General features: G+C 31.1%; 4 protein-coding genes, 1 long non-coding RNA gene and 1 other non-coding gene across 7 annotated transcripts; 3 read left to right on the plus strand and 3 right to left on the minus strand.

Annotated features, from left to right (window-relative positions):
* Window positions 1-13,907: 13,907 nt before the first annotated feature.
* LOC107904081 (probable LRR receptor-like serine/threonine-protein kinase At3g47570) lies at window positions 13,908-17,415 on the minus strand. The gene is made up of 2 exons (XM_016830349.2): window positions 14,707-17,415; window positions 13,908-14,550 (listed from the first exon to the last, which is right to left on the minus strand). The coding sequence occupies exons 1-2, from the start codon at window positions 17,375-17,377 to the stop codon at window positions 14,141-14,143; spliced, it is 3,081 nt and encodes a 1,026-aa protein (XP_016685838.1). The 5' UTR covers window positions 17,378-17,415; the 3' UTR covers window positions 13,908-14,140.
* Window positions 17,416-26,251: 8,836 nt separating this feature from the next.
* LOC107904082 (uncharacterized) lies at window positions 26,252-27,398 on the plus strand. 2 transcript variants are annotated; one of them, XR_001686110.2, is made up of 2 exons: window positions 26,252-26,612; window positions 26,903-27,398. It is a non-coding gene; the product is annotated as an uncharacterized lncRNA (long non-coding RNA). The 2 variants fall into 2 exon arrangements; XR_001686109.2 differs by having other exon boundaries at window positions 26,252-26,607.
* A 6,868-nt stretch (window positions 27,399-34,266) lies between these two features.
* Window positions 34,267-37,977, minus strand: LOC107902430 (probable LRR receptor-like serine/threonine-protein kinase At3g47570). Its single transcript, XM_016828615.2, has 2 exons — window positions 35,102-37,977; window positions 34,267-34,966 (listed from the first exon to the last, which is right to left on the minus strand). Exons 1-2 carry the CDS (start codon window positions 37,800-37,802, stop codon window positions 34,551-34,553), a joined length of 3,117 nt encoding a protein of 1,038 aa, XP_016684104.2. The 5' UTR covers window positions 37,803-37,977; the 3' UTR covers window positions 34,267-34,550.
* A 5,829-nt stretch (window positions 37,978-43,806) lies between these two features.
* On the plus strand, window positions 43,807-43,913 carry LOC121218072 (small nucleolar RNA R71). The gene has a single exon (XR_005914337.1). It is a non-coding gene; the product is annotated as a small nucleolar RNA R71 (small nucleolar RNA).
* Window positions 43,914-62,463: 18,550 nt separating this feature from the next.
* Window positions 62,464-62,775, plus strand: LOC121217150 (50S ribosomal protein L14, chloroplastic). Its single transcript, XM_041092699.1, has one exon. It carries the CDS (start codon window positions 62,464-62,466, stop codon window positions 62,773-62,775), a length of 312 nt encoding a protein of 103 aa, XP_040948633.1.
* Window positions 62,776-64,526: 1,751 nt separating this feature from the next.
* On the minus strand, window positions 64,527-70,960 carry LOC107904083 (chorismate synthase, chloroplastic). Its single transcript, XM_016830350.2, has 13 exons — window positions 70,640-70,960; window positions 69,520-69,670; window positions 69,195-69,271; window positions 69,051-69,109; window positions 68,520-68,603; window positions 68,320-68,412; window positions 67,831-67,911; window positions 67,455-67,586; window positions 67,178-67,280; window positions 66,916-67,010; window positions 66,326-66,391; window positions 65,232-65,316; window positions 64,527-64,989 (listed from the first exon to the last, which is right to left on the minus strand). The coding sequence occupies exons 1-13, from the start codon at window positions 70,770-70,772 to the stop codon at window positions 64,841-64,843; spliced, it is 1,308 nt and encodes a 435-aa protein (XP_016685839.1). The 5' UTR covers window positions 70,773-70,960; the 3' UTR covers window positions 64,527-64,840.
* Between the last annotated feature and the right edge of the window lie 1,129 nt (window positions 70,961-72,089).

Below are 72,089 nucleotides of genomic sequence, written 5' to 3' on the forward strand. Positions count from 1 at the left end.
CTGGCCAAACGGGCGTATGTCCCCTGCACTTAGGTAAAAATTTTGAAATTTTACAAAAAATTATCTGAGTTCTCGGATTAGTCCTGACTTGTTTCTAATGCATATTTTGGGCCTCGAGGGTCTATATAAGGGATATTATGATTAAATTATGATATGAATAATAAATGTTATGAATTAATTGTGTTTGATCTGTAAACTTTGGTAATGCTTTGTAACCTTATTTCGGTGATGGATTTGGGTTAAGAGTGTTACAGAAACAAAATTTAAGCACCTAAATACATCAAATTAAGAAAATTTTTTTTGAATTACAATTGTAAGGCCTAATTCAATCCGGGCCCAAACAAACCAAACCAAACCAAACCAAATAAAAAAAAATAGTCCATTTACAAAACATCAAGCCCAAATTACAAGCCTAAATTTAAAACCTATTACCTAAATTACAAAGCCTAAAAATTAAAAAACCCTAACGGTCCAAACATCTAAATTGTTCAATGTACAGAAACCCTAATCGTAGCCTTTTACGCCGTACCCTACCTAGCCGCTGTAGCTCCTTCCCACGTCAGGGCTGCACCAACTTTTCTGCCACCGCCAACCACGCTTGCAAAGAAGAACAAACACACAACTAGAATAGTAGAAAAATAGAAAAATAATGTCGTAATTGGCTATGAAAGCCATTGAACTGATTGTAAAAAGGGGGTTCTTTTTTTGAAAAAACAGAGAAAGAAATACAAAAAAAAGCAATAAAAATTTTTAAACAACAGAATACGAGATTTCAAAGGTGATTGATTTTATTTTTATTTAATTTTTCAAATAATTATATATATAAAAAACATAAAACAAAAAAAGGGGAAGGTTTTCACCTGTTTCGGTTACTGGAGAGAAGAGGAAACCGAAGGGTTTCTCATTTTGGCTTGATTTTTGCTGTGATCCTGGTGCTTTTAACCCCAAAATGGGGCTTCTCGTGAAAAGGAGGTTAAAAGGAAGCATTTTAGATTTTTCTTGTCACCGAGGATGGCAGAGCCGTCGCCGGCGATCGGTGGCCAGCATCGCGGTGACTCGCGGGAGCCATGGCCGACCTAAGGAGGCCTTCAAAGAAAAAAGAGAAGAATGTTTTTTTAAACTGTTTTATATGATTTTTTTTGAATTTTTTAAACTTAAATAGGCCATCAATACGACGTCGTTTTGGCCTGGCTTCAGATGCCCCAAAACAATGTTGTTTCAAAGCGGAGCCCGACGACCTGAACCGTCCATGCAGCAAGGTCCGCGTGCTTTCATGAAATGGTCTAACTTCCACTTGAGTCTTTTCGTTTTTCGTTGTTTCTCAATATTGTCCTACTGCTATTTATTATTTCTTTTAATTTTGCCCTTTTATTTTGTTTTTTTGTGCAATCTGGTCTCTGGATCAATATGGACCCGCTTAGGGGATGGCATGTGTCCCAGGGTTTGGGATAATTGCCCATTTGCTCCCTGGTTATTTTCATGCATTTTATTTTGATCCTTATTTCTTTTTTTATCATTTTTATTTATTTACAATTTATACTCTTTAATTTCATTCTGATTTCAATTTGGTCCTTGGTTTATTTAACTTCAAATTTTTTTTACAAACTATTTTATTTATTACTTTATTATTTATTTATTTATTTTCAACTTTTAATCAATTTTTTCATTATTCACTTATTTATTTACTTATTATTTCTTTATTTTTTATGTTTAAAATTGGCTTGTTTTTGTATTTTCTTTTTATTGTACATTTTTTTCTGCATTTATTATTATTATTATTATTATTATTTATTACTTTTTTATACTTTCAAAAAATTAGATTGCTTATATTTTTTTTACTTGCACATTTTGTTATTATCATCATTATTATTATCTTATTATGCATACTAGTATCATGATTTATTATTATTGTTATACTTTTATATTTTATTATGCATATTATGTCAATATTACTACAAATTGATATCACATTATCATTATTCATTAAGCATGAAATTTTTATCTTACTTTTTAGCCGTATTTATTTATTTATTATTCTGATATCATTTCATTTTTACTCATCACTGTTTTTTTTATTTTATTAATTACTATGCCATTATATATTCATTCTTTATTTTACCTTATGCCCAAACAAGCTAAATACACATTAATTTAAATATTGCATTTGTCTTTGCACGATGCCCAAAAAAATGAAAATTTTCAAATCAAGGTAATGATTATTATTTTAGAATTAGAAAAGTCGTGTTCTTAACTTATGAGATATGGCTTATTTCTAAAACTGAGATAATCAAATATTTACTTTAAAATAAATAAATAACGAGATTTAAGTAACGATTAAAATGGCTATTATTCTGGTTTACGAAAACTAAAGGCGTCGTGTCCTAACTCACGGGGCATGACCCTTCTTCTCAATTAATTCAAAATAAAGCCTTTTCTATTAAAATATCTTAATACAAAGGGGTCGTATTTTAAATTCTCTTCAAATTTTTAATTTTCAACACTAGGACATCGAGTAATCAATTAGGTACCAATTTTGGGCGTAATGAAGGTGCTAACCCTTCCTTGTGCGTAACCGACTCCCGAATCCATTTCTAGATTTTGTAGACAAAAAATCATCATTTTAATAAATTTAAACTTTTATTAAAATGATCAAATTGCGAGGTGATCCGATCACACCTAATAAAAAAGGATTGGTGATGACTCTCGTTTTCATTTTTATATAAAAGTCGATTTTAAAAAAAAAGTTTCAACAGTTTGGTGACTCCGCTGGAGACTAAAATAAGAGAGTCAAGCCACGAGTTGATTACTTTTGGTCTTTTTGTCGAAAATTGATAACTTAGTTTAAATTTACGATCCCTTATTGCATTTCATCTTTCATGTTTTGTTTTGATATCTCGGATTGTATAACGATCTAGTATATCTATTTTATTGGTTCAAAAGTTTCTTTTTGTGTGTTTGTCGCATATTACATTGCATAACTATTTGATTTTGCCCGTCTTAAGTGGGAGTGAGAAACTATTCCTTCGTGAGGTCTTCACCTCCGTATAGGATAGTGGATCGCTTTCGGGATACATCTGTAACTATGTCTTCATGAGATCTTCATCTCCGTATAGCCATAGGGAAATGTATTCCCCTGAACTAAACTCGGTATGTATGAGGTTATAATGGGTAAGGATCGAGGAAACTGTTGGTTCAGGTACCCTTACTTTAGAACCGAGCCGCATATAATGAGTCTTAAGAACCTACCCTAGATAGAACCATACCGAACCTTAGTGGTCACCCGAATAGGTGCTCTATTTATTATTGCTTGCTTGCTTTAAATTCTAGCTTTGTATGAAATATATTGACTTGTTTCGTTTTATTTTGACCGTGGTTGCATTGCTTTTTTATCATAGAAAAGGGGTGTTGATTCACGTTCAGTTGCTAAATAGAGAGCTTGTCATGGAAAAGGGATTTCTTGATAAAGTACATGATGAAGTCAACTGCTCTGAATGAAAGAATGGCCTGATGGAAAATTCTGCTTTTCAAATTTGATATAATCTATGTGAACTATAAAATAGTAAAAAGGGAGTGTAATAGCAGATTTTCTAGCCATTAGAGCTCTAGAAGATTACGAGCCTTCGAAATTTGTTTTCCCAAAAGAAGATCTGATATATGAACCGCTGAAGAAGGTGCTAAAGAAAAACATCCTTGGAAACTAAATTTTGACGGAGCTTTAAACGCTATAGAGAACGAAATTAAGGCAGTCCTGGTATCTCTAAATAGAGATCATTATCCTTTTACTAGTAAATTGAATTTTGATTGTACGAACAATATGACAGAATATGAAGCATGCGTCATGGGTATCCGTGCAGCCATAGAACGCAAGATCAAAATACTAGAGGTATATGGGGATTCTACACTAGTGATCTATCAACTCAAAGATGAATGGAAGATAAGAGACCCCAAACAGATAAATTATCGCAGACTGGTTCTTGAGTTAATTGAGGAGTTTGATGACATCACTTTCTGCTACCTCTCGCGAGATGAAAATTAGATGGCTGATGCCCTGGCTACTTTAGTTTTCATGGTCAAAGTAAATAAACAAGATGATGTAAAACCTATCCAGATGAGTATTTATGAGGCAACGACTCATTGTTACAACATCGAAGAAGAGAAAAAGGATGATCACCCTTGGTACCACGATATACTGTGATATGTAAAGAATCATGATTACCCTGATTAGGCGACCGAGAATGGTAAAAGGACACTGAGGAGACTGGCCAATGACTATGTCTTAGATGGAGAGATTTTGTATAAAAGAAGAAAGGATCAAGTGCTACTAAGATGTGTGGATGCCATTGAGGCCAAGAAGATTTTGGAAGAAGTCCATGAGGGCGTTTGTGGAACGTATGCTAAATGTTTTACAATGGCCAGACAAATCATGAGATTCAGGTATTATTGGTCCACCATGGAAAGGGATTGTATCAATTATAGCAAGAGATGTCATAAGTACCAAATTTATAGAGATAAAATTCATGTGCCTCTTTCACCTCTTCATGTTATGACTTCTCCATGACCTTTCTCTATGTGGGGCATGGATGTCATTGGACCGATCTCGCCAAAAGCTTTCAATGGGCATTGATTCATTTTTGTGGTCATTGATTACTTCACCAAGTGGGTAGAGGCCACTTCTTACGCCAATGTCACGAAGTCGACAGTCAGCAAATTCTTGAAGAAAGAGATTATATGCCGGTATGGGATGCCAGAAATGATTATATCTAACAATGCATTGAACTTGAACAACAGTACAACAGCGGAGGTCTGTAGTCAATTCAAGATTAAAAACCATAACTTGTCACCATATCGCCCAAAAATGAATGGTGTGGTGGAAGCAGCCAATAAGAACATTAAGAAAATCGTGGGGAAAATGACTGATACTTATAAAGATTGGCATGAGAAGTTGCCATTTGCTCTCTATGCTTATCAAAAGTCTGTCAGGGCCTCAATCGGAGAAACGCATTTCTCATTGGTTTATGGAATAGAAGCGATTTTGCTCATTGAAGTCGAGATTTTTTTTTGAGTTTTGTTAGAATTGAAGTTAGATGAAGCAGAATGGATCCAATCCTGATATGATCAGCTGAATTTGATTGAAAAGAAGAGGTTGAAAGCTATCCATCATGGTCAGTTGTACAAAAAACGAACGATGCGAGCTTATGAAAAAAATGTTCGCCCCAAAGAATTTCATGAAGGGGACCTGGTATTGAAAAAGATCCTTCCTATAGAAAATGACTTCAGAGGAAAGTGGATGCCAAACTGGAAAGGACCTTATGTGGTAAGGAATGCCTTTTCTGGAGGAGAGCTGATTTTGACCGAAATGGATGGAAAAAACCTGCCTAATCCTGTGATTTAGATTTAGTCAAAAAATACTTCACCTAAAAAAAAGGGAAAGACCAAGGCGAAAACCCGCAAAGGGCGCATTGAGACCAAATGTGTTTTTGAGTTGAAAACCCAAGAAAGGGTAGCTCAAATTTGGATTAAAGATTGAACGTATGATGGTCGGATCTTCTTAGAAGGAGACACGTTACATCTTAGGGCATCAGAAAAGTACTCTAGATCTCCTAGACACATATCCAGCTCAAAATGATCCTCAAGAAGTTTGTGTAGAGAAGTTCATGTTGCGATATTTGGGACACCTATTTTCATCTTGCTCATCTGGTATTTTAGCAGCATTTGCTATCTTTGATTAATCTATTCATTTCGAGCTCTGCTCCCAATAAATTTCAATCTTGTCCATTGTTACGATATTTTTCAAGTATTTTTCATTGAAATGATGATTAACGGACAAATAATATTCAAGTAAAAGGATTTCTGCATATTGCTCTGAAAGGTTCTAAATAGTACAAAGACCTGAACTAGAACCACTGGCCAGAACTAACCAAATCATAGAGTTGGAAATGTTTGGAAACGAATAGTTTAAATTGTGATTATTTCTTCGGGTTTTTTTATCAAAGATACCAACTAAACAAGAAGGTAGGTTAATGTGTCAGTGATAGAACCTTGATGAACAACAAGCAATGTCAACCTAAGCATTAAAAGGGGATCATTCTCGAAAAATGGCATTTTGCATTCATACAAATATAATTCATACACATCTAGTTAAGAGCATTTGATTTATTCTGATCATAATATCCTAATCGCTCGGCATAAATATAGGCCCATGAAATGGATTCTACAAGTCATGTTCTCTAGAGAACAGTGTAACAAATTAGTGAAACCACAAATCCTATACCTTTGAAGTTGCAGTGGGATGGATTGAAGTCATCGTGGTGAATCTTATTTCCCTAAAATTACAGTGGAACAGATTAAAGCTACAAGATACGAATCTTATCTCCTTAAAGTTGCAGTGGGGTAGATTAAAGCTACAAATCTTATTTCTCTGAAGTTGCAGTGGGACAGATTAAAGCTACAAGTTACAAGTCTTATCTCCCTGAACTTGCAGTGGAGTAGATTAAAACCACAGATCTTCTCTCACTGAAGTTGCAGTGGAGTAGATTAAAACCACAGGTCTTCTCTCACTGAAGTTGCAGTGGACCAGATTGAAGTTACAAATCTTATCTCCCTGAAGTTGCAGTGGAGCAGATTAAAGCTACAAATCTTATCTCCTTGATGTTGCAATAGAGAAAATTAAAGCTACAAATCTTATTTCCCTGAAGTTGTAGTGGAACAGATTAAAGTTACAAATCTTATCTCTCTGAAGGTGCAGTGGAGCAGAATAAAGCTACAAATCTTATCTCCATGAAGTTGCAGTGGAGCAGATTAAAGTTACAAATCTTATTTCCTTAAAGTTGTAGTGGAGCAGATTGAAATTGCAAGTCTTATCTCCTTGAAGTTGTAGTAGAGTAGATTAAAGCTACATATCTTCTCTCCATAAAGTTACAGTGGAGCAGACTGAAGTTGCAAAATTTTATCTCCCTAAAGTTGAAGTGGAGCAGATTGAAGCTGCAAATCTTATCTCCCTAAAGTTACGGTGGAGTAGATTGAAGTTACAAATCTTATCTCTCTGAAGTTGCAGTGGAGCGATTGAAGTTACAAATCTCATCTCCCTGAAGTTGCAGTGGAGTAGATTAAAACGACAAGTCTAATCTCTTTAAAGTTGTAATGGAGTAGATTGAAGCAACAAATTCTGTACCTCTGAAGTTGCAGTAGGTTAGAATGAAGTTACTTGAAAAAGAGGAGAACCAAAAAGGTCGAGATTCGACGAGACCAGACAAAATTGGTCATTCTTAAAAGTCTTTGCTCCATTCTCATTACACTACAACGAGCAAAGAGGGGTAGCTATAAAGGCCCAGTTCTATCGCGGCCTAAACAAACCAAACCAAACCAAATAATAAAAAAACAGTTCATTTACAAAACATCAGGCCTAAATTACAAGCCTAAATTTAAAACCTATTACCTAAATTACAAAATCCAAAAATTTAAAAACCTAACAGCCAAAAAGGCCCAAACACCTAAACTGTTCAGTGTACAGAAACCCTAACCGTAGCCTTTTGCGCCGCACCATCCTAGCCGCCGCCACTTCTTCCCACGTTAGCGCCGCACTAACTCCTCTGCCACCGCCAACCACCCCTACAAAGAAGAACAAACACGCAACAAGAACAGTAGAAAAATAGAAAAAAGTAATGTTGTAATCGGCTATAAAAGCCATTGAACCAATTGTAAAAAAGGGTTCTTTTTTTGAAAAACAGAGAAAGAAATATAAAAAAAATAATCAAAAAATTTTAAACAACAGAATACGAGATTTCAAAGGTGATTGATTTTCTTTTTATTAATTTATTTTCGAATCATTTTATATATATATATAAACATAAAACAAAAAAGGAAGGTTTTCACCTGCTGTAATCGCCGGAGAGAAGAGGAAATTGAAGGGTTTCTCACTTTTGGCCAGATTTTTGCTTAGATCCCAGTGCTTTTAACCCCAAAATGGGGCTCCTCGTGAAAAGGAGGTTAAAAGGGAGCATTTTAGGGTTTTTTTTCAGCCACTAGGGACGGCGGAGCCATCGTCGATGACTGGTGGTCGGCACGACGATGACTTGCCGGAGCCATGGCCGGCCTAAGGAGGCTTTCAAAGACAAAAAGAGAAGAAAGTTTTTTTAAACTGCTTTAAATGATTTTTTTTGAATTTTTTAAACTTAAATAGGCCATCAATACGACATCGTTTTGGCCTGGCTTCAGATGCCCGAAAATGACGTTGTTTCGAAGCGGAGCTCGACGACTCGACCCGTCCATGCAACAAGGTCCGCGTGTTGTCATGAAATGGTTTAATTTCCGCTTGAGTTTTTTCACTTTTTCGGTATTTCTCAATCTCGTCCTACTGTTGTTTACTATTTCTTTTAATTTCGCCCTTTTATTCTATTTTTGGTGCAATCTGGTCCCTTGATCAATGTGGACCCGCTTAGGGGATGACACATGTCATAAGGTTTGGAATAATTGCCTGTTTAGTCCCTGGTTATTTTTGCGCATTTTATTTTGATCCTTATTTTTGTTTTATTATTATTTTATTTATTTACAATTTATACTCCTTAATTTCATTCTGATTTCAATTCGGTCCTTGGTTTATTTAACTTCAATTTTTTTTACAAACTGTTTTATTTATTACTTTATTTATTTAATTTAAACTTTTAATCAAAATTTTTAATTATTCACTTAATTAACTATTTATTTACTTATTATTCCTTTATTTTTTTATGTTTAAAATTGGCTTGTTTTTGTATTTTTTTATTGTACATTTTTTTTGCCTTTATTATTATTTATTTATTACTTTTTTATACTTTCAAAAAATTAGATTGTTTATATTTTTTTTACTGGCACATTTTGTTATTATCATCATCATTATTATCTTATTATGCATATTAGTGTCATGATTTATTATTACTATTATACTTTTATGTTTTATTATGCATATTTTGCCACTATTATTACAAATTGATATCGCATTATCATTATTCGCTAAGCATGACATTTTTATCTTACTTTTTAGCTGTTTTTATTTATTTATTTATTATTTTGATATTATTTCATTTTTACTCAACACTGTTTTGTTTTAATTTATTAATTACTATTCCGTTATATATTCATTCATTTTTTCCTTATGCCTAAACAAGCTAAATACACATTACTTTAAACATTGCATTCGTCTTTACATGACGCCCAAAATAAAAATAAAAATTTTTAAATCAAGGTAATGATTATTATTTTAGAAATAGAAGAGTCGTGTTCTTAACTTACGGGATATAACTTCTTTCTAAAACCGAGATAATCGAGTATTTACTTTAAAATAAATAAAAAACGAGATTTAAGTAACGATTAAAATGACTATTATTTTGGTTTCCGAAAACTAAAGGTGTCGTGTCCTAACTCATGAGGCATGATCCTTCTTCTCGATTAATTCTGAATAAAGCCTTTTCTATTTAAATATCTTAATACAAAGGGATCATATTTTAAATTCTTTTCAATTTTTCAATTTTTGACACTAGGACATTGAGTAATCAATTAGGTACCAATTTTGGGCGTAACGAGGGTGCCAACATTTTCTTGTGCGTAACCGACTCCCGAACTCATTTTTTGGATTTTGTAGACCAAAAATCATCATTTTAATAAATTTAAACTTTTATTAAAATGATCAAATTGTGAGGTGATCCGATCACACCTAATAAAAAAGGATTGGTGGCGACTCCCGTTTTCATTTTTTATATAAAAGTCGATTTAAAAAAAGGTTTCGACAACAATAATAGGGCAAAACCCGAACAACAAATGCGACTAGTGTGACTCGAATCCAGGCCACCCAGGTGAACACCTTTAACAATCAGGGCATCACATGGGGTTCAAATTAAGAATATTAAATATACTACAATTGTATTGTTTATCATGATCTTGTCGTCAACCTTGAGTTGATGTTGAGTTCACATTATAAATATATACTGTACAAGCCCATTTTGCCCGGGCCCAAAAACCCACCTAGACCTAGCCCAGTACCCAAAATAGAAACCCAAACACAAATCATTAACCCTAAACCCAAAATAACCAGCCCACAACAAACATTCAGCAGCAACAAACCCTAGCCCCCAAGCCTCTAGCACTGCATGCCTTGCTGCTGTTGCCCTTAGCCCCTAGGCCTCTGCCATGCTAGCCTGCCGCTACTGTCATTGTAGCCTCCTCCATGAGCATTGTTGCCTGCAAGAAAAATAAAGAGCAAGAGAAACAACAAACAACAATCCAAAGCACAAAACGACAAAAAAATAGAAGTTTAGGGATTTAAAATCGGCTATATAAGCCGAATAATAGCACTGTAATTTTCTTCTGGACATTTTTACGAATATTAAAAAATAGAAAAAATAGAACTTCAAGGTGAAACATTTATTTTATTTTCGTTCTATTTCTTTTAGCTATTTTTTATTTCATTTCAAAATATTAATAAATAAAAAGGGAGGTTTTTTTACCTTTAGCGCCGTGGACGGAGGATACTCCGATCTTAAGGGTGGTTGAGCCAGCGGGCTCGCCGAAAACCCCACAGGCAGCGACGGAGAACCGAAAGGCCCCTTTGATTTTTGTCTTTTTGTCTTCATTTTTTGAACTTTGGGGGTTTTGAGGTTATTTTAGCCCTAAATGCGGGCTCCACTCAAAAAATGAGTGAAAAGGAGGGTTTTTAAAGTTTTCGGCCACCGCGCATGGTGGCACCGTCGCTGATGGCCGGTGTGGCAGACGATACCGGAGCCCTGGCCGGAGGATGACTGAGAAAATGAGGGAGGAGAGCGTTTTCAGAATTTTTTTTGAATGAGAGGAAAAAGTGATTTTTTTGGAAAGTTTTAACTTATATAAGGCTATGAAACAGCGTCGTTTTGGGCTTAAGCATCAATAGCCAAAACGACGCTATTTCGTGATCAACCCGCGCATGGGACTCGACCCGCCAAGAGGATCCGCGTGTTTTTATTAATGGTCTATTTGTGCGAATAGTCCTTCTTCTTTTAAATGGTTCTGCAATCAAGTTCCTTTTAGTTTTTAATTTGGCCCTGGAATTGTTTTTAGATTTCAATTCGATTTGCCCTGAAGCCATGCGTTTTGAGGGGACAGGATTATTGTCCATTTGGTCCCTCCTTGTTACGTGCGCATTCAACGTGGTCCATCTCCTTTAATTTGTTTACAATTTCTCCCCTGAAGTTCTGTTTTAAGTTCAGATTAGTCCCTTTTGTTTTTTTTGCTATTAAATTAATTAATTTTAATAGTGTTATCATTATTTTTTGCTATTATTGTTATTTTTAATATTACTATTACTATTATTGTATTTATTATTATTACTTACCTTATTATTATTATAATTATTTATTCATTCATACCATTTTTTATTTCAAATTTAGTTATATATACATGCATACTAGATGTGTCCATGGGCCGGGCCATACCAGATGTGTCCATGGGCCGGGCGGCCCGGCCCGACGGCCCACCTGAAATATAGGAGGGTTCGGGTAAAAATATAGGCCCGAAATTTGGGTTTGGGCAAAAAAAGAGGCCCGTTTAGAAAACTGGCCGGGCCTCGGGCACCACTTTTTTGGATACAATAAAAATATATTTTTTATTTTTATTTTTTAATTTTAAAATATTTTAAAAATACTTTTATTTTTATTTTTAAATTTTAAAATAATTTTTTGGTTTTTATTAAAAAAAGGGCCTGGCCAGGCTCGGGCTTAGGATTTTTTTCCCAGGCTGGGCTTGGACAAAATTTCAGGCCCATATTTCAGGCTGGGCCCGGGACTAGGAGGCGGGCCGAAATTTTTTCTGGGCCCGGTCCGGCCCGACCCATGGACACCTCTAATGAGTACATTTTCATAATATATGTGTACACGTATATATATATTATAACTTATTTATATACATACATACGTACTTATATATATTTTTTATATATTTTATATACATATCTATTTATATATCTATATACTTTTTTTCTATTTTCATGAATGTATATACATACTTATATATATTTTTATATTTTATAATTTTTATATACATATATATACACATATATCTTTTTACATTTTTTAATTTTATTTATTTACGTTTTCATTATCATTTTGGAAGAATGTTTTAATTTTATTCGCTTATATACTTGTTATTTTGTATGTTATTGATTTGTCCTTTTATTTATCTTATTTTGTTGCTATTGCTTGTATTTTTTTATCATCGTATTCAATATTGTTTTATTACGCATATTAACACCTAGTTTCATTTCTACCATTTTGTGTTAGATCAATTTTATTCGATGCATGAATCACGATTTTAAAATAAGCAAAACTTCGTATTTTGATATTCGAAAAGGTCGTGCCCTAACTTACGGGGTTTCGATTTTCTCGACAAATCCAAATATATGAACCTTTTAAAGCATAAATTTGTAATAATCTCGGGAATTAACAAAAGATTATGTTCTAACTTACGAAATATGATCTTCTTTTTAAAAAAACCGAGATAATCGAATATCTTTCAAATAAATAAAAAGCTCATTTTTTGGAATTCGATACGTTGTGTTCTAACGCATTGGATATGACATGTGGTTTTCTCGATATGAGGATTTCTCCAAAAAATAATAAAAGGCAATATTTTGCATTTGGAAATTCGAGAAAGCGTGCCTTAACGTGCTGGGTTTCGATTTCTCATTTGACCAAATAGCCAAATATCCTATTAAAACTTCAAAATATGGGTTTCTGAAACCATAAGGTGATCTTGGTTTCAAGGGTTTAAAGTATCGTATCCTAACGTGCTGAATGTGATATTCCTTCAAAACAAGAGAGTCTTAAATTTCAATCCATGTTATTCAAAATTTTTTTTAGGATCGTTTTTTAAAACTCTTCAAAGTTTTCAATCTTCAACATTAAGACACTAATTAATCAACTAGGTACCAATTTTGGGTGTTACGAGGGTGCTAATCCTTCCTCGTACGTAACCTACTCTCGAATCCATTTTTTTGAACTTCGTAGACCAAAAGCATTGTTTTAATAAATCTAAACCGTTTATTAAAAACAACCATTTTACGAGGTGACCTGATCACACCTCATAAAAAAAGATTGGTGGCGACTCCCATTTTTCAGTTTTCATTTTCAAAATCCAAGTCGACCCTGTTTTCATAAAAAAAAATGGTGTCAACATATATAATTGGTAGAGATAATAAAATGTGCATAATAAAATTAGAATGTGTAAAACATTTTAATGTAAAGGTTTGGTTGAGTGGTAAAATTAAAGTTTTACCAACCAAAATGTTTGAGTTCAAATTCCACTAGACGCAAAAAAAAAAAAAAAAGAAGAAGAAGAATGATTAATATACTTTTTTTTAAAAAATATGAAATGTTGAGTTAGTATTTAGTTAACTCGTAACTTCAACTCATCAACTATTTAAATAATAGTATACATACTATAGTACATTTCACAATTTGATATACTATAATACGTATATTGTTCGTTATCATCATTCATCTTGTTAGAAATATGTACAAGAAAGAAACTTGAGCTGCAAGAAAGAAATATTAAGGAAAGAATGAAATAGACTTGAAGCCAAAGGTCCTAAGGCTTTAATTTTGTGTCTTAAAGTCTTATAGCAACAAAATTGAATAGTGAAAATGATATTATTGAATTTTATATATAAGTACTTCGTACATAACTTGTGACACATGTTACATTTTTCTATAATATAGTAACTTTCTAAAAAAATTATGTTTTTCATTACGAGTCTTTTCTAAAAGTTATGTCTATTCGAATATATTTGTTTAGATATGAATAAAATAATAATTATTAAAATTATTTAAAAAATAAACATAATAATTATGTATTTAATTAGAGTATAGAAAGATTCATGTTTGTAATATTTTCATACAAAGATTAAATTTCAAACTTAACTAAGTACTAAGTATCTCTGATATACTTAAATATAATATTGAAATACTGAAAGTACGACTTATAGACACACACACACACACACACAGATATATATATATATATATTGTCGCTTTAATTCATTCGGATTGGTGCTTCTTTTTGTGCCTTGCGCCTGTGACAGTAGAAGTCTTTTAAGCATGTACACTGCGCCTTGCACCCTTAACAAAACTAGGTTAAACCTCTAGTTGTTTTTAGCTTTTTGCTGTGGATCAATTTGATTCCTAGCATGCAGTCTTGCCTTTATTGCATGCAATTCAGTGACCACATCTTCAACCTTCATTCTCTGGACAGGAACTTCAACAGAGCATGCAACACCGACTTTAGTGAATGAAACCAAACAATCCAACATATTACAATCTATGTTTTGATCTCCTCTTATTTTTTGACTTTTCCTATTGATTTGTTCAAGCAGTCGAAAATCTAAAATCTCCTCCAAATTTTCTGGCAATACCATCTTACAATAACTATGAAGGCTCATTCCATCACCAAACAAATCATCCGTTGGCCTCTTTCTAGTGATCATCTCCAATATGAGAATCCCATAGCTATAGATATCGCCTTCACGGGATGTCAAACCACCCATTCCATATTCTACAACCATACAATTACACAATACAAATAAAACACGAGAAGAATGTCTAAGAAACAAGCCAAATGATTAAAATGAAGTAAGTATATGTTTTCAAAGCATATCACCACAAAAGAATGCATTTGTCTAACAAAATAAGAAAAAAATATGAAATTTACCCGGGGGGAGATAGCCTAGAGTTCCTTTGATGACTGAGGAAGTTGTTTGCTCGTTATCCAATTTACTTGCTGCATCAGAAAGGAGCTTAGCCATGCCGAAGTCACCAACATGTGCAACCATGTCATCATCGAGAAGAACATTGGTCGGTTTTAGATCCCGATGAACGATCGGTGTTCGACAATGGTGGTGAAGGTAATCTAACGCGTTGGCCACATCTATAGCAATGTCCAACATTTGAGCAAAGTTGAGATGGCGTGACGAGTGATCTTCATCATAATCATGATGGAGCCAGCTCTCTAAAGTTCCATTTGCCATGAATTCCAAAACTATAGCCTTGAAATCATTGCCTTGGCAGTCGATGCTTGAGCAACAAGTTATTAGCTTCACTAGATTCCGATGTCGAACATTTCTTAAAGCCTCACATTCAACTGTGAAACTCTTTATAGCCCTAAGGTTTTGAAGGTTCAATACTTTGATTGCGACGGGGTTTTCTTGTTGATCAAGAAACCCTTTATAAACAGACCCGAAACTGCCCTTCCCAACGAGGTTCGAGGCTTCAAAACCATTAGTTGCTTGAACAAGTTCCTTGTACGAAACTCGCACGAAACAAACTTGCCGCAAAGCCAAAGGGATCATTTCCTTTCCTGAGAGTTTTCGCCAACAAAGTATGGCAATGAACGCAACTGAAACCGAGGCAAGTGAAAGGCTAATGACGATAATGATAATGGATTTGGTTGATAAACCATTTCTTTTTGCCTTTGCTGCCTGATTGAAGCATTTGGGAAGCTCTATTTCAGGAATTCCCCCGCAAAGGTCCTTGTTCCCAACAAGAGAGAATTGACTGATATTATTGAAAACTCCTCCTTCTGGAACTTCCCCCTCTAACTGGTTGAAAGAAAGGTTTAAACTCACCAAAAATGGCAACTTTTGAAGTTCAAGTGGTATGGTGCCAGTCAAATTGTTACCAGAGAGATCTAAGCTTTCAAGACCTCTTAAAATGCCAAGAGCTTGTGGAATGCTACCATCAAAGTAGTTTCCCTGCATGTGTAAGATTCTTAATTCAGAAATCTCACCAAATCCTCCAGGAAGTTCACCTGAGAAATCGTTGTTATCAACGTATAACTCCACAAGATTCTTGGAGTTACTAATAGCTGATGGAACGCTACCATTGAAAGCGTTGTGAGACAAATTCAGAGTAATCAACCTTTGGAAAGCAGCAATCAGCTGATCCGGTATGGTGCCACCGATTTTATTTTGCGAAAGATCCATTATTTCCATATCTTTGCATTTCCCGAGTGTCAATGGGATCCTTCCCTCAAAATTGTTTCCATTTAAATGAAGGTACAACAATCGAGAAAGATTGCCAATGCAGGATGGAATTTCACCAGATAAACGATTCAAAGACAGGTCGAATCGCCCTATATTTCGAAGCTTTCCAATGGAAGTTGGAACTTCTCCTGTAAACAAGTTTTCCCTTATATGAAGGTTTTTGAGCTTAACAAGATTGCCAATCCCTTGAGGAATACTTCCAGAAATCTGATTTCCTCCCATGAAAAGATGTTCAAGCTGGGCTGATAAATTAGCTATAGAGTTTGGTAACACCCCGCCTAACCTGTTATGATGGATATCCAAATCGTTCAATCGACTGCAGTTGGTTAAAGATGGAAGAAAATCCAAGTCTCCTCCTTTCCCAATCCCGAGATGGTTATAATCAATGTAAAAGAACACAAGATTCTGAAGCTTTCCCATATTTTCAGGAACTAATCCACTAAAAGCATTTGAATGGATGTCAAAGTCTTTCAAGCCAGAGATATTAGTTACTGATGCTGGAATTCTTCCACTGAAATGGTTGTCCCCGAAATGCAGTATTTCAAGTTCCGGAAAAGCAAAGCCCAGGTGAGATTCAAGACTACCATGTAACTTATTTGAGCCTATCGCAAGATATCTCATGGCGGAAAGGTTGTAAATGGAAGAAGGTATGGTTCCTGACAGATTATTTTGTCTAAGAACGAGTATTTTCAAGTTGTATAATCTTCCTATATCAAAGGGTATATCTCCTTCCAAGTGATTATCCCCAAGTTGGAGATAATCCAAGGACGAAAGGTTTCCTAATGAAGATGGGATTCCCCCAACGAAATCATTGCTATCAAGGGAGAGTTTAATCATATTCTCCCCTGATTGGAAGGGGATTTTGCCAGAGAAACTGTTGTCGCTCAACAAAAGAAACTGCAGGTTGGAGCAGTTGTTGAGGTCTACAGGGATGTTACCTTGGAGATTGTTGTACCTTAGATTCAGTGAACGAAGCCGTTTCAAATGGCCAAATGCCCTAGGAATGATGCCTTTCAAGCTATTATTGGAGAAGTTAACCTCTCTCAGGAAACTTAAGTTCCTTATTGAAGGAGATATGGAGCCACCAAGTTTCATGCCGGCCAGGCTTAAACCGATGACCCTTTGGTGCTGCCCACCACATCGAACACCTTGCCACTCGCAAAAATGGAGTGAAGCATTCCATGAAAGTAGACCACCACCGACAAGCTCATCTTTCAAAGCAAGCAATGCTAGTCTATCTGTTTCGTTCCCCAAGGCCGCCATCGCAAGCGTGAAGGACAGTGATACCAAGGTGATTACTGCAACAAGGGAAAGCAGGAATTTAGTGCGTGATTTCTCCATTGGTCACGGGAGAAACTGATAGTGCAGTCGAGTGGTATGATGCGTCAGAAAAAAGAGAATGTACAAAAATTAAACAGTATTGTAGTTGAGTGGTAACCAAGCCAACGTGTTCATTCTTTGTGAACATATAAAAAGTCAATCCTACAAAATGACTAGGAAAAAAAAGGAAATTATTACAAGGGAATTAAAGTCGAACATTGTGAATTGGCCAGTGGCTAAACATGTCGAGGTGGATTATGAAAAAATCTTGCAAGAATAAGTCAAGTTGGAACATGTCAAGACTAAAGACCAAATTCAGATGTGCTTACAAAATGTTTTATGTGGCAACAAGCTCGAAAGCTTTCGTCATCATCTCGGCATGACGGAAGTTGGTGTTGAGTATTAACACCAACTAGTTAAAAATTAAGTATGTTTTGTTAGTGTCTATTATTGTACAAAGTTTAGCTTTATTCTTTAATTTTTAGGTATTAAAATTTGGTTAAGTATTTTGTTAGTAAGTGAATGAATCTTAGGTAAAAAAGATAAAATTTATGAGTTTATATAGTATCACATTGCTTGAAAAAATAAGAGAAAGAAACTTTGAAATTATTTAAATTCTTCTATTATTATTTTTTATTTTAGAGGGTTAGAAAATATAATAAAATATTAATTTTGCTGTACCATAAGCTTGGATGTTCTACAGAAATATATATTTTTAATGAATATAATCATCCATGCAAAATAGCATATATTATAACAATATTCTTAACCAAATTTTTTTTTTGCAAGAGGAGGATAAATCACTAACAGTAACGTGATTAATGCAGTTCAAACTTAAGCTACATTTAAAACGATGAATACTTTAATTATTAGGCCAACACAGAGAATTCTCTCCTTAACCAATTTCGTAATTAAAACTACAGTAAATCTCTTAAGAAACTATTTATTTTTTATTCTTTTACATACTCATAAGAAAAACAATAAAGAATAAAGAATAAAAAATGGAATTATAACCTAACAATGTATAGGAAATTAGAAATATAATTACACATAATTTCAAAAGGGTCATTAATTACACATCTATTGTAGCGGAGACCGGCATTTAGAAAAAGACATTAGTTTTGGTCAAGATTAATTATGAAAAAGAAGTAAAACAAATATATTTTGAATTTTTAAAATATATATAGAAATTTATAGAATGTAAATTAATGCAAGTATATTTATTAACTTTTACATCATAATTACGTTTGTGATATATTTATATACTTGCATTAATTTACATTCTATAAATTTCAATATATATTTTAAAAATTCAATATGTATTTATTTTATTTATTTTTCATAATTAAACTTGCTAAGCTGTAATTTTTCTTGACCAAAACTGATGTCTTCTTCTAAACGGCGGTCTCTGCTGCAATAGATGAGCAATTAATGATTCTTTTGAAATTATGTGTAATTGTATTTCTAATTTCCTATATACATTGTTAGGTTATAATTCCATTTTTTTTCCAAACTCCATTCAAATCGAGTGTAGATTAATTACAAAGTTTAAATTATTCATAAATTAATAGGATATTATTTATATATATTATAATTAACTTTAAATAAAAACATTTATAGTATTAAATAATATCAAATCAAATTAAAAAATATGTTAAAATTAGATCTATCTATGTCTTTATATAGGATTGATAGTTATAAATGCATATTCTATTACACGCAATGGCGGGATGTGGTAGAGATCCAGGAGCCATGACCTCCTTAAAATGATAAAAATTTAATTTAAACTCTTTATAATTTATAAAATTTTAAATTAATAACGGTAAAATTACAATTTAACCCCTAAAAATGATACAAATTATATTTTTACTATCGTAAAAATATGCAATTTATTTTTGGCCTCCAAAAAAAAATTTCAGGCTCCGCCACTGTTCACACGCTTATGCGTGTGGAAACTACTTTTAGAACATAGGGTGCTTTTACAAATAGAGGAAATATTCACTTATATCGGTGTAAAACTTTTACATCATTCTGTAACTTTTTATGCGATTAATATTTTAACAATCCAACAATTGAGTTTATCAATATATTTATATTTGTCATGCATATAAATTTATGAATCGATCCATTCTCTCTATCATATCGATATAAATTTGTTTATATGAATATATATTTAATGGTTGAATTTTTTTTTACATAAAATGAATAATTCGAAATTTTAAATTTATCTCAACCTTGATATGTATGATATACATTAATAGAACATAAAACATGACAGTTGAATTGTTAAAATATTAACTCTTTCCAAATTAACATTTCAAACTTCAAATATAAACGTGCTCACACTTTATGCAAAAATTAACTCAATTTAGATTCATGCCATATATTAAATGAAACGCAACTATACACATATTTTGAATCGAGGATTGACTGCGGGATGTTGAAATCACTTCCCATAATTGTATTAATTTTTACATCATAATTACGTTTGTCATCCATCTATATAGTTGCATTAATTGATATGGTATAAATTTCAATGTGTATTTATATGTGTTAGGATTGACTCGATTAAGCAACAAGTAAAAAAATAGCGGAATAAATTAAGAAATTGAACACACAAATTTATCGTGGAAAAACCCCTCCAAAAAGGATAAAAAACCACGGACAAAGATAATTTTACTCTAATGGCAAAAAAATGAAGAGTACAAAAGATGAAGATAAAAACTAAACCCTGAAAACCCGAAAACAAAGAACCCTCAAAACGTAAACACAAGATCCTTTAAATGTGTTATGAGTTCTAATCTCTAATGAGTGTGTAACACCCCAAACTCGGTGTAGACATTATGGCCGAATCTGGTGATGTCACATGGAATGAGATTTGAAGACAAGATTGTCGATTTAAAACCGTTACAGTTAGTTAGCTTTTATTTAATTCGAAAAAAAAAGAAGTACTAGTTGATTTGCTTTAAAACTTGTTGCTTAGCGGAAGCTTTTGTAACCAATTAATTTAGAGAAAATCGTTTCTATTTACGAAAACCATAGTTTTTAGAAAAACCATGTTTTGTTGAGTTGCAGTTTAAAAAAAAATCCATAAAAACAGTATAAAGTCTCAAATTTAAAGCCAACCAGTCCATAGTCCAAAAATTACATCAAAAACTCCAATAAGTAATAAATTCTAGACATCAACGGAAATCAGTCTAAAATTTACGTGTGGCCACCGCCGAGTCCTCTGCTGCACCGACCCGTCAAGTTTGGGGATTTCCTGTGCACATTAAACAAAAAGGGTCAGTGTAAGTAAACTCAGTGTGTAATCCCGCAGAAACAAAGAAACAATCATTATTGACAGTGCACAGTTGAACAGTATTGGGCCTAAGCCCTTTTTAGTATCAGTGACAGTTTGGGTCTTAGCCCATCTCAGTATAGTGTCAAAAATGCATTAGGGCCTTAGCCCATCACAGTATCAGTAGCAGTAGCTGTTATGCAGTAGCAAAATCCTACCCAACCAGCCTCTACACACCATCTCCGTCCGACCTTACACTCCATGTGGGGATATAACCAACCCACCCGTCCTTACTCTCCAAACAGTAGTTTGCAGCTGAGCTGCCAGTAAATTAGGCTTAAAGTCTTTCAGTACACTTCCTCCGAATAACAACTCCCAATGCAATGCAACATACCATGGATGATATGCTATTATGCAATTTCAGTACATATATTTAGTGCAGATATTAACATACTTAGTACAGATATCATTCAGTCAATTTCACACATTTAGAGGTCTAAGTAGCGTTTACCGACCTTACAGTAGGTTCATAGTCGACTGGGGTGACCCGTGCAACCTTAGAAACATTTATGTAAAACTGGGCCTACACGCCCTTATGTGCCTGTGTGGCCCACTCTGCCCGAATTGGCTTTGGCCGTGTGATCCATTTTTAATGTAATCCATGCTAGCTAAATATTCATATATGTTTTCATTATTTACTTATATGTTTATTCAAAGCTGTCTACTTAAGTCACTGTTACTAAATTATTTATATTTTGAGCTGCAGAATTCTAAATTAAGATCATCCACTTGATGTATTTGAATCTAGACTCAAATGTCTTTCTACCATAAAATTTTTAGAATTTTTGGTTCAGCCAATAGGTACAGTAAAATCATCAAACTTACCCCTATTCTGCTGCCTGACAGCTTCGACCTTTCTTTGCTAACAATTAATTATCTCTTAGTAAAAAAATTGGATGATCTTTCTATTTGTTTCTATTGAAAATAGGCTTATTAATAATTTTAAAATGAAAATTTTAACCCTTAATTATTTTCTCAAATTTTTGATGATTTTCCAAAGTCAGAATAAGGGAACCCAAATTCATTCTGACATTGTCTCACAAAATTTATTATATCTCACGATTTACAATTCCATTACTTACACCGTTTCTTCTATGAGAAACTAGACTAAATAATATTTAATTCCATATTTTGTTCATCCTGTAATTCTATTTCCACAATTTATGGTAATTTTTCAGAGTTAGCCTACTACTGCCGTCCAAATAGCAAGCAATTTCGGCTTTTCGCCGAATCCCATTTTCTGCGTTTCGGGTTCACACCTTGTTTCGTTTGATGCTAAATCAGTCCCCAAGAACTCCAAAGCCTATAGTTGAACAAATAAAACTAATTTAATCTCACATAACGTGATCCCAAATCAAACTCGTATCGAGGTTTTAACCCATAAGCAACTAAACCTTACCTTCAGCCGATGAATAGTAAATCCCACACAAACTTAGATTCTGATTGGTGATTACAAGCCCTTGAATCCTCCCCTAATTGACATAAACAAAAAAACTTCAGAAGAAAGTTAACAAACAGAGACAAATCACTTAACTAAAACTTACAGAACGATCGCAGACAAACGTGGAGCGACATGAGGCAGAGTGGGAAAAGAAAAATCAAGAAGATGAAGGGTGAAAGAGAGCAGGAATTCAGTAGCAATGAAGAGAAAAATGGTAAGAGGGTGGAGGGATTTTGGGGAAAGTAAAAAAGAAAGAAAGAAAGAAAGAAAGAAAGAAAGAGAATGTAACAGCCTGGTTTAGAACCTAGTCGAACAGTAGTTTCGGGACCACAAATTTGAGTCAAAAAAATATTTTAATATTATTTTCCGTGCTTATAGTATGTGAATTGACATGTGTGAAATTTTCGTGATTTAATTTATCCGTTTGTGTGCTGAATTTGTGAAAAAAAGACTTAATCGCGTAAAATGTAAAAGTGACTTGCTAATTGTTAAAGTACTATATTGCTTTTAATTCCTTTTAAAATTAATTTTATTTATATGTAATTAATTCCTTTTAAAATTTTGTAATATATTTTACTTACTTTTTATATATTAGTATGCATGTATCATGATTATGATTTTTATATGTATTATCATGTTTAACTAATAAATATTGCTTACTTTAAAATTATTCCTAATTTGTTCCAAATATTAACTATTTAATATCTTTTTGAGTTTATTTTGAAGTCATGTATGTAATTTATCGTTGAAATTTTGTATAAAGGATATATTGATTACAATTTTTTTCCTTTTCATTGTTTTGAGGTAACTTTTTAGGAGATTGATTATCGATTTATTTGATGTTTAATTATCAATATTGGTGTTTGTATAATATTAGAATCATTATTGCTACTTGTATTCACCTATCTTGCCGGTTACTTCTTAGTGTAGGTTTGAGTTGCTATTTATCTTTTACGTTGTGTATTGTTATTCAATCATGCTTCTTTTGTAAAAAATTGTATTTTATTAAAGCACTACAATTCTTTTATTTCATAATTTTCAAAAAAGCTTGGTGTTCATAGTTATTGAAAGAATTGTGTCCTAACTTACTGAGCTTCAATTCTTCTCGATGAATTTGAATAGCCAAGTGTTTATTTTAAAATAAAGCCTTTGAGACTTCAAAATGTTGGATCCTAACTTACTGGATATGACATTTTGTTATCTCGATTTTAAAATAAAGGCAATATTTGAGGTTTAAGAATTTTGAGAAATTGAACCCTAACTTACTGAATTCTGATTTCTCGTTTAACTTAAATGACCAAATAACCTTTTCAAAATACATGAATTTTAAAATTTAAAAATTAAAAAGACATACTTAATTTTGATGATTGAATTGTTGCACCCTAACTCACTGAGTGTGGCAGTTTATTTCTTCGAGATGAGTGCGTCTTATTATTCAATTTGGTTTATTCAAATTTAAACTTCAAATTATCGTATTTTAAAATCTTTACAAAATTTCAACACTAAGACATTAAACAATCAATTCGGTACCAATTTTGGGCATTACGAGGGTGCTAACCCTTCCTCGTGTGCAACCGGCTCCCAAACTTGTTTTCTCAAATTTCGCAGACCAAAATCACTTTTAAGGTGAACTGGTCACACCTCAATAAAAGATCGGTGGCGACTCCATGTTCAAAGTCGATTACCATTTTGTTTCAAAATTTAAAAATGGTTTCGACAGACTGTATTGTGATCTTATAGAACCCTTAACATCATAAACCCTTGACATACTTCTTTTGGAAAAGAGGTTCCCCATCACCATAAGATTCATTTTTGGTTCTTTGCCACTTTTCAGGTGTCTTACCGACACCTGACATCAAGCCAACCACAGAATTATAACAAGGCTCTATACATTAATTAAGTTATGAATCAATAGTGAAAGTCCAAGGACCTCCATTAACAACCCTCTCAATGCCAATCTTATAACAAAATTGAAACAAGAACCATTTCTCCTTCAGATCTATAACCAATTGGGTGCTAGACATTCACAAGATTGTTTCATATACTATTTAGGGGGATAACAGCCAACGATAGACTTTGCATCATAACCAATAAAGATTCCGACAAAATTCTCAAATTGAGCTGCTATCGATAACATTAATCCATTTGGTAGATCATGGATCTATAGCAAAAAAAAAGAGTATGCAAAATAAAAGAAAAGAGAAAAAAGAATGCCACAAGAGTAAATAAAAATAGAGAAAACATGCTTATATATAAGAGCAGACGTTATAACCTTTTTCTTTTTCAATAACTACCGCTCCAACTTTTTTCCCTAAATAAATGGACATGTTGGCTGTAACTCTCTTTCTTGCCTCTGCTTTGTGTTGACACCATTTTTTTGATTGAAAATGGGATCGACATCAATTTTGAAAAATAAAATCAAATATGGGAGTTACCACCGATCTTTTTTGATGAGATGTGATCGAATCACCATAAAAAGTGGTTATTTTTAATAAACGATTTGATTTTATTAAAACAATAATTTTGATCCACGAAATTCAAAAAAATAAGTTCGAGAGTCAGTTACGTACAAGGATGGATTAACACCCTCATAACGCCCAAAAATTGATACCTAGTTGATTAGTTAATATATTGATGTAGAAAATAAAAATCAAAAATTTTAAAATACAATCCTTATATTAAAATGTTAAAAATTTTGGGGAAAATGACATATTTTACGTTAGTCGAGAAAAAGAATCATATCCAATAAGTTAAGACACAATGTCTAAAATTCCCGATACGCGAACGAATACCAAAAATTTACTTATTTAAAAGATATTTAGTCATCTCAGATTTTAAAAAAAAAAAGAGATTAAGCTCAGTAAATTAGGACTTGATCTTTTCTTAATTTCCGAGATCGTTTAAAGCTTAGGTTTGAAAAAAAAGACTCTTGTATTTGGACTCATCGTGAAAATCGAGACCCAATAAGTTAAGGTACGACCTTCTTAAATTTCCAAATGAAAAAATACTATCTTTATTTTTTTTTAAATTCTCTATCTTGGAAAAACAACGTGTCATATTCAATGCGTTAGGACACGACTTATTGAATTCCCGATAATAAACTTTTTACTTATATTTTTCGATTAAAGAGCATTCTCGATTATTTAGATTCAACGAAGAAAATCGAAACCCAATATATTAGGGCTCAATCCTCTCGAAAATTCCAAATACCGAGTATTACTTTTACTTTCAAAATTTTCATTTTTCAAAAATCTGAATAAAAATGAATGTAATGGAATAACAATAATAATCAAACAAAAGAATAAATAAATAAATAATAAGATCAAAAAATTTCAACACAATGACAAATAAAAACTAAAACATAAATAATAATAATAAACATGTAAACAAATAAATAAATGAACAAAATGAACAAAATTATAAAAATATAAAAGACATTTATATATGTATAAAATTATGGAAATATGAAAAACATATGTATGTACACATATTCTAAAGCTATTATACATGAAAATATGTATATATATATTTTAAAGTTACAAAATATAAAATGTATATGTATGTATAAATATAAAAACATAAAATATATGTGCGTGTATATTATATTATATTAGATACTTCCATATAAAAGATAGTGATATATCAAGGGTGAATAAAATATATAAAAGAAAACACATAAACATCAAATATACGTTAAGATAAAAATACAATAAAGATTAACAATGGTATACCACCAAAAATGAGTAATAACGTATAAACTTTCAAAAGAAGCTTAAAACAATCATACATATATACTAAAATAGTATATACACAAAGTAAGTACATATATAAACGAACCATCATTAATAATAATAATAATAATAATAATAATATTATTATTATTATTATTATTATTATTATTACATTAAACCAATAAAAACATATATAAAAAGAAAGGATTAAATCGCAATTAAAACTAAATTAACAGGAAACAACTGCAATTAAAATAAAGAGCGGGATTAAGACGCAATACACAGATTATATAGGGGGTCGGATTGAAATATTCCCTTACACCCCAAAACGCTGCGCGGTGAAATGGATTAAAATGGGACAACATCAAAATGCGGGACAAATTTATAAAATAAAAAAACGATCTAAAACTACTAAACAAATTAGGGGGACTAATAGCGGAAATTACCCATTAGGGCAAGAACGCGCGGACCCTGACTGCGGGTCGGGTCAACGTGCGGATCTTCCCTCATTGAAACGGCGCCGTTTTGATAGTTTTATTTAAACTAAAACTTTAAAAAAAAAATATTCATTTGCAGCTAGAAATAAAAAAAAAAAACTCAAACACTTTCTCTTCTCTGTTAGGGTTTCAAAATCCCTTTGGGGCAGTCGCCGTTTTGACCCCTCTCGCCGCGGTTCTACCGCGATCTGCGGTCAGAGGCGCGGCTAAGCCGCTTCAATCTCCCTGAAGCCGATTTGGAGGTAAGGTAAAACATCCATTTCCTTTTCTTTTTTATTAATAGTTTTTTTTAAAACAAACGGATTTATAAAAAAATGGAAACAAAAATAAAAATGAATCAAAAAATAACACAAGAAAAAGAATGAAGAAAAACAACCTTTTGTTTTCTTTTTTATTTCTAATGTCTGTTCAAACTAGAAGAAAAAGAAGAACCCCTTTTACAAACTATTTTTGGGCTATTTATAGCCGATAAAAAAAACATGCTTTTTCTGTTTTTCTTTCTTTTGTTCTTGCTTGCGTGCTTGTTTTGTTTTGCAGGGGGTTAGTGGCCGGTGGCAGAGAGCAGGTGCGGTGGCAGAGCAGGTGGACAGAGGGTCGGTTGCTGAAGAGACGTGCGGCGCCTAGGTTGGGGGCTAGGGTTTTTTTCTGAAAATGTTTTAGGTGTTGGGCTAATTGGGCTTTTAATTTTTTTGGGCTGTTTTGATTTGGGTTGGTATTTGGGTCTAGGTAGGTTGTAATGGGTAGGGGTTTAGGTTTGGGTTTTAATTGGGTATTGGGCCCTAGGCAAATTTAGGCTTGTACACTTTGTTATCATCATCGATCTCCTAAACAATATAGACCAACCTGCCTTCAAATTTCCGTACCCAGCCATTCGTAATTTTATTTTCTCTACCCTTATCGGCATCACCCTTGCTGAAAATGAAATTCCACTCCTCTTCAAGAAACATCCATACGCCTTATATGCCTGCTTTATATCAATCAACTTTTCAAGAAACTGCATGCTGCAATAAATGGAGCCATGGTTTTAACTTTATCAATTCTGGCTTATGCTGGTTTCTTTAATTTCTTCTAGTATTGGTCTCATTTTTTATAACTAGTTTTAACTCAGAAGGATATCACGTATTGATTTTACATAAGCAACCTATTTAAAAATTTAATATTAACAATATTTAATAAATTTGTTTTCTCTAATAGCCATAATTCAGTAGAGGAGGTTGTGGATCAGATGTTTCATGGTGAGGAGTAGAGCTGTTCATGGGCCGGGCCGGGTTCGAAAAAATTTTTGGCTCTTTTCCTAGGCCCGGGCCCAGCCCGAAATATGGGCCTGAAATTTTGTCCATGCCGGCATAGGAAAAAATTCATAAACCTGAGCCCGACCCGGCCCATTTTTTAAATATACACCAAAAAATTTTAAAAAATAAAAAAAATAAAAATATTTATTATATTCGGGCCGGGCGGTGCCTAGGCCAAAAAAGTGATGCCCGATGCTCGGCCCATTTTCTAAATGGGCCTCTTTTTTTGCCTAAACTCATATTTCAAGCCTATATTTTTACCCGAACCCTCCCATATTTCGGGCAGACTGTTGGGCCAAGCCGCACGGCCCATGAGCACATCTAGTGAGGAGTTATATGGGATCGAAAACCAATATATTGCATTGCATTCTAATGGTAACGGGCAGGTGTTGGTTTCCATCGGATAGAGGACGGGTTAAGCTCAATATAGATAGAGCAAATTCGCTGAATGTTGTTAATGTTTTTATTGGAGAAGTGTTTAGGGACTCGGATGCAAATAGGTTATGCGGCTTTTCAATGAGGATTGGTAAGAATTCAATTTTTAGAATTGAAACAAGATTGATTTTAGAAGGGTTGGCATAGCTTGGGAGAGGAATTTTAGACAAATAGATGTGGAGTGTGATAATGCACTTCTAGTGGAAACTATTTTATCTTGTGGCACTGCTAGTAGTAAAATGATGGAATTATGCCTGATTCATCAATTGCTAACCTAAAATTGGATTTCTTAAAATTGGATTTTCCAATTTTGTCATATTTTGAGATCTCTAAATGAAGTTGCCGACCAAATGAAAAAATATGCTCTTAACGGTGTCTCAAGGTTACTCTACTTTGAAGAGCCTCCAAGTTCGATGTGTGATATGTTGAGGGATAGAAATAATTCTTCAATACTTAGTCTATGTTTAATATTGTAATTGCGTAATGTTGTTATTTCTAAAAAAAAATTTAATAGCATAAAATAATTTTATGATAATAGAAGAGTATAAAATAATTTATATTGTAGAAACATTTTTTTTAAGATCGACTTTTTATTTTAAAACGAAAATAGGAGTCGCCACCAATCCTTTTTATGATGTGTGATCGGATCACCCCGTAATTTGATCGCCAACAATGTTTTTCGATCTACAAAATCCTGAAAATGGGTTTGGGAGTCGGTTAGGATAGCACTCTCGTTACGCCCAAAATTGGTACCTAATTGATTACTTGATGTCTTAGTGTCGAGAATTGAAGATTTGAAGAGAATTTAAAATACGTTCCCACATTGCATAATTAAAATCACTTAAATAAATTAAGACATATGCAAAATACCTTATTATCTCCAGGTAAACACAAAGGTCACATCCCGTAAGTGAGGATACAACATCTTGAATCCTCAAAAATAAGCTTGCTCATTATCCGATTATTAATTAAATCTCATGTATTTTAATTTTAAAAGGAATGTTCGGTTATCTAGGTTCAAAAAGAAAGTCAAACCCTGTAAGTTAGGGCATAACTTCTCGAATCTCCAAATACGGAATCTTGCCTTAATTTTAAAAGTTTCCTTTTGTATACATCGAGTAAAAATTTAATATAACATTTAAAGTGATGTATATTTGGTTTATTCGGGTATAGTATAAAAACGGACAAATATGTTTAAAATCGATACTTGGCACAAATATTAGCACAATAAAGTAATATAGTAAGGAATAAAAAAACAGATGACATAATAAGTAGGTAAATCAATAAAAACGAAAATACTAGGGTTTTTTACTAAAATAATACAAAAAATTAAAAAAATATCAAAATGGTATATTTTTTTTATTTACCAAAATGGTAAATAAAAAAAACTGTTTAAAAAAAGCTAAAATATAGGCCTGCCACAGGCGGCACCAAAGGTGCATGTGGCAGAGGCGGCACCAACATCCTTATTTTGGCCCTTTATTCGTATTTTTTTCCAAATTTTATTACTTTAAAAAATATACTATTTTCTAATTTTATTATTTTACATTATTTTAATACATTATGTTTGAAATGTATTCATTTAGTGTGTTTTTTAAATAAATTAAAAAACCCTTATTTCGGCCCTTGTTCGTATTTTTTCCCGGATTTTATTACTTTCAATAAAAATATATTATTTTCGTATTTTATTATTTTACATTATTTTAGTACATTATGTTTGAAATATATTAATTTACTGTGTTTTTTAAATAAATTTAAAAAAAAACTCTTATTTCGGCCATTTGTTTGTATTTTTTCCCCCGATTTTATTGCTTAAAAAAATACTATTTTCTAATTTCATTATTTTACATTATTTTAGTACATTATGTTTGAAATGTATCCATTTAGTGTTTTTTAAATAAATTTTTTAAAAAACCCTTATTTCGGCTCTTTGTTCGTATTTTTCTCCCAAATTTTATTACTTTCAATAAAAATATATTATTTTCGTATTTTATTATTTTACATTATTTTAGTACATTATGTTTGAAATGTATTAATTAATTGTGTTTTTTAAATAAATTTAGTAAAAAAACCCTTATTTCGGCTCTTTGTTCGTATTTTTCCCCAGATTTTATTACTTTAAAAAATATATTATTTTCTAATTTTATTATTTTATATTATTTTAGTACATTATGTTTGAAATGTATTCATTTAATGTGTTTTTTAAATAAATTTAAAAAAAAACTTATTTCGGCCCTTTATTCGTATTTTTTTCTTAGATTTTATTATTTTACATTATTTTAGTACATTATGTTTGAAATGTATTAATTAATTATGTTTTTAAATAAATTTAGTAAAAAACCCTTACTTCGGCCCTTTGTTCGTATTTTTTCCCCGGATTTTATTACTTTAAAAAAATACTATTTTCTAATTTTATTATTTTACATTATTTTAGTACGTTATGTTTGAAATGTATTCATTTAGTGTGTTTTTTAATTTTTTTTTAAAAAACCCCTTATTTCAGCCCTTTGTTCGTATTTTTTTCCCAGATTTTATTACTTTCAATAAAAAAAACACACTAAATTAATGCATTTCAAACATAATATACTAAAATAATGTAAAATAATAAAATTACAAAATAGTATATTTTTAAAGTATTAAAATCCGAGAAAAAAATATAAACAAAGGGCCGAAATAAGGATGTTGGTGTCGTCTCTGCCATAGGCACCTTTGGTGCCGCCTGTGGCAAACCGATATTTCAACTTTTTTTTTAATTGTTCTTTTTTTTTGTACCATTTTGGTAAATAAAAAAAATGTATACTATTTTGGTATTTTTTTTAATTTTTTTGTATTATTTTAGTAAAAAAAACCCAAAATACTATGCAAATAAGTGATGATAATACACTTTAATGATAGTAAAAAAAATACCAATTTAATAATAATAGCAATAATTATACTAGTTACCATCATAATATTAACATAACTAATAATAATAATAATAATAATAATAATAATAGTAAAGACGAATAATGCATAATAAGATGGAAATATAAATATCATGTAATTAAAACAAGGGCAAAGAAATAATAAATAACTAAATAAAATAGTAAAAATGAAAAGTTGAAATTAAATAAATAAAGGATTAAATCGAAATTAAAATAAAATTAAGGGCAGAAAGTGTAAAAATAAATAAATAGACTAATAAGGACTAGAATGTAACATGCTAAAAAAGGTCAGGGATCGAATAGAAAAACATTCCTAAATAAAGGACTAAGATGTAACGCGCTAAAAAAACAGGGGCTGAATAGAAAAATATCCCAAGCTTCCTTATGTGCACCGTTTGAAAGGACCAAAATAAAAAATTTAAAATTAAACGGGATAAATTTAAAAAGAAAAAAAGAAATAGGACTATATTGAAAAATGTTTAAAAATCGGAAGGACTGGAACGTCAATTAGACCTTCATTGCGAAAACACACGGACCCTGTGTGGATTGAGTCGGGCCTCGGTTCGATTTTCCAAATGAAGCCATTTTGGCGTCTACGACTTAAGCCCAAAACGACGCCGTTTTGAAGGGCTATATAAGTCAAAAAGTTAAAAAAATCATTTTTATCCATTTCAAAAAAAAAAAAACTTCCAGCCCCATTTTTTCTCTCTCGGCCTCCCCCACTCTGGCCTTGGCGCAGGCGAGTTTTCGCCGCGACAGCCACTTGTCACCGACGATGGCTCTGCGCCGTTCCCGATGGCCAAAAAACCTGTTTTAAGTCCCTTTCTTCGAATAGAACGCCGATCTAGGGTTTAAATCCTAGAAATCCAACCAACACTTGGTCAAGGGAAAAGAAACTGAAAGGTTTTGCCTTTTTCCGATGAGGCCTTCGACGGAACCCTAAAGAGTTCCTAGGCTCCTCGAATCGGTAGAAAAAGACCGACGACGGTGGCGGCGACGACGCATCTCAAGTAAGAATTTTTCTTCTTTTTTTTTACTTCGAAAATAAAATAAAAATAAAATGCTACCTTTTGGTTTGAAATCTGATTTTTTTGTATATTTTTCTCTGTATTCGATATTTTTATTTTCAAAAAAAGTCCCCCTTTTACAATCTATTTTTAGGCTTTTTATAGCCAGATTATACTATTATTTTTCTTTTTTCTACTGTTCTCGCTACTATTCGCTGTCTTTTCTTCTTTTTTTTCTTACAGGCGGTGGTTGAGGATGACGGTGGCAGAGGTAGACCTAGGGTGTGCATGCTGACATGGCCAAGGCATAGGAGAGGTGGCGGGGCTAGGGTTTCTGTTTTGTTGAAAAATGTTTAGGTTTTTGGGCTTATTGGGCCATTAAAGTTTTTTGATTTGGGCCATATTAGGTCATATTGTAAATGGACTGTTATGGACTTTTGATTTATGGTTTTATTTATTTTATTTTTGGTTTGTTTTTTTGGGCCTGGGCAAAATTGAGCTTCTACATATATAATTTATAAAATTTTGAATCATTCTATATTAAAATAATTTTATCTTTGTTTTAGAAAATAAGTCATAATGTTAAATTTAGCCCCTAAGTTCCATTTTGTCACTTTGGCCCTATTTTTTGGATCATTTTGATCCTCAATTTTCAAAGTTTAGTCAAATAATTTCCTTTGGACAAAAAAAACTAACTAAACAATTAACTTTTTTAACTACTCTAACATTGTAGTCTGCTTGACAGTTTACATGTACACCATTTCTACAGTGGATGATTTAAAAAATATTTTTTATTTTTTTAAATTTATTGAACTTTTTAAGTTTCTATTAATTTAAATTTTTTATGAAGAACATATAGATTGTCGTGTATATTGTCATCTTAGTGTAATTAAAATTTTAACAATTCAGTTAACTTTTTCATCTAAAGGAAAGTAATTTGACTAAAGTTGAAGGTTAAGGGCTAAAGTGATCCCCGAAAAAGAATTTAGGCCAAAGTGACAAAAGAGGTAAAATATAAGGGTTAACCTTACCCAAGGCCTAGCTCATTTTTTAAATGTAACTTATTTTTTTGCCCAAACCCTTCTACTTTTCGAGCGGGCCTTCAAGTTGGGTTGGGTGGTCCGACCTATGGACAACTCTAGGTTCAACGCACTCAAACCCACATCCTCCTACATAAGCAACAATGTCGATGCCAATAGAACTAGGATCTAGTCGGTCAAAATTACAAATATTAATTAGAAGAATTTCAAATTAATAAAAAATTAAATGAAATAATACCACCAATAGAATTCATTAATTTCTTAATTTAGTAAAATAAATAAATTATTTACCATTTGACTATTTTATTTAAAAATTACTTCGATATAAATTTAAAATTGTTAAGTCGAAAAATTTTTTAAGTAAAAAAAAACTTATTAAATCATATATACGATCAAAATGTTAAATAAAAGAATCTAAAAATTTTGAAGTAAAAAAAATCTAATTAAATCATATGTACCTTCAAAAAACAGAGAAAGTATAACTAAGAATATTAATCAGAACAATAAAATATTAAATAAAAAATTTACATTAATATGAATTTTAATAAAATAATACAATCAATAAAATTAATTGATATTTTAATTTAATAAAAATAGAATTAATTAAGTTTTGAAAATTTAAAAATTATCAATAGTATAATTATACTTAATTGTAAAAAAAATATCAAGAGCAAATATCTAATTCATTATTTGCGATTTTAGAGTTGATATGGATAAATAACCAGAATTGATCATCTGTATTTCGAGCCTTTCTAAAATATCGTCCTATATATATATAAAAACATTTCACCTGTTTGTTAAAATGCTTGACAGATTTTGGCTGTGTTTGGGCAGTGCGGCTTAAGCTTTAACTGGCAGTTGTATTTAGATCTTGATGATGTGAGGTTTAAATCCTTTTTATATGTGAAATTCAAGGTTGAATTGAAGAGTTAGATTAATTATTCAACTCTTATAACAATTAAACATATTACAATTTCTATTTTGCCTTAGATTAAAAGATTGGGAATGTCTTATTACGTTCATAATTGTAGTCTTTTCCGAATAGATTTTGCAGTTCTGGAGGTTTCAATGCCCATGTAAGGCCAAATTTTGCTTTGCATTGCTTTACATTGCATTACTATTCTCGAGACTCAATAGAAGCTACCTAGGAATAATCGGTGCTGCCTTATTGTGCATAAGATGAGTCATCTTCTGGAACTTAGTCTTCTGAGTGAATACAGGGATTTATATGAAACAAATCATAATAGCTGCGAAGCATAAGAAACAAATAAGGCAAAAAGAGATCCTACTTACACTCAAGGTCTTTATGATTTCCCCATTGGATATTCCACCCTGTAGCTCAACATTACAATCTCATTATTCTCATGCTCAACACATCGATTTACACATATTCACATTGTCGCTTTACTCTGCTTGGACTGTTTCTATCGATGCAATATAAGTTTTTTAGTGCGTTGAGTGAGCCTTGCTCCCTGGACGAAACTAGGTTAAACTTCTAGTTCTTTAATCTCTTGCTGTGGATCAATTCGATTCCTTGCATGCAGTCTTTCCTTAATTGCATGCAATTCATTGACAACATCTTCAATCTTCATTCTCTCAACAGGAACTTCAACAGAGCATGCAACACCCACATTAGTGAATGAAACCAAACAATCCAACATATTACAATCTATGTTCTGATCTCCTATTATTTTTTGACTTTTCTCTTTGATTTGTTCAAGCAATCGAAAATCTAAAATCTCCTCCAATTTTTCTGGCAATGACATCTTACAATAACTATGGAGGCTCATCTCATCATCAAACATGTCATCTGTTGGCCTCTTTCTAGTGATCATCTCCAAGACGAGAATCCCGTAGCTATAGATATCGCCTTCAGGGGACGTCGAACCACCCATTCCATATTCTACAACGATACAATTACACAATACAAATAAAACATGAAAAGAACGTCTAAGAAACAAATTAAATGATTAAAATGAAGTAAATATATGTTTTCACAGCATAAATACAACATAAGATCAAAAGATATGAAAATTACCCGGGGCGAGATAGCCTATTGTCCCTTTAATGATTGAGGAAATTGCTTGCTCATTATCCAAATTACTTGCAACATCAAAAAGGAATTTAGCCATGCCAAAGTCACCAACGTGTGCAACCATGTCGTCACCAAGTAGAACATTGGTTGGCTTTAGATCCCGATGAACTATTGGTGTTTGACAACGATGGTGAAGGTAATCTAATGCATTGGCCACATCTATAGCAATGTCTAACATTTGAGCAAAGTTGAGATGGTGTGATGAGTGATCTTGATCATGCTCATGATGAAGCCAGCTCTCTAAACTTCCGTTTGCCATGAATTCCAGCACTATAGCCTTGAAATCATTGCCTTGGTAATCTATGCTTGAGCAACAAGTTATCAACTTGACAAGATTCCGATGTCGAACATTTCTTAAAGCCTTGCATTCAACTGCAAAACTCTTTACAGCCCCAAGGTTTTGAAGATTCAAAACTTTGATTGCAACAGGGTTTTCTTGTTGATCAAGAAACCCTTTATAAACAGAACCAAAACTACCCTCACCAATGATGTTCGAGGTTGCGAAACCATTCGTGGCTTGAACAAGTTCCCTGTAAGAAACTTGCATCAAGTTAACTGGCTCCAAAGTCAAAGGGATCATCTTTTTTCCAAAGCGTTTTCGCCAACAAAGGATAGAAATGAACGCAACCGAAGCCAAGGCGAGCGAAAGGCTAACAACGATAACGATGATGGATTTGGTCGATAAACCATTTCGTTTTCCCTTTTCTGCCTGGTTCAAGCATTTTGGAAGCTCTATTTCAGGAATTCCCCCACAAAGATCCTTGTTCCCAGCAATAGAGAATTGACTGATATTTTTGAATACCCCTTCTTCTGGAACTTCACCCTCTAATAGGTTGAAAGAAAGGTTTAAACTCACCAAAAATGGAAGATTTCGAAGCTCAAGAGGTATTGTGCCAGACAAGTTGTTACTGGAGAGATCTAAGCTTTCGAGACCTCTTAGAGAGGCAAGAGATTGAGGAATGCTACCACGAAAATAGTTTCCCTGCATGTGCAAGATTCTTAGTTCAGAAATCTCACCAAATCTCTCAGGAATTTCGCCTGAGAAGTTGTTGTTATCAGCATACAACTCTACAAGATTCTTGGAGTTACTAACACCTGATGGAAAGCTACCATTGAAAGAGTTGTGGGACAAATTCAATGTAACCAAACGTTCAAAACCAGCAACCAGTTGATCCGGTATGCCACCACTGAGTTTATTGGTTGAAAGATCCATTATCTGCATGCTTTTGCATTTCTCGAGCGTCAACGGAATCCTTCCTTCAAAACTGTTTCCATTTAAATAAAGATGAGACAATAAAGACAGATTGCCAATACAGGATGGGATTTCACCGGATAAACGATTCAAAGAGAGGTCGAACCGTCCAACATTTCGAAGCTTTCCAATTGAAGTCGGAACTTCGCCTGTTAACAAGTTTTCCCCTACATGAATCTGTGCGAGTTTAACAAGATTGCCAATTCCTTCAGGAATATTTCCTGAAATCTGATTCCCTCCTATATAAAGAGTTTCAAGCTGAGTTGATAAATTTGCCATTGAATCTGGTAATACCCCACTAAGCTTATTCATATGGATGGCCAAAAGCTTCAATCGACTGCAGTTGGTTAAAGAAGAAAGGAAATCCAAGTCTCCTTCTTCCCCATTCCCAAGCTCGTTGTAATTAATGGAAAACAGTTCAAGATTCTGAAACTTTCCCATACCTCCAGGGACTAATCCACTGAAACCATTTGAATGGATATCAAACTGTTTCAAGCTAGAGATATTAGTCACTGCTACTGGAATTCTCCCACTCAAGTGGTTGCCTCCGAGATGTAGTATCTCAAGTTCCGGAAAAGCAAAACCCAGTTCAGGTTCAAGGCCACCATGTAACTTATTTGTACTCATCCTAATCTCTTTCATGGCGGAAAGATTGTAAAACGAAGGAGGTATAATTCCAGAGAGGTTATTTCGACTAAGAACAAGTATTTTCAAGTTTGATAATCTGCCTAGAGAAATGGGTATATTACCTTCCAAATGATTATTCCCAAGTTGGAGATAATCCAAAGATGAAAGGTTTCCTAACGAAGATGGGATTGTGCCAATAAAATCGTTGCGGGCAAGAGAGAGTTTAATCAGATTCTTCATAGTATCCCCCAATTGAAATGGAATTTTTCCGGTAAAACTGTTGTCACTTAAATTAAGAAATTGCAGGTTGGAGCAATTGTTGAGCTCTACAGGGATGTTACCCTGGAGATTATTGCGACTTAGATTCAGTGAACGAAGCTGTCTCAAATGGCCAAATTCCCGGGGAATATTGCCTTTCAAGCTATTGTTGAAAAGGTTTGCCTCTCTCAGGAAACTTAAGTTCCCTATTGATGGAGATATGATGCCACCGAGTTTGAGACCAGGCAGGCTCAAACTGATGACCCTTTGCTGCTGCTGACCGCATCCAACACCTTGCCACTCGCAAAAATGGAGTGAAGCATTCCATGAAAGTAGCGGACCACCGTGAGAGCCACCAAGAAGCTCATCTTTCAAAGCAAGCAATGCTAGTCTGTCTGTTTCGTTCCCCATGGCCGCCATTGCAGGTTTGAAGGACATAGACGCCAAGGTGATTACTGCAACAATGCAAAGCAGGAATTTGATACGTGATTTCTCCATTGAATACATATGAAACTGATTGTGCAGTCGAAAGTTAAAACTCTCTAGTTGAATCGTAATCAAACTAACGTGCTCCTTCTTTATAAGCAAGTAAAAAAGGAGTCAATCCATCAAAATAATTAAAAGGAAAATTATTGGCAAGACATTTCGTCAGAGCTCAACATTTAGATGCAATTGCAGGGAACTGAAAATTCAACACCAGATTCAATATGAAACCATCTAATCTTCACCTTCACCTGCATGAATAGCATACAATATATTTCTTTGGTCCATGGGTCAAAATCATTGTGTTGGCGTGAATTCAATATGAAGCCATCTAATCTTCCTAACCTATAATTTTTGACAAAATCTGTCCTTTTGCCTTTTTTCAATAACGGCCTTCTTACCATGAAAATATTTCATCTATTTTACGTTACAGAAAATAATTAGTTTGAAAATTGTAGCCTTGAATATATTTTTAGTTCTGCAGGGGTTTGAAAATATTTTAGTTTTTTTTACTCAGGTTCAGGTTTGGCTGGAATTTTATATGTTTTATTTTTGGGAAAATTACAATTTGGTTCTATTTTGGTCACTCAACTATTAATCTTTTCAATTTAGTCATTAAACTTTTCGAAATTAAATATTTTAGTCACTCTTTCTGTTAGTTTCCATCATATAAGTGATGAAAAACTGACATGGGCTTTTTTCATTAGTCTAATAAAAAATTTATCCCTTCAATGTTTATACACTTTATCAATTTGATCCTAAATATAAAAAATTTAACAAATTTAGCCTTCAATATTTACAAAATTTGATATTTTAGTTCTAATTCTAAAATCATCAACTAACTTCGCCCTCAACATTTACAAAATTTGTCAATTTAATTCTAATTCTAAAAATTTCAAAAAGAAAAAAAAATATTGTTTAAAAAAATTTCATTTTTATTCTTTTAGCTCACCATTTGATTTTTTTGGGTGATCTAAAATCCAAATTAAAGCAGGAAGCGTATAACCAAGGAACAAATTCATTCATATATTTTCTTTCCTGAGTTAAGGTAATTTTAGCAATTTTAGTTTTTTTTCTTTTACTTCAAGTTTTGTATGCTTTTGACTTTTTTTTTTGGGGTAAACTATACTAACTATTCTTAAACTTTGTTTAAAATTATATTTCGGTCACTCAACTTTCAAAAGTTACATAATAGTTACTAATTTGATCAAATTGTTACATTTTTGTCACTCAATTGTTAACTCCCATTAGAAAAGTAATGTTGCACCTTAATTCAAAGGATTAACAGCTAGTTTGATCCCTAAGCTATAGTTAAATTCATTTTAATATTTATAAAATTTTCTTAATAATAATTATAAAACAATTAAAAAATCTTAAAATAAATAAAAAATCAAATTGCAGCAAGAAAAAATCAAGAGTTTTGTAACTAATTTTTCCACATCCAAACTCATCAAAAATCAATCTTTGGCCTTTCAGAAAAAAAAAATAAAATTAAATACTCATTCACTTTGACCCTACTTGGTTTTTTTTTATTTGCTTTGTTGTTTTATGCTTTCTTCGTTTTCTTTTTCTTTTCCTCTTTTTCATGCAGATCAATGCCAGCTTACTCTTCTCAAATCATTAAAAATAATATATATTTGTTATATTTATAATTAAAAGTGAACTCTTGACTTGAAATTTAAAAGAAGAAATGGTGGGTTTGAAGAAGAAGAGCACTTTATATTATAAATTTAAAAAATCCAATATTCCAAAATTGAAAGTTACTTAAAAATTCAATCAATCTAGTAATTGAAGTTACAGAAATGAAATGAAGGGTTCTAAAAAGAAATATGCTACTTTGTATTATAAATCAGTGTCACGTGAGCATAAACTACTGGTGTTAATGCGGAGATATCAACCTGAATGATAGAATTCAAATTCAAGTACTAATTAAATACTTTTAAACAAGTTTAGTGGACAAACTACATATTAACTTGTAAAATAATTATAAATTAATTATAAATCCAATATTAGTCCATAAATTCATCACCCCTTCACCTACATGATGACCATAAAATATCTTTCTATCGTCCGTGGGACAAAATTGAGTATCCACGTTGTGTACGCGAGAATTCAATATGAAAGCATCTAATCTTCACCTTCACCTGCATGAATAGCATACAATATATTTCTTTGATCCATGGTACAAAATTGAGTATCCACATTGTGTTGGCGTGAATTCAATACGAAACCATCTAATCTTCCTAACCTATAATTTTTGACAAAATCTGTCCTTCCTTTTCTGGTATAAGACAAAATCTGCCTTTTTTGAATAACAGTCTTCTCTAAAATACATGTTCTATTAATCCCCAAACATGCCCTTACTACGAAAATTTCATCCATTCTAAGAGAAAAAAAGTCTTAGCTTGCAATTTATGTTATAGAAAATAATTAAGTTTGAAACCTATAATCTTGAATGTTGATTCTGGTATTATTTATATTTCTAGTTGTGTATAGTTTGAAAATATTTTGATTTTCTTTTACTCAAATCTGTATTTATGTTTTATTTTTGGGTAAGCTACAAAAATAGTCATTGAATTATGTTTTTGGTTTTATTTTGGCCACTCAACTATTAATCTTTTCAATTTAGTCTTTAAACTTTTCGAAATTAAATATTTTAGTCATTGTCCCGTTAGTTACCATTAGATGAATGGCAAAAAAATGACATGGACATTCTATTAATTAGATCCTAAATAATTAGAGTATGGAATAAATTTGAATTGCAAAACTTTCAAATATCCATGAAGGGTATTGATACCAAATAGAAAAAGTGTCGATACTTAAGTATCGATATGGTTTAGGCATTCTGCCAATTTTGAAAACCCAAACATTATCAATCGGTATCGATTTTTACAAAAGTATCAATCGGTACCAATTTAGCATTCTGTTTGTTTTGAAAATCGTTTATTTGGTCAAGTACCGATGCCAAATGCCAGGGTATCCGTCCTTTTTGTCAGATTTGATGAAAATTGCTTTTTAGAAAACAATTTCGATTCAGTTTCAAAAACACTTATTAATTTAACCTGTTTTAGGAAAACATCAATTTTAATTTAGTTATCTAGTTCTTCTTATTCTTATTCCAAAGTTGTTAGAAAATCATATTTGATTCGTTTTAAAATAATTTAACAATCGTAAATTTCTCAGTCATGTTTGAATTTGATATTAAAACGTGTAATGCTAAATCCCAAAGAAAGCATCCATATGAAAATCCCAATCCAAGCCACAGTCTATTAAAAACAAAGCAAAATTTGATAAAGTTTATAAAAATAGAGTTTAAAATACTTTTGTTCAAAGCTGTCAAAAGTGCTTTGAATGTCGAGTCCGAATCCTAATCTCAAGAGTTATTTGGAAAAGAGGGAAAACTAAAGGGGTGAGTTATAAAGCTCAGTGTGGCCTTAGCTCAAAGACAGATAAGTACGTAAATAGTTAACATAGCATACAAGCTTGCAAGAAACAGTGCATAAAATGATTAGTCTCACGGTAATTTTTTAGCAAATATTCAATATGCATGATTAAAGGTTCAATTTCTTACCCATCCATCTGCTACACTCCACAATAATAGTTCCCTAAAACTCATCCATCCCTACACACCAAACAATATTTTGCGGTAGTCCCGCCAATAAAATGATATATTTGATCGGTGAACCGATTTGACTTTTAAAACTTGCACTTCCTCCTTTAATAACCTAATTCTTGTGCAACATAATGGCATGCTATCAATATAAAAAACAATAACAATTTTAACATGTTTTTTCATGCAAATGGTAACAGTTTATTGATTAAGGAGTAATAGTAGGTAGGTATGTATTAGTAAAGTTTACAGATTTAACACAGAATCAGAATCATACACATATTCAACACTAATGTTTTAGAAAATGGAACCATAGTAAATCTGAACTTACGATTTTCTGACAACTTACCCATAGATGCAACTCTTTCAGATCTGATCACTCTCATCGCAATCAGATTCATAGATCAGGTTTATTCAATACTCATAAGGAATTAAAAACAACTAAACATGCATTTAGTACTTACACAAATTACTTAGTTAAGGCACACACATTCACCCACAAACTCTTGTGACACCCTTACTCCTCTGATGAATTCATATGGTTCAAATCTGATTCATTCTCACCTAGATCCGGTCTTTCAAATGAAAATAGACACACAATCAGAACACAATAGCATTCAAAGGCAAGGATTTTGGAAAGAATTAACAAAAACTGATTAGATGAGATAGAAGGGAGTAAATCGTAACCCTGTTACAAGTTCAAAATAAGAGTGTAATTTATACAAGGGTCTCATTTACCAATCTACATAAAAAAGTAACAGACCTAATAATGACAGTCCTAACACCAATTGTGATTTGAATGAGCAAAGGTAATTGACAAGAAAAGAAAATCGACGGCACGGTACAATGTAAAGTGCAGTTGTGGTGATGTGTCGCGAAACTAACTAAAAATCTAACTGAGGCAAATGCACCTATCAATTAATAGTATAGCTATGGTGAGTAAAGATGTCGTTCCCATGAAGACTAAAAGTACTAGTAATTATCTTTTTTCTATTATTTAATCGAATAAATCAAGTGATTGATTAAAAACTAAAATTAACTAAATTATTACTAACGAACACGACAAAGAACAAAATAGGAGAATGATTGAGTAATAACCAAGAAGCGAAACAATACCCAATAAAGAATCCACCTAGATTTCATCTATCATTATCAATCTAAATTATGCAATTCATTTACTTAGTATCTTGATCCGTAGAAATACCTAAATTATGTTAATATCTCTTTCGAGAGTAAGAGCAATTGACTCTAGGTTGATTAATTAAAATTTCTTTCTGATTAAAATCTCTATTATCACATTAACTCAATCTATGGATTCCCCTATTAGATTTGACTCTAATCCGGTAGATTTATGTCATTTTATTTCTAGGATTGCATGCAACTCAACTCAATTGCGCAATACCTACTCTTAAATAGGGTCTATTCCTACTCTAATTTAAGCACAAATATGGATCAATAATCAAGAAATATCAAACAAAAAATTAAGCACACATAATTGAGAACAAGATCTAAATATTTATTGCATGAAATAAAAATCAAAAGACAAAATCCATCATAGGGCTCATCTCCCCTAAGTATTTAGAAAATTAGTTCATGCTTGCAAATAAAAATAACCAAGATACAATATAACTGAAAGAACTCATGAAACTCATGATAGTATCCTGGGAAATCAACTGAGAATCTTCAATCTTCACAGAAATCTACTTCAGAATCGACTTCAATGGTGTTTTTCGAGTTGTTTTCTTAAGTATTCTATGACGGCTATCACATCCCGAAAACCGGGTTAGAAGAAATTGGGTTAGTGAAACTCAAAGTAGCCATGTTCTGATTTTTTAGTTAAGATTGTGAAATTAGTTAACTAATTTGATTTGGTTCAGTGGTTAAATGTTATGATTATGTGTGTGAGGTTTTGAGTTCGAATACTTTTCCTTGTATTTTTGCTATTTTTGCCTAAACCCCTATCTTTGAATATCTAATTTATACATTATTTATGCTCAACTAATAACAATGACGAGCCTAGTGGTTCAGTGGTAAGGCTTCAGCTTACTTTTTGGTCTTGTGTTCAAATCCCCATGTGCGCATAGTGAAAATTATTTTTGTTTCAAATTCTATAAAAAAATTGATGGTTAAAATTAAGATTAAAATAAGTGATTTTATTTTGTAAATTATCAAATTTCTATTTTCCCTCACACAGTAATCGTCCACTATTCCCTCACCCCTTTCACTTTTTTTTCCATCGCTTTTATTTTTATTCTTGTGACTTGCAACTAATAGTTATTCAGTGGCATCTCATCAATAAACTCTTTAGCTGCCTCAGGTGTCTTATTATTCAATGTTCCGCCACCTGCTACATCAATTAATTGCCTAGTCGAGGGATTCAAACCGTTGTAAAATGTTTGAACTTGTAACCACAGAGGTAACCCATGATGAGGGCACCTTCTCAGAAGATCCTTAAATCTCTCCCATGCATCATATAATGTCTCCAACTCAATTTGAGAAAAAGAAGAGATGTTGTTCCTCAACTTAGTTGTTTTAGCCGGTGGGAAGTACTTCAATAAAAACTTATTAGTCATTTGATCCCAAGTTGTGATAGAACCCTGTGGAAGTGAATTCAACCATTGTTTTTCCTTTCTCCTCAAAGAGAATGGGAACAACCGTAAGCGTATGGCATCGTCAGTAATGCCATTAATCTTGAATGTGTCGTAAATCTCTAAAAATTTAGTCAAATGAGCATTTGGATCTTTATCTTGCAACACATCAAACTGAACATATTGTTATACCATTTGAATTGTGTTCAATTTTAGCTCAAAATTGTTTGTAGCAATAGTCGGTCTAACGATACTCGATTCAGCCTTAATCAGAGTGGGCTTAGCATAGTCAAACATAATACAATGAGTAGGACGTGCAGAAGGTTGTTGATTATTTAGATTATCTTCCATCTCCGCAATAATATCCTCTTCCTCTTGATCGTTTATTAAAGTTTGTTGACTTTGTCTTGCTTCTCTAACTTCTCTCTGATTTCTGAGAGCAGTTCTTTCAATCTCACTATCAGAAATTAACGGTTCCAATGAGTTTCCTCTAATCATAAACCAAAAAACCCTCTTAGGATTAGACAAACGAAAAATTAGAATGTAAAATTAAATTAAAAAATATTAAAACAAAAATAAAAAATGGCTAAATTAATAGAAATAAAGTTTTTCTAATATTTTAGTCCTCGGCAACGGCACCAAAAACTTGATGCGTCGCGAAATTAACTAAAAATCTGACTAAGGCAAGTGCACCTATCAATTAATAGTAAAGCTATGGTGAGCAAATATATCATTCCTACAAAGACTAAAAGCACTAGTAATTACCGTCCTTCTATTATTTAGCTGAATAAATCGAGTGATTGATTAAAAACTAAAATTCACTAAATTAATTACTACTGAACAAGACAAAGAACAAAAAAAGGAGAATAATCGAGTAATAACCAAGAAGTGAAACCATACCCATGAAAGAATCCACCTAGATTTCATCTGTCATTATCAATCTAAATTACGCAATTTATTTACTTAGCATCTTGATCCACAAAAATCCCTAAATTATGCTAATATCTCTTTCAAGAGTAAGAACAACTGACTTTAGGTTGATTAATTGAATTTTCTTTCTAATTAAAACCCATATTATCACATTAACTTGATTCATGGATTCCTCTATTAGATTTGACTCTAACCTAGTAGATTTATATCGTCCTATTTCTAGGATTGCATGCAACTCCACTCAATTACACAATATTTACTCTTAAATAGGGTTTATTCCTCTTTTGATTTAAGCACATCAAATATGGATAAATAATTTAGAAATATCAAACCAAAAATTAAGCACGCATAATTGAGAACAAGATTTAAGTATTTATTGCATGAAATAAAAATCAAAAGACTAAATCCATCATAAGGTTTATCTCCCCTAAATATTTAGAAAATTAGGTCATGCTTGCAAATAAAACAACCACGATACAGTATAACTAAAATAAATCATGAAACTCATGATAATCTCCTGAGAAATCAATTAGGAATCTTCAACCTTGACAGAAATCTGCTTCAAAATCAACTTCAATGGAGTTTTTTGAGTTGTTTTCTTGAGTATTCTATGACGGCTCTCTCATTTTTTTTTTGTCATATATACGCCTTAGAATGCCCAAAAACCTAAAAATCATGTTTTACAAAGTTTGGTATGCAATTTCGTGTAAACGACACAGCTAACCACATGGTCGTGTGGTAGCCCGTGTGGCACTTGTAACTTGCTCCGATTTTATGGTTTTCACTCGTTTTTCGCTTCTTTTGCTCCCAAATACTCTTCTAAGTATAAAAACATGAATTTAAAGGTTTATGAGCATAAAATTCACAATTTACATCAAATAGTCATCTAAAAACGCATTAAGAACGAGGTTAAAATATGTTACTTTTAGCACTTACCAAAAAAGATAAAAAAATGTGGTGGTAACAACGGTGGTGAGAAAAGTAGCAACAACAAGGAAGTAATACAAGGTCGTAGTTTTGGTGGCCGAAAGGAAAAGAAAGTGAAAAGAGAAAATAAGGAAAAGAAGAAAACAGTGCAAGAGAGAAAATGAGAAGAGAAAAAAATAAAACGGCTAGGGAAAATGAAAAAGAAAAAGAAGGGGTCGGCCACAATCAAAACTAGGTTTAAATACCTAGGGTTGGATGGCACACTAGGGTTTATTACACTAAAATTTATCAAGGTATCATACTTGATAAAAAGGTATTGATACTCATGTAAGTATCGATACAGTTTTAACACTTTAACGAATCAAGCCCAAACAGAAGCTCAATTGCACAATCAAACAGAAAATTAAAATAAAACCAATTGTTACATATTTAACTCAGAAATTTAACTCATATTTCGGGGAATGACATACTAAGCATTTGTATGGTTACTCTAGTTGTTTTCCTTACTAGTAGATCAATACTTTGTGGAACTTGTCGAGTCGTATCAACGTGAAGCACACACTATCAATAAGACGATAGAGTTATACTCATTTTGAGTCTAAATATTGTAGCACGTATATAGGGTCACCTTGATCTGCAAATGGTAATTTTTGGATGATTAACCACAGCTATTGTGATTATGGTTGATCTTGTGTAATATGCTTGCCTTGTGACTTTTTAATGCTAGCATGAGTGATGATCTTAATTTTCTATGATTTGGCATGTTAAAGGTTATAAAGTGAGGTAGTTTGGTTAACCAATTGGATGAAGGGTTTGGGAATGGTATGTTTGAATGTTATGATTGAAATATAGTTAGTTTATTCTTTTATTTGGTCCATGCTAAGGTTATGTTACTTCTTATACTCAAATTGCATAGGTATAAATGTCATAAGCTTGAATTGGTATAAATTGGTATGGAATGATGGTGTTTTGATTGTGGATATATGGAAATGGTATTAGTCATGCACGAAAATGGTTTAGGTTGAATTGAGTTTGTATAATGAACTATCATAGGTGTAGGGAGGTCAAGTTGGGGCCTTATAGCTAACCCTTGCATATCTTATGTTTGCTTGAAAATGTATGGAATTGGAACAAAATGGACTATTGTGAACATCATGACTTCACACACTGAATGTCGCGACACCAGGCTATCACATCATGACGTCCTCTAATTGATGTCATGACGTCAACTCTATAATGTTTGAAAGTTATATAATTTCATCCTTAGGTTAGGAAGTTGCTTACTATCTTTAAAAGGTCGCGACACTAACCTTTGAAGTCGCAACGTTGAACCCCAAGGTCGCGACATCCATCAGGTATAGTTTGTAAAACTTTGCAAAATGGTTCTTGAATTGTGAAGCTTGTATATTGTATTAGAAGTTGCAACATTGATCCCTTGATGTCGCAACATCAACTTGAAAACTTTTAAAAGTGTTACATATTAGTCCTGCAACAATCCTGGGTTAACAATAAAGCTTTTGTAAACTCGTATAAACCTGATTTATAATTTGATATTATATAATGGTTTGGTAATTGTATATTTAAAATAAATTATTGTATTTATGGAATATATGTTTTGTTTAACTGAAGCTGCTTAGATAACTATTGTGGTATCCTGTAGCTCAAATCCTAAAATTGGGTCGAGCAAGACGTGTTACTTAAGGTGTTAGGTTGAATAAAATTGTGATATTTATTACGCTTCTTTCTTGTATTTGGTAAGGGTTACAATATAAGTGTTATTTATGAATGCACCATCTTAACATTAATCTTTTAGTTTCATATTTATTTCATTGTTTTCACTATGTTTATTATATTTTCTTAGAAACACAATTATATTTATAAATTTTAAAAATTAATATATTTTAGTATAATATAACTAAAATTGCATTTAACTAATGTAATCAATTTTTATTCAAAGTAACAATAATTTGACAATAAATCACAATTAAAAAAATATATATAATTCAAAATAATCCTAATCTAATTCTTCTTTTAGAGAAAAAATAATCATTAATGTACTTGTTATCAACTAATGTTTATTAGTAAAATTACATTTACATTAAAAACTTATCATTATCCTCATTACTTTTTTAAATAATCAACATAAAAATGGTAACATCTTCACATAAATATCTGACATCAACAAATATTCATTCCAATAAAAAAAACTTAACTAAATTAATAAATCTCTTGTTGTTTATCTAGGATAGTGAAATATTAATTGCATTACTAGGGATATTCCTTGTAGCAACAAATTTTTCTGCTTATGGCAGTCTTATAATTTCATCAACTCATCCCAAAGTTGTGAAGACCTTTGAGCTATCAAGTGCTCCGTCCCTAAGCTCTTTTAAGAATATGGAACATCATTCACACCAATAAAAACAAAGCCTTGAGACCGAGAAAGAATGATAAGATTAAAAAAAATAAACCTAGAAACAACAAAGAAAAATCAACTCTTTGACAAAATAAACAAAACCCAAAAAATATCAGAATCATAAAGCTATTAGTGCAAGAAAAGTAACGCCAACGTACGATTTATCTAAAAAAAACTAATGTCAACCATGGAGTTAAAATCAAAAAATACAAATGGGTTTTTTCATGAAAATAAGCAAAAATAAAGTAAAAAATGGGTTTCAAATTCCTGACCTTGTCTTGGGTTGGGTTGAGAAGAGAAGTTTTAAGGATTTCTATTATTTATTCAAATTTACCAAAATTTCTTACGCTTTGGAGATAAATTTGAGTAATTTTGTATAATGTAAATATGAGAATTCTCAGAATAAGGACAAGAGTTATAATTTATTTAATGGTAAAAAAAATTATAAGCAGCTCACAAAACACACCTCTCCATCAATGATAAATTACCTAACCAAACATATAGTTATTTATAAATGACGTAATATTGACATATTAAATGATACACTAGCCAACTTGCCTAACCCTTTGAAAAGTTGATACATGCCATCACTTTTACAATGTTAAATTCAAAGTTTACACTTTATTCTTTGAATATAAAGTCAAAGTTTAAATATTAATATCTATTACATTTATGGTACATGTACTATGTAAGTGGAAAAATTTATATAACAAATCATACCAAAACTTAATGATTTTTTGTTAAAAGTTTAATATACAAACAAGTATCTAAGTTGAAATACTTTCATGATATTATTTTATTATTTTATTTAAAAACTATAAAAAACACCCTTATATTAATATTTTTTATTTTGTATATAAAGAATTTTTTTTAGTAATATCCCAACTAAATTTATATAAGATTAATTTTTGATACCTACTCAATTAAAGATTTAATATTAAATAGTTTAGCTATTTTCATTATTTCAAATTACAACCTCTTCTTTATAAAAAAAATTATTCTTAAAACACGAAATTTAGCTAAATTGATTTATACAATTATTTTTAAAATATTAAAGTTTAATTTTTATATATAAATTACTGGTAAAGGCTAATGAAGATTAATTTTTAGTTTTATTGCCAAAAAAATCAAAGTTCAAATATCAAAGTGGATCTAGTTGTTAAGTTTAAATATTAAAGAAGATATGTTCATGGGTTTACTGCTCAAGCCTAAAGACTTATTCAAATTTTGAGAGGGTTTAAGAAAAATGTTAAGCTTGAAAAATGTGTCTAAACAAAAAAAATTTTGACCGATTTAAAAAATGGGTTAAGTTTTGGGTTTGAATATTCAAGGCCTAAGCCTAATTCGTCCCATTTTCTAATTTGTATTATTTTTAAATACTATGTAACTTATAACATATAAAAATTAAATCTATAATAATATATAATATTACAATGTAAGCATTAAAAATGTTAAAATGCTTATGTATAAAATTTTTATAAGTAAAAATCATATTAAATTATTAAATATTAAATTAATAATATAAATATTATTTCTAAAAAATAATAAAAATATTTTCCATATATTTTCAAAAATAATATGAATAGGTTTAAAATGAGTTTGGATTAGTCATTTACAAAAATGAGTAGACTTAGGTAAAATTTTAAGCTCATATTTTTTATCGGGTTGAACTTGAAAAAATATAATTAAGCCCACTTGAACATGGTCCCTATCTAGCTTGACTCATGAACACTTCTGTATCAAAGTGAATCAAAAAAATACAATAACAAAGTAAATCCAGTTACCAGATTTAAATGTCAAAAATTACATCAACACTTTTATTTAGGAGTTGTTTTTTTTTTAACAACAATTATTCAAACTCAAACTATTCTTGAAAAAATGAACACCCAACTAATAGACCGCAACTTAGGTTTAAGTCCTATATTTTTTGAACACCTAAATAGAATAATATGTTGAAAAAAAATGTAATTTTTGAAAACTTTGAGGCATATTCTCGATTGGTAAAGGTAGAGAGTTGAATCATAAAATTATAGTTATATATTCTATTCCAAGAGACATTTACAATGGTATTCCATATGCTCAAAATAAATAAGTAATGAATGAGATATTGATCTTCAAAGTAAGCCATTTGTGAATATTTGTTGAGGAAAAGAAAAGCTTAGATCTTACATTTGTTAAATACCTAGTGTAAGATATGTATGTATCTAAGAACTCACTAGAAAATTATTGAATGATTAAACTAATGCTCTTTCTCGCGCGTAGGGGGTGCAAATCCAAACCTGCCAGGGTTGAGGGTGCATGACGTGGGCAACATAAAATGTCCGGGCTAGTCGAGCCAAAAAAGGGCCTACAGATACTTTAGCCAAATACGTAATTTATTTTTTTTTCTCAATAGATATTATACAGAATTAACAAATATCTTGATTTGATTTGATTTCAATCAAATTGATTTTCAAATTGATTTCAATCAAATTGATTTTATTTTATTCAAATTGATTTAAAGACTCCTTTAATACAGATTTGTATCTTTATTCATGGAAATTTCCAAAATTGCTCCATATTGAATGCCAATAAAAGCCTAAAGAATACTACAGAATTCTTTAGAGACACAACGAATTTTTCACTCTAAAAAATTCTTTTCTTTTTCTCTCCAAATTTTTAAATGTTTCGATGATAGAAGAAGGCAAGGTTTGTTTGTTGATCACTATAGAGGTACTATTGTCGCGATCATTTTGTTGTTGTATCCTGGGAAACAGACGATCAATGTTTCTCCAAATACCATAGGAGAGGCCGAATTTATCTTAATGAAACTGTAAAAACAGGCCTCAACATCTAGTAAAACTCGATTCCTTTATTCAATTTTTAGTTTTTCAAGATTTTGTTTATCTATATATTTTCATATCTGCTGTTTTAAATAAATATAACTATTTTTTTAATTAGTTTTGTTTTGTTTAGATATGGTATTTTTACATAAATATAAATATTTATTTGATCTGATCTTGTATTTAATATAAATGTTTATATTTGTTCGCTAACTTGTTTTGTCCAATATATTAAAATTTAATATCTTTTTAGTATTTTAGCAATGGAAAAGTCTTATTCTTTTACCATATCAACGCGCGATACTATTCTAATGCAAACGTTTATTCATTGAAGTCATGACATAAAATTATCCAAAGGAAAAAGGAACCCAAGAAATTTGATGAGAAAATGTGTGGTATAATCGTAATCCAACTCCTTCGAAAGTTGTATATAAAGGAGACGGTGTTGCCTTGTTTCTCAATCACTCAACTTAAGCCTACAAAAATATCGTCGCTAGTTCCCCTTTTTTAGTGTTGTACAAAAGGCGACGACAATGAAAACTTCGTTGCTTATTGTCAAACTAGTTGTCATCATTTCAATCCTAATTTTTATATTGACGAAGCCTCTTGAAGCTCTGGGTCCGATGCCACCGATAGGTTGTCACCGTCGTAAACTTTTTAGTTATCCTACTTGTGAGTCACCTCCTTAAACTTGATTTTCTTGATATTTTGTAAGATGCTCGAGTTTATATTACTCAAATTGGAGTGGAAGTGTAAAATAAAGATGTATTTTATATATAGGGGTAAATCTAAAAGAGAAATCAGGGCCCCTTGCCCCCTTAATAAAACAAGTATATTGCAAGTTTAGACCCTCTTCTTAATAAGTAATACAGTTTAATATTTTTAGCATTAAATTTTTTAAATTCCCAATAATCTATATTATTCTGGTCCTCAATCGAAGTTTCTTGACTTCACCCTTGTTGTTATGGATATATTTAATTTGTAATTTTTTTTTCTTTATGTTTGGAGCTTCATTGGAAGCTCATTATTTCATATGAATGCACAAAAATTGTTTGATAATATAAAATGCTCGAATTTATATTATTTAAACTTAAGTGTGGATTGACTATAAACTTATATTTCATACAAGTACATTTGATTTTTTAGTCTTTATAAAGTAAATATTTAACGATTAAAACATACTCTAAATATTTGTATTTTTCGTACCTTTGAAACTTAGTTTTTATATTTTTAGTTTTAGAAATTTAATCTCTATATTTTTTGAATAAAAAAAGTCAAATCCAATTGTTAACACCATTAAATTTTTCTGTTGAATTCATTGGTATAACATTTTGAAATTTTAAAAAAATACTCACTTAGTATCCATGTAATAAAATGTGACATTGCAATGGACTTGAATTTAACAAATAAATTTAACAATGTTTACAATTATTAAAAGTTACATAAGCGTTTTATCAAAATAAAGTATTGGGCTAATCAATGACACTGTAAAAGTTAAGGTACCAAATTTTGTAAAAAAAAAGTGAAGTATAAAGACCAAATTTGAAATTTTACTATTGCTATATAATCTAAAATTGTGTGTAGCATAGGGACCAAAATTGAAATTTTTATATAATGCAAAGAAAAGAAAAGAAAGGTTGCCCACGTGTTTTATATATAGGTATATAGCATAGGGACCAAAATTAAAATTTTACCAATTTCCTTTATAATGCAAAAGAAAAAAAACAGAGAGGTGACCCACATGTCAAATAAATATAGGTATTATTATTTGTTATAAAATAAAGAGAGATTGAGAGAATAAAGAACAAAGAAAATATGAAAACAATAGAGAATGTACTTTATTGATCAAATGGATGATTACAATGCTTAATCAGAGTCTCTATTTATAGGCATAAGAAGTATAAAAGAAGTAGAGATCTAATTCTAATAACTATTAGAATTTAAAGTATATTAAAACTTTATCTTGATCATGATGGACATCCACTTAATAAGATATTCATAACACTCCCCCTTGGATGTCCATTGGTAGATAATGTGCCTCGTTAAAACCTTATTAGGAAAAATCTTATGGGATAAAAATCTAATGAAGGAAAAAGAGTATACAATCTATAATACATATAATATGCTGCCTCATTAAAAATCTTACCAAGAAAACCCAATGGGACAAAAACTCGATTAAGGGAAAAAGGGTGCAACGCGTATTTACTCCCCCTCATGAAAACATCACATATTTTCTCATATTCTACGTATTCAATCTTGAATATTGGTCTTTCAAATGACTATTTGAATGTATTTGCTAAGCATTTATATTACCATTCTTTTAAAAGTCATGAGTGAGGGAAATTTGGGGAAATATATTTTGATCTCTTCAGGATATTCAACAACAATCATAACAAACTTTAATCATGATTCATTTATGAGAACAAAAATAGTTACATTTTATAATCCTCCTTCAACTACTATTCACTTAGTCAAATTTATCATATATGTTCAAATTATTTCAATTCATATAAATGAACAAATTCTCAAGAATTTTAATATGCTTCTAACATCTAAATCCTTCAAGGATTTTAATATAAGCTTTACTATATAGTGATTCATAAAAGGTTGTAACAATAACCATTAGACGCAATTTAAATCTTTTATGAATTGTCAATCTAATAATATATTTAAAGGTTATTGTATCCGCCACAAAAGAATATTATATCTTTTTCATAATAAATGCCAGGACTTAGCAAAAAACTTCATATTTTTGTTCCGCTTTTGCGAAACTACTTCAATTGCACCCTCACTGGCTTTATACATTTAGATATTTGGACTACTAGCCCAAACACTCCACGAATTTAATTGTACTTGAGTTGCATTTTTCTATTTTGATCAATTTTTTTCATATCTATATTTCTTAATACATTTATTCAAGATCTTCCTTTTATTTCATTAATAATATCGTATGCAAAATCATTGTCGACCACTTTTATTATTTGGTTCCACATTTTCTCGAATTGACATAACTTATCGAGATATCTTATTTTTATTATTTTAGAATTTATTTTCAGGTACCTAAATCTCTTTTGAAGTTTTACTTATTAGTTATGTCTTGGGTCTCTTCTGGAGCACCCGCATCCACTATATGACCATCTAGAAGAATTTTCATCTTTGGAACCGATCAATCTATTATTTATTCTAACTAATTGTCCTACTGGGACTTTGATTCAAATTAAAATATTAGATGATATATGTAACACTCTAAACCCAGCCTAGACGTCCAAACTAAGTTTAGGGAGTTACGTCACTTATACTGAAACTTCTACTATCATAACACTGTCGAATTGAACCATTCATTACAACAATAATTTAAACATATAATCTTCATAGTTACCATAACATCATAGAACATCAATCCCTATTAATAATGCTTAAAAGGAAAAATAAAAGCTTGACCAAGCTCTTGCGACACTGACCCGATCAAGATTGGGAACCACTTGAAATCTAATCAATAATAAAGTGAGTTGTAAACTCAGTGCGTAAAAAGAATGTAATTCAATAATGTTCGCTTATAAGGAAATTCCAAATTCAGAGATTCGATTTGATATAGAAGTAATTTCAATCCAGATTCAAAGCGGATGAGTTACATATGTGTACATATATATAATTTTAGTTCAAAAATGGTTCAGATCAGACTCAGATGTAATGTTCCTATTTTCAGCCGCTACACACCATCTTCAGCCATCCCAACACACCACTATGGACATTTAATGCCCACCCAACCCTGCACAACTTTAGAGTGTTCATTAACACATTCACAGAAACACAGCGTATCTACTAGATTAATATGCGACAAGTGCCAGAATCAGAGTAATACTTATTGTAGCATAGCCAAGATTTCAGAACAGACTCATTCCCCATTCACAATGCCCCAACACATGCCAATGCAGAACACAAATACCCGTAACATATGTTCAGTCATTCTAACTCATTATACAATTAAATAGGACAATTCAGTAACAGAATAGGTATTACAGTGCACATATAATTATGCTGCTCACAGATCAATCCTAGTCTATCAGACAGTTCTCAAATAATCAAATTCAATTATTCGTACATTGAGGAAACCAATATCAAGGCTAAGTAGCATTCTCAGCCTTAAAAGACAGCTCTCGAGCCTAATAACCTGCCACACAGCCGGGTCACACACCCGTGTGCCTTGGTCGTGTGGTTTTTAAGCCTAAACAGTGAGTTACACGGCCTGGATACATGTTCATGTCCCTACCCGTGTGGCTTTTATACCACAAACAGTGAGTTACACAGCCTGGGCACATACCCATGTCCCTGACCGTATGGTCTCGTTCCACAAACAGTGAGTTACACGACCCAAACATTTGCCCGTATTTGTTGTCCGTATGAACCCTACACTAACATGGCCACACAAGGCCTAGATACACGCCCGTGTTCTAGCCCGTGTGGCCTCAATTCAATGAACAGTGAGTTACACGATTGATCATACGGTCTGCCACACGCCCGTATGGCTCATACGGCCCAGTCACACGCCCGTGTGCTTGGCCGTATAGTGTCGACAGCCACCATTTTTAGGACCTGAAACTTGCAAAATTAAGGTTTCTGGTACACACCTAGTTTCGTTTTGATTGGGAGACAATACGGAGATTACCCGGAACCTAATTAACCATTCAGCAACCAATCATTTAACTAGGTCGACTAATTAACACAACATTAATACACAATCAACTATGTCAAATAAATCGACATGAGGGAACTTTGACGACTAACGCTTACCAACGATTCAACCATGCTAAGTCCGCACAACATGCGAAGGGTCACTTCTCTCTGCACTTACACCTAAGGGAACAAAATGGCTAGTTATCAGAAAGTTTAAGTAAAGCAATTTGACAATTCTCAAATTGACACAGTAGTAGAAATCTAAACCAAAAACTCGCAAAAGTCAAAGGATTCCAACAGAACTTACACAGAAGTCTTTCAATAAAGTAAAGATCTCACTAATTCCCAATAATCATGTGTAGAACACACTCGACGAGTAGAATTCAAAGAGTAAAATGAATAAAGAAAAGGAAAAGAAAAATAATATAAAATAAAATAAAGAATAAGAGATACAGACGTTAACCAAATTCTAATAACCATCAGCCTACCTCCGACAACTAGCAAAAATTCTCTTAACGCATACGATAGGGTTCGAACTCAGGACCAAACAGAATATAGACAGATGCTTAACTAGTGAACCTGTAGGCTTATTCTTATTATAAGTTCTTACAGAACTTCCTTTACTCATATACCGCATGGATAGAGATTGTTCTAAAAGAATAAAACTTTTAATTACGCAACTTGAACTCCATACCTTAATCCCAAAAGCATAGCACAGAACCAGAGATACATAAATCTAATTACTGCAGAAACTCACAATTAAATTCTTAAAAATTTAGGGCGTTACAATATATAACACTTGGTTATTCTCATTAAGTTTGTAAATACATCTAACAGATAACTTGTAATGAGTTATCCTTATTGAACTTCTGGTTCAAATTACTCTCCCCCTACCTCATTACAAGTTATTATTTCTCTCCCCCTAATGTTGGAAAAACTATCGAATCAAAATTGTAATCACAAATCATGTCATAATTGAATCTTGAATACATTCAAAACATCTAATAATATAAAGAAACTTGTAATTAATATATATTTCCAACTTTCTTTGAAAATTCACTCATCTTTGAATCTTGAATACATTCAAAACATCTAATAATATAAAGAAACCTGTAATTAATATATATTTCCAACTTTCTTTGAAAATTCACTCATCTTTGTACGTTGTGGTGGAGCAATTGGAACGTATACGCACATACAAAATTTTAAAGATGAGAAATATTTAACTATTGATCAAAAATCAATTGTAATAGGGAGTATTTATAACTCATTGGCTTAATGAGTACAACACGTAAATCAACATAATTTCATGTTGAAATAGGAAGTTTAGTTCTCATAAGTAATGATTTAGACATTAATCAGAGGTGTTTAATCAATAATTTCTCTAAACCATTATGCGCAAACTTTTACAAAAGTTTTTCAAACTCAATCAATAAAAGATTGAGATATAAACTCATCAGTATTAGCAAGATAAATTGTCTTAATTGTATTATCTGAAATTAATCATTTAAACAAGCAATCTTGCAAACGACAGGTTGCAAATTTATAACACATATGTGATTATTTTGTAGATGCATCTACCAAAATCATATAATATCAACACCATCCACATGGTGGATGAATGAGCCTATGTTCGTTTCAAAAATGTAAGACATTAAATCTCAATTTTAGCTAATGAGTTTCTAATAATCAATTTTCATTAAGAACAAGCAAAATATGAGAATTTTTTTTTAAATTAAAGAATCTTTTGGTTCTTTAATGAATGTTCATATGAATTCTTAATTAATTTTCACATCATATATGATCCAGGATGGTCTAACTGTTCACGCCAAGTAGTAAATGTATTTGTATCAGTAAACTTCCGGTTTACTTTAACATGTGTTTCAATTGTAATAAATTGTAACAAATTAATAATTTTACTATCATTCCTTTTACTGTGTATCCAAATATAAGTGCTATTGTGACATTTACTACTGAAAATGTCTAAATCAATGTGAATATTATGTCACTCAGTCAACAAAATAAATATAATTTCCAAACATTTATATGCAATATTCGCTTCAGGGAATATGCCAAAATCTTCAAACATCTCAAAAAAATTTGCAACTTCAGGTGCATCCAACTATAACGAGCTTTAGATAAAATTATCATATTTTATTACTCATAAATAGATCTTTCCCAGTCAAATATTTTGCTTCCAACCCCTTAATGGGGATGATGACAAAAGAAGATCACAATGATTATAAAATAAATATAAATTAATAACTCAATCATCTCTTTTTCATCCTTTCAAATTAGATATTTATAACAATAGTGATTCATATGAAATATAATATTTTCCTCATTCACAATCTCAATATAAGATCCATTATAAATACATTTTAAAACCAAAAGATTAACCGTCACAAGATATTAGTGTATTAGCTCTTTTGGAGCTTTCGACTAATTTTGTACTATCAAATATTGGAATAATATTTGTTTGTTTTAGTACCAAATAAGATAAATATTTTCTATCTATAATGATAGAATTTATAACTACATTCTCATATCCTTCCTCCAAGAATATTAACAGAAACAAAATATTTAGGCATATGCCACATATGTGGCCAATAATATTCATATCACATTGAAAACACAAGTTATCTTTAACCTTTGAAGAGTTATCTTGAGAACTCTCTTTGTTCTCTTATTTATTACTATGTTCCCACTTTTAGTGGTCCATAATTATATCTTTTATTTTCTTTATGTTTGCATTCACTTCAGGAATGCAATAAGTCTAGTAATTAAGATAAGACTTCTAAACACCTCCATTGATTCTTTATTTCATAATCACCATCGTAAAACATGCATGGATTTCAAATCAAAATCTATCTATTTATGTTGCGATGATTAGTCTCCAAGCACATCCTCAATTACAACAACAATCATGATCTTTATATTTTCATTTTTCATAATTATGTACTATTACATTCACTTCAGGGAATGAAGCAAAACTAGTGGGAAGAATTTCATAATTTTTCATTAGTAACTTATTATTTTGCTTAGCCACTAGAAGGTATAAGATCGTTTGAAAATATTGTTAAAGTCATTTTCACAATATTGCTACTGCAAGAGCATAACACATTAGATATTTCAATCATATAGTGTAATGTATTCCTTCGAGGAATATAATACAAATACATGAGTATCTCATGTTATTTATATATATGGTTTTAATGTAAAACACATGAAGGTTTTATTCAACATATATCTTCTTGATATGAAAAACTATATTATATTTTATAAAATTTGACATCACAACGAGCTAACATATAAGCTCTTAAAGAGCTTTTTACAGTTTGATGCAATATTAGCTCTTCAGGAGCATATAACCATTTTATTGTATAACTTTAATGAATGTTTAATTTATTTTAAATAAAATTTTATTTATTCATATAAAAATAAAATGAATAGGTATAAATAAAACATATATTAAATGTAACAAATAATAAATTCATGTCACTAATAAATCATTTTGGTTAGATAATATATATTCTATATATCATACCACAACAAAATACAAAATATTATAATGTCAAATTAAAATAACTTTACAGCTATAAAATAACTTTACAGACATAATTTCATCTCAAATTTTACAATGATATTAAATTATCGCAGACAAGGTGAATATCCCAAAGTTCATGACAAGTAAGTATTTTTACTCACATTCCGCAATAATCATATATCTTAATCAAAATTGAAATTAAACCAATCAATTCTATTAAAAATGAAAAAGATATTTATCTCCACATAAAAATCCTAATAACTAAATGCGTGAAGAGTTTTATAAATTCATAGAGATACGGATAGTGAATTAAATAAACTGAACTTTTTAATAGAAATCAAATCAATTTCAAAAGAAGTTGATTAAATTGACTTACGTTACCATGATGAGAAGTAGTGATGATAAACATCCTTTGTAATGAAGAAAAAGAGATCATCCCCAAGCAAATATCAAAAAATAAACTTTGAGAGTGAATCTTACTTCTTGATTTCATATAGATAATGATATCAAATCTTTCACCATCCTTAAGAACAAAAAGTAAAATAAGTTAATCAAAACAATAATAACGTATAATGAAAGAAGAATGAAAAATAATAATCAGATATAAATATTAAATAAAAGAAACTTCTTGCAAAATCTTTGAAATCTTGTCATCAAAGTTATTGAAAATCATGAAGGATAAATTTGATGGTCGTTAAAAGGAACTATCTTTTTGAGCAAGATCGTGCTGATAACGTGTTATAAAAAAAAAAGATAGAGAGAATAAAGAACAAAAAAAATATGAAAGCAATAGAGAATGTACTTTATTGATCAAATGGATGATTACAATCCTTCATCAAAGTCTCTATTTATAGGCATAAAAAGTATAAAAGAAGTAGAGATCTAATTCTAATAACTATTAGAATTTAAAGTATATTAAAACTTTATCTTGATCATAATGGACATTCACTTAATAAGATATTCATAACATTCTTATTATCATTATTATTATTAGATTGTATACCTCACTATGTTTTGGGATTTAAATAATTAATTAAAAATTTTAATTATAGTAAATAATTTTCAATTAAAATACCTTTTTTTAAAAAGTCAATTAAAATAATATTATATGAAAAAATTTGGAATTAAATTAAGATAAATTTAAAAAATGAGATAATATGAGACTACAAATATAATGTAATAAAATTAAAACATGATACGATGTTTCATGTGAGGATTAATCATTTCATAATATAATTAAAAAAGTAAATGAAGTAATAAAATATACTTATTTGTATACAATTAATATGTAAATTATATAAATAATTCTTGAAAAGTATCAAATTATGTATATAGATATAAAATATCAAATTTCAACATAGTATAAAGATTAAATTTAAAATTTGACCATTGTTTTATAAAAAAAAATAAAGGGATCAAAATTGAAATTGGACCATCTGGAGAGAGAGAAAGAACAGCAGAACATGTCGCTTGAGGTACCAAATTAAAATTTTGAATTTGAACTTTGTATAGAGACTGAAATTGAAATCTGACAATTATTATATAAATTAAAAAGGTAAAGGGATCGTAATTACTATTAAGCCATTATTTTAAAATGTAAAAGGCTGGACTCGTGTCCTGTTGGAATGCCACTATTTTGAGCATATCCTAAGGACTAAAACTGAAATTATACCACTATTTTGAGCATATATATATATATATATATTATTGTTATTATTACTAAAAATTCTATCATAAGCATATGGGTATAGGAATCATGTATTCAGAATACAGACGTGTGTTTAACAAACATACAATAAATAGTGAAATATATGGTTTGAAACTAATTATTAACGATAATAACTCATGAATATGTATGATTTAAAATAAAAACAAATAGATTAAATTGTAAGTAAAACAAAATTTGAACACATGAATACATAATATTAAGAATACTAAATGAATACAGTTGTTTATCATAGTGTTGTCATCAATCCTAAGTTGGTGTCGAGTTAATTTGTGACATCATCTCAATCAAATAAATTAATATACATATAATAAAAATTGAAGTGTATAAAAAACCAAAATAAAACTTTAATAGAGTGGTAAATTAAGGTTTTACTAAAGCAATTCATTTGGGTTCAAATCTTAACATATGCATATTTTTATTGATATTTAAATAAAAAAGACTAAATTATCCTGAAATAATATAACTTATTTTAGTTACAAAAGGGTATTTTTGTATTTTTCTAATCGAGTTGGTGACCCAGTTGAGAGTGACACCAACTCAGTAAAGCACTTAATAAATAATATAAATTTATACAATTGATGGAGGTAATAAAGTATACATAATAAAAATTGAAATGTATAAATATACTAAAATGAAACTTAAGTTGAGTGGTAAATTCCATAATATGCATTTTATTTATTTTTTAAATAAAAAGACTAAATTACACTCGAATAATATAACTTATTTTAATTACAGAAGAGTATTTTTCTAGTTTTCGTAACTGAGTTGGTGGCTCGGCTGAAGATAACACCAACTCAATAAAATACTTAATAAATACTTAAATTGAACAATATCCAGAAAGGCACTTAGGGAATCAGTCTGAATCTATCTCCGTTCGTTCTGTTTGAAGAAAGGAAGGATCCTAAAGAATCGATCTTTCTTTTAGTTGTTGAATCTCTCTTTGATTGATCAATGTGTGATATTCCAAATCCTCATTACTAATGGAATCAAAACGATCTCTGGATTGATCAGAAGATCCTTTCAATTGGCGAGAATCCGTTACTTGAATGAAACTAGATCTTGTGGAATCATATTGAATATATGATGATACGTTTCGCATATTGCTTAAAAAGTCGATACCTATTTACCAACCATACATTGTCTAATCAAATCCAAACACGTATAGGTTCAGGGAAAGGATCTCCCGAGTATTAGGCATCTATTGTTAAATCGGGCAAAATATTTTATGAAATGAGCGGAGTAGCCAGAAAGGCTATTTCAATAGCGGCGTAAAAAATGCCTATAAAAACTCAATTCATTATTTCAAGGTAGGAATATAGAACCAAAGGAAATAAGTCTTGTCTTGGGAATAAAAAAACAATTGCAAGTTTCCTCTTTTTTTTTTTTACAAACAATATTTCTTTTTTCTTCGTCCTTTGTTAAATTGAAAAAAGAGATTTAAAAAAATGATTCAACCTCAAACCCATTTGAATGTAGCAGATAACAGCGGGGCTCGAGAATTGGTGTGTATTCGAATCATAGGAGCTAGTAATCGCCGATATGCTCATATTTGTGACATTATTGTTGCTGTGATCAAGGAAATAGTACTAAATACACCTCTAGAAAGATCAGAAGTGATCATAGCTATAATTGTACGTACTCATAAAGAACTCAAACATGACAATGGGATGATAATACGATATGATGACAATGTTGCTGTTGTCATTGATCAAGAAGGAAATCCAAAAGGAACTCAAATTTTTGGTGCAATTGCCTGAGAATTGAGACAGTTAAATTTCGCTAAAATAGTTTCATTAGCTCTCGAGGTATTGTAAGACGAGACCCAAGTATAGTTATAGTATTTAGAGTATTTAAATGGCATGGATTAATTAGTAGATTGTGTCTCACGTATATACCTTTACTAAGTAAAAAAAAAAAAGAACATGTTGGTTATATCAAAATTCGGGAGCAACAAAAATTTTAGTTTACCATGGGTAAGGACACTATTGCTAACATAAAAACCTCTATACGAAATGCTGATATGAATAGAAAAGGAACGATTCAAATAGGATATTTAAATAAAAAGAGTAAATTATCCTAGAATAATATAACTTATTTTAATTATAAAAGGATATTTTCGTATTTTTCTAATTGAGTTGGTAACCCAGTTGAGGGTGACACCAACTCAATAAAACACTTAATAAATAATATAAATATATACAATTGATGGAGGTAATAAAGTATGCATAATAAAATTTGAAATGTATAAATATACTAAAATGAAGCTTTAGTTGAGTGGTAAATTCTATAATATGCATTTTATTAATTTTTTTAAATAAAAAGACTAAATTATCCTAGAATAATATAACTTATTTTAATTACAGAAGGATATTTTTATAATTTTCCTAATTGAGTTGGTGATTCGGCTGAAGATAACACCAACTCAGTAAAATACTTAAAAAAATAGTATAGATTATTATTATTATTATTATTATTATTATTATTATTTGTGGGTGGATTGGTTGGGAAGAAAGGGAAAGAGAGAAAGCAAAGAAGAAAAAAATGGAGAGAATAGAAAAGAAAATTAGAAAAATATTGTTTTTGTTTTAATCTTTATACTTTTACATATTAATAATTTATTTTACCTTTTGTATTGTGTTTATCTCATTTATCACTTTATATCATTTATTTACTTAAGATCTTAAATAATTTGTGGTCCAATTTAGAGAAAAATATTTATTTAGTTTATTCTATTTTTAAATGATATATCTAAATTAGTTGGTCCCCATGTTGAGTTGTGGATTACCTTAAGATTAAATCTGACCAATTAGGGAAGAAGTTAAAAATAAATCATTTACATAAGTAATTTTTTTTTAAAAAAATTTAAAACTATGTATTTGAAAAGTTTTTCCGTAAAAAATTTTGTAGGTGGATTTAAGATTTGTCTCTAATTCACCTACAAATGTTTTATTTATTGATTTTTTAAATAATGTATTTAAAATAGTTAGTTCACATATTCACTCCAACATACATCGGTATCTATGTACTTACTTTTAGAAGAAGAAAAAAACAATTTGAGAGTCAATTTAAATATTTTATACTAATTATAATAAATTTAATTTTTATTAAAATATTAAAAAAAATTATTATTTAATAAATATTTAACTTAATATTTTTTTAATTGTTCAACTTTTTTTTTATAAAACTACATGATTCTTCTCTGTTTTACAGCCTGAGTTTAGTCTTATTCGAACCCAGGTAATATTCAAGTAAAACCCTCCCAACATTATCAACTCCAAGATTTGATTGTTTAATATTAATTAAGTAAAATTAATTAGTATTGTGTAATAAAAAACACATTATGCTTCCAAAGAGAAAACACAAGTTCAATCATTATAATTCCAAATGTGAAGAATAACATAGAAGATATATAAAATTTGCAATTAACATTTTAAAGATCCCTGTTACTAGTAAATATGAAATACATGATATGATTATTATATTTGTATTTAAAATTTTGACATTCAAATTACAAAATCTAGGACTCTAGAATTTAACTACCTTTATGTCATCAAGTACACATTATTGTAACATAAGCACATCTTACACTTTTTGTTCAAATATATCAAACATAAACACCGAGAAACGAAAAATCTAAACATTGATTACTTTTACAAGCTAAGGGGAGAATAAATCAGATAGTAGTAAATCTATAATACTAAATTATCAAGAAAACCACATAACGAATAAAAAAGAGAAACGGCAATGGGGTATAGAGACCACAACATTCTCATTCAAAACATAACAATGGAGACCTAACACTGACTTTGCCACCATTCAAGTTTAGATATTTGCCGGCTCAAAGTTGGGGAAACTAAAGCTCAAGGGCTCCTGTAATTCGGGGTTGATCGGGAACAAGTTACACTGTCCATGTTGTGCCATCAACTGGTCCACCAGAACCATTGCTACCATGGCTTCCACCATCGGCACAGCTGCATCGTCCAAATTAAACCAAACACAAAGTAAACTGGAAATGAGATGCATTGTTTGAAAATGATGTAAAAGATAGGAAGATGAAATATGCTTAATACAACTTTCAAATTCGATATCCGCATTCATTGTAGATTCCAAGGAATCCAGCCGTCTTTGGAAAATGGCAACCATGGGAAGATTCTAAACTAAAACTTACAGAGATGACAACAAAGCAAAGGAAAACCATTGTCCAAAGAAATACCTCGAGGGACAACACAAGGATCATGACGACCGCGAGCTAACAGTTCGATCTCTTTCTTTTCTCGAGTCACTGTATGCTGCTTTTTCTGCAGAAAATATCACAAAATGACACCAATCTTAACTGCATTAATTAGCCAAAACTTTGTGATATGCATGATCTAAAGCCAAAATATACTTGTTCTTTACAACAAAACTGTTATACTTCATATTTTTTAGTTGTTCTCTTAAATTTTATTATATAATGCTTTTCGAGTATGGCTGTCATTTTGTATAATCTTAAGAGGGTTTTTTTATTAGTATGTCCTAAACATAGCTGCTTTTTTTTTCCAAAAAAAAAAAATTTATGTTCCCAGCACTGTACCCAAAAATTCTCATAAAATATGAAATGATATATAACTGACCAAAACACGATTTGATTTGAAAAAATCGAAAAAAAAAAAAATCAAATTTCAAGTTAATCAAATCGAGTTGTTTGAGTTATTTGAGTAAACTACTCAAATAAGTAGTTCGAGTCGAGCTAAATTTTACAATTTCAATAACAAATTGGTGTAAATACACCTTTGGTCCCCATCAATTTAAAAAATGTACAAATTGATCTATCTCTCAACAAAAATTTCAAAATAATTTCAAAATAATTTTTTAAATTCAAAATATTAATAAAAATTTAAAAATTTTTATTTTTAAAAAAATTATAAAAATTAAAAAAATCTAAAATATATTAAAAAAAAGTTAAAATTTAAAATTTTTTCTAAAATAATAATTTTGGGACCTAAAGAAGTTAATTAATGGTTAAGTTTATCATAGTATAGTTTTTTTTTTTTTGGCTTTGAAAAAAATTTAGTTTTATGTGCTTTAAAATAAAATTAGTTATACTGTAACAAAATTTTAATTTCACATGTTTAATTTTTTAATCTAACTTTAACAATTTCACTCGACCCAATTCTAAAAATTTTCAAATCGAGTTAGGATGACAAAATAGGACTCGTTAATTCAAAAGTTTTTCACTCGATTTAATCGAATGCTCACCCTACAATGATATATAAAACAAGTCATAATAGCCAGAAAGCATATAAGGCAAAAGGAGATCAAACTTACACTGATAGTGGCCGTTGGCTTGAAAGCAACTCTCATATTTATAATTTCCCCATTGGATATTCCACCCTGTAAGTCAACATTACAGTCTCACAATTCTCACACCCAACTCATGGACTTAGCTCCAATATTACTTGGATTCAGGTATGAACGTTGGATATGTGTCCTACACGAGGACGTTCAATTTTTGAAAGTATTTTCATGTATTTGGAGGGTCATATCTACATATCCATGTCCGAATATTTGTCGGGCATGAGAACTTAAGAATAATGAAGAGTCCGAGCAACACAGTTTACCCAACAATTAAAAATTTGAAGACTACAAATAAACAGGTAGCATTTGGTACATTGGTGACAAAGCCCAACAAAGTGCTATATTACCTGAACTTTTCATTTTCCTTAAAAGTAATCATGTCCAACACTTGTGCCCAACATATTCGGACATAGATATGGCACCATGTTCATATATATGAAAAAATTTTAAAAATTGCAAACACCCTTGTCAAGCACATACCCATATCCAACACTCGACTCCAAGTAACTGTTGCTAGGCAGACAGATAGAGAGACTGAGAGTAACAGAGAAAATAACTACCTGTATCCCACCGGAGCGGTTTGTTCTAGTCCTTATTGTTCCATGTTCATCAGTAAAGAACTCGTCATTATGTTCACTGCCAGTTAGAAAAGTACCTGCAAGGATTTTACAGACCAGCAATTATAACAAACTTGAAACAGAAGTAACCAAGAAATAACCTCACAAGTAATAGCTTTAGAGCATGTTTCACCAATTGGCCAACTCAACTCAAGAGCATTTTATGAAATACAGCGTCACACCAAAAGTATAAAAATCTCTTAACCTGCAAATCCACTGCCAAATTCAAATCCTTTGGTTGCAGGTAATGACATTACAGCCTTAGCAAGCTCTGCTTCAAGCTTATCAAAAACTGGTGAACCAAGCCCCTGACACAAAAATACAGATTTTCAGTTCTGCAGGAAACTTCTATTTGACTCCGGCTGCTACAAGTTAAAGCATTTCCATTATTTTAAGGTCAAAAGAAAACAGAAACTTCATGAAAATTAATACGGGCCATGAGCATGAAACACAAATATGTGTGAGAGAGAGAGAGTTCATACACGTGGAGCATTCCTCACTATGCATGTGACAACACCACCAATAGAATCTCCTCTCGTTCGAACAGCATCAATAGCAGCAATCATTTTCTCAGCATATTCAGGATGTGGGCACCTTACAATATTACTTTCTATCTGGCAACATTTAGTTGAAAATGGTTAAATAATGGCTATAATATAAATTGATCAGTATTGAAAGGGGAGTAGCAATCTAGACTAAGTACAACGGTGAAAGTAGATCAAAATGCATAATGCATCTTGGAATGAATGCCCTTCAGAACTTGTGAAACCAAATCAGAGGAAATGGGGAACAAAAACTCTCATAACCAACCATAATTAGTTTGAAATCAAGACTAAAATAATTGAGCTGAGTTCAAACCTGATCAAGAGTTACAGTATCATGGTAAACTGAACCGTCTGGAAGCACAACCTGGTGAACTTGTGAGACGTAAGCGAGAACCTGAAGAAAAAAATGAACCATAATAAGAAACCAAAAAAAAAAAGGAAAGAAAGAAAGATAAATCGACAAATATGATTCAATAATGGAAGCTAGAGTCACTTGTACGAATTGAATGATGAAAATGCAGTTACAGCTGTGCTAAAGTGATTTTAAACATTTGACACAAGATACAGATGTTTGCAGCATGGAACAGAGGGTAGGGGTCAGAATTAGCTTTTTTTTCCCCCTTTTCCTGTATGACTTGTTAGTGTAAATCAGACATTAATCATATTGCAAGTGCGAACAAATTAAACAAACACTCTGCACCAAGTACAAGCATTATTATAAATTCATAGAACAAATGCAATGAATTATGATCACATATAAAAAGAAACAATAGAGAGATCAATCCTCCAGCTTGAAACATACCTCAGTTCCTGAGAAATGCTTGAGGATTTTCTTTGCAATAGCTCCAGAGGCAACTCTTCCAATGGTTTCTCTGGCAGAAGATCTACCACCACCCTTCAATTACAAGTTGAAATCAGATAAATTGGGTATAAACAAATCTGAATCTCTTAAAGAGATGGCATAATCCATGGTACTGCAATGATGATAATAAAAGGCATTACCTGCACTGCTCTGACACCATATTTCATGTCATAAGTGGCATCAGCATGAGAGGGCCTATAAGCTATCGACATTTCCTTGTAATCCTGAAAGCAGAATGACATCATTAAAGAATCCTTCTAGACGCTAAAAGAACAAATAATTAATTCAAAATCGAGAACGTCCCTAACATATGTGATATGCTTGAAATTAGCTCACAGGTTAAAACCGTGATCCTAAACTGAAACTGTTCACTAGATTGCCTTGAAATTAGTACGCATGACTCTAATTGATGACTACAGTTTATATGGCTACATCATTGGTTTAATTAATGAGGTCTCATTCACCGTCCAGAAGCAATATCAGCCCAAGAATTGCTCAATGAGGCTTGAGAGGTGCGAATTACATTATTAACTTCTAAAGATAATTCAAACTAGATTTCGATCATTTAAAATTCTATGCCAGAATTAAAACACCAACCAAAGGGTTGTTAAACCTCATTTTAGTTTTCCCATTTTAGACCCCCCAAGAAAATATTAATAGTATATACTCACATGTCCCCTCTGATCAGTATTTGGTACAAAAACATGGATTGGTGTTCCAGTAGTCACTCCTGCAGATTGTCAACAAATGTCCGTTTAAAGACAAAGAAAGGAGATAAGAAACATCAAATGTCCAGGGTTAAAAATATATATAACCTTCTGAAACTCCAGAATATAATCGGCATGTGTCAGTCTCTTTCCTAGGGGTAGTAATTCGGCTCTGACCTGGCCTCCTGCAAATAACTCTTGACAGTTAATCCACAATGATGAAGCAATTTGCATCAATAAAGATGAAAGATAAATGACTAAAGCTTAAACTACTGCACTCTGTCATTTATAGGGAAACCCTATTCGCAAGAACTCTCACTAGATCAACATGCAATGAAAATGAACAGAAAGAAGCTACAAGGATGGACAAATCTTCATCTAAAGGTGAGCAGTAGGATTAAAGTGATAATGCTAAGTTCTCATGAGGAAGTACCTTCGGTCAAGATCAACTTGCAAATCAGCTTCTGAGAGAGGAATCCTAGGAGGACATCCATCAACTATACAACCAACACCACCTCCATGAGATTCTCCAAATGTTGTAACACGGAAATAATTTCCAAATGTGCTCCCAGCTGCCTCTATCTCTGTTAGGCAATACATTTTGTCAGGCTTCAAAAGCTCAACTTAATCTAAATGTTCTTTATGTAGAAATTGTTTCTAAATATTATAGTTGTCAGAAAGACACAATAACAATGTGCAATGTCTAATAAATTTAAGCTTCTACCAGAACCTTTAAAGAACCACATCCTAAAAATATTGGTCTTTCAATGGTAGAAAACCGGTAACTCCTACACTTCACATACAGCTGATGCAAGCACAGAAGAATTACACAGTTTAGATACACCCCGAGATGTTTTGACATAATGGCAACATATTAGTGTTGATTTCAATGATGAAAATTCTCGAGTCAAATCTATTCACTAGTATGTGAAAGTATAGATTCCTACATGCATCTCAGCCTGTAGTGTTTATTGATCTTAAAAATCTCCCAGTTCAAAACACATTAACATAACTTCTATTGCTACTACAACTATCTAAACCTGAAATCAAGCTTCAGCCGAAATGTCGAATAGATGGATCAATGCTGACACAAAACATCGCATAAAGTCGACCATGTGTGACCATTTATCTGTACATAACATTGTAAAACTGTATAGACATTCATGATTGTCTTTTGCATGATGACAACAAAATTTCTGTAACAAAACATAAAATGACAGCAACAATATATAAACCTGATGGCAATGCTCTATCAGTATTGCTCAAAATTCAAAACCGTAATTAACTTGAGTCCTATGTTCAAAATACACACAAAACTTGAAGTTGATGATTTCTAAGAATTCAAATTCAACATTAAAAATCATTTTCTCTATTCCCAAACCAAATAATGCAATAAACTGCTAATTTCAACAGAAACAACTAAAAAAAAGCAATACCCACAAAGAGAAACGAAGTCAAAAACAAAAGGAAAAAAAAAACCCAATGTCAAAAACAAATCTTTAAAAACAATGCAGAAACCCAATTGAAATAGAAGATAAAATAAGAAAACTTACGAAGCTTTTTGAGGGTTCTTGGTTTGATTGAGATATGAAGAGAGGCAAAAGAGAGTCTTTGAAGATCAGAAGAAAGAGAAGAGTTGGGTTTAGTAGCTCCAAGGAAAGGCTTAGATGTAATGGAAGAAGCCATAACAGCTTTGAAAAATTAAACTAAAAGAGAAGAAAAGAAACAAATAAAAAAAAGAGGGTAGAATTGGAAGGAAATGAAGAGATTTGAGCAAATAAAAATGGAAGATTCAATAGAAATAGAAGGCTTTTAGGGAAGGGAGGGAAGAGTGGGTTGGTAGGCTTTGGTGGTTGGATTTTATTCTCAACTACCCTCCAGTTAAAAAACAAAAGCAATTTTAATAAAATGTTTAATTGTAAATTTGGCCATTAATGTTTACATATTTTGTCAAAATGGTTCTAATTATAATTTTGAGCCTTTTTTGTCCATCAATTTTTTTTTTCACCTTGCTTTTTTTTAAAAATTTGATGAAAGTACCATTAAAAAGTTAATTGAGGATGTGAAATTTCATATGTGGAATATTTTTAATGAGATGTAATTTATTACTTAAATAACCCAATAAAATAATTACATGTGGAAAATAAATAAATAATTTATGAAGTTAAAAAAATAACTCTTAATTTAAAAAATAAACATAATTATTTAAAAAAATGTTTCAAATAAATGCACACATTCAAATTTTTTTATTTAATTTATTAATTTTTATTTTGAAACCTATCAGTAAACAAATGTATGCATTCATTTTGAAATCTTTTTTTAGATAGTTAGGTTTATTTTCTTTAAATGTATTCACATGTAATTATCTTATTGGATTACCTAAGTAATAAATTACATCTCATTCAAAATATTCCACATCATCCCCGTTAAATTTTTTAATGGTACTTTCATCAAATATGTTAGAAAAAAACAGTTGGAAAAAAAACAAAGTTAATGGCTAAAAAATAACTCAAAATATAATTGGGGCCATTTTAACAAAATATATAAACATTAGTGGTCAAATTTGATATTAAGCCATAAAAATATTAATTAATCTTTCTTAAATAAATTTAAGGTTGCAATTGATTGGAAAAGAAATTTTGGAAAATGATTTTTTAAAAGTGAATTCCATTTTTTTTGGAAAATTTAATATTTTTTAATGTTTAAATGATTATATGTAAAATGTTTTTTTTGTTATTTGATAATTTTTTAAATCATTTTCTACAAATTGTTTTTAGTTAAATAAACACAATATTAGTATATTTGTTATAAAATATTATACTAAAATTTTATTTTGGCAATTGAAATTTATTTTATAATAGGAATAATATTTTATAATAATAATTATTATATATAAACTTAATAATAAATAATATTTAATTAAAATTTAATCTAAATTACATATATTACATATACAAGAGTGGATAGTGATACATTAGAGTTAGACGGGATAAATGAAGCTAA

Source organism: Gossypium hirsutum, chromosome D05 (assembly GCF_007990345.1).
Source record: "Gossypium hirsutum isolate 1008001.06 chromosome D05, Gossypium_hirsutum_v2.1, whole genome shotgun sequence".
Classification (NCBI taxonomy): domain Eukaryota; kingdom Viridiplantae; phylum Streptophyta; class Magnoliopsida; order Malvales; family Malvaceae; genus Gossypium; species Gossypium hirsutum.

Coding starts and splice junctions, on each gene's coding strand:
- LOC107904081 (XM_016830349.2), bottom strand. CDS start 17,377: ATGGAGAAATCACGCACTAAATTCCTGCTTTCCCTTGTTGCAGTAATC. Junction 14,551..14,706: donor TCTAGGCTATCTCCCCCCGG/GTAAATTTCATA, acceptor GTATGGTTGTAG/AATATGGAATGGGTGGTTTG.
- LOC107902430 (XM_016828615.2), bottom strand. CDS start 37,802: ATGTATTCAATGGAGAAATCACGTATCAAATTCCTGCTTTGCATTGTT. Junction 34,967..35,101: donor AATAGGCTATCTCGCCCCGG/GTAATTTTCATA, acceptor GTATCGTTGTAG/AATATGGAATGGGTGGTTCG.
- LOC121217150 (XM_041092699.1), top strand. CDS start 62,464: ATGATTCAACCTCAAACCCATTTGAATGTAGCAGATAACAGCGGGGCT.
- LOC107904083 (XM_016830350.2), bottom strand. CDS start 70,772: ATGGCTTCTTCCATTACATCTAAGCCTTTCCTTGGAGCTACTAAACCC. Junction 67,011..67,177: donor ATTTGGCAGTGGATTTGCAG/GTTAAGAGATTT, acceptor AAATCCTTGCAG/GTACTTTTCTAACTGGCAGT. Junction 64,990..65,231: donor TCCTTGTGTTGTCCCTCGAG/GTATTTCTTTGG, acceptor TGGACGATGCAG/CTGTGCCGATGGTGGAAGCC.